The sequence below is a fragment of the Helianthus annuus genome, chromosome 11 (assembly GCF_002127325.2).
Source record: "Helianthus annuus cultivar XRQ/B chromosome 11, HanXRQr2.0-SUNRISE, whole genome shotgun sequence".
NCBI lineage: Eukaryota > Viridiplantae > Streptophyta > Magnoliopsida > Asterales > Asteraceae > Helianthus > Helianthus annuus.
Window position 1 is genome coordinate 34,844,830 of NC_035443.2, and position 66,859 is coordinate 34,911,688.

The 66,859-nt window shown below is 41.2% G+C and overlaps 2 protein-coding genes and 1 non-coding gene across 3 annotated transcripts; 2 read left to right on the plus strand and 1 right to left on the minus strand.

The window, feature by feature from the left end:
- The first annotated feature begins 24,042 nt into the window (after nt 1-24,042).
- LOC118484556 lies at nt 24,043-24,149 on the plus strand. The gene has a single exon (XR_004873665.1). It is a non-coding gene; the product is annotated as a small nucleolar RNA R71 (small nucleolar RNA).
- Nucleotides 24,150-39,870: 15,721 nt separating this feature from the next.
- On the minus strand, nt 39,871-42,077 carry LOC110888053 (protein FAR-RED IMPAIRED RESPONSE 1-like). The gene is made up of 5 exons (XM_022135597.1): nt 41,968-42,077; nt 41,361-41,619; nt 40,669-41,215; nt 40,519-40,570; nt 39,871-40,408 (listed from the first exon to the last, which is right to left on the minus strand). Exons 1-5 carry the CDS (start codon nt 42,075-42,077, stop codon nt 39,871-39,873), a joined length of 1,506 nt encoding a protein of 501 aa, XP_021991289.1.
- A 1,594-nt stretch (nt 42,078-43,671) lies between these two features.
- On the plus strand, nt 43,672-46,186 carry LOC110890003 (cytochrome P450 71D10). Its single transcript, XM_022137575.2, has 2 exons — nt 43,672-44,754; nt 45,432-46,186. Exons 1-2 carry the CDS (start codon nt 43,867-43,869, stop codon nt 46,050-46,052), a joined length of 1,509 nt encoding a protein of 502 aa, XP_021993267.1. The 5' UTR covers nt 43,672-43,866; the 3' UTR covers nt 46,053-46,186.
- The last annotated feature ends 20,673 nt before the right edge of the window (nt 46,187-66,859 follow it).

Below are 66,859 nucleotides of genomic sequence, written 5' to 3' on the forward strand. Positions count from 1 at the left end.
CCATACAGGTAGTGTCGCCAGTTCTTCAATGCAAAGACAACTGCGCCTAGCTCGAGGTCATGGGTTGTATAGTTCTTCTCGTGGATCTTGAGTTGTCGAGATGCGTAAGCTATAACCTTGTCTCGCTGCATGAGAACACAACCAAGACCAAGGTTGGAAGCATCACAGTAGACAATGAAATCGTCGTTTCCGTCGGGTAGCGTGAGAATAGGAGCGTTGCAAAGCATCCGCTTGAGGGCTTGAAAGGCAGACTCTTGTGCGGTTCCCCACACAAAAGGCTTGTCTTTATGAGTAAGAGCGGTAAGCGGCACAGCGATCTTGGAGAATCCTTCAATAAATCGTCGATAATAGCCCGCTAGTTCGAGAAAAGAACGAACTTCAGACGGGTTCTTAGGCGTAATCCAACTTTTGACGGCTTCAATCTTCGCGGGATCGACGTGTATTCCCTGACTATTCACGATGTGACCCAGAAACTGAACCTCCTCTAACCAGAATTCACACTTGGAGAACTTGGCATAGAGTTGGTTCCCCCTGAAGTAACTCGAGAACCAAACATAGATGTTGCGCGTGTACGGTCTTTGATTTGGAATAGATCAAGACATCGTCAATGAACACGATGACGAAACGGTCTAAGAAGGGTTTAGACACGCGATTCATCAGATCCATAAAGACCGCGGGTGCGTTAGTTAGACCAAAAGGCATAACAACGAATTCATAATGGCCATATCGGGTTCGAAAAGCGGTTTTGGGGATGTCTTCCTCTTGAATCCGCAATTGATGGTAGCCTGAACGCAGATCGATCTTCGAGAAACACTTAGCACCTTGCAGCTGATCAAATAAGTCGTCGATTCGGGGCAAAGGGTATCTGTTCTTGATGGTTAGCTTATTCAACTCCCGATAATCGATGCACATCCGGAACGACCCGTCCTTCATTTTGACGAAAAGGACTGGCGCGCCCCAAGGAGAGGTGCTCGGGCGAATAAAGCCTTTTTCAAGCAATCCCTGGAGTTGATTCGAGAGTTCCCGCATTTCGGATGGAGCGAGTCGATAAGGAGCTTTGGCAACGGGGTTAGCTCCAGGAATGAGGTCAATACGAAAGTCGATATCTCGACTTGGCGGTAGTTCAAGAAGATCATCAGGGAACACCTGAGGAAATTCACGAACCACTGGAACGTTTTTTACTTCAACCTTCTTTTTCTTTTCCTTCTCCGCTACTACAATGTTGGCCAAGAAGGCTCGGTATTCCTTGCGGAGATACTTGCTGGCTTGAACACATGACATGAGCTTGAGACCTTTCGATGCTGTTTCACCGTATACACATAGAAGATCACCATTTGCGAGCGAGAATCGAATCACCTTATCAAAACACACAAATTCAGCATGGTTTTCGCGAAGAAAGTCCATGCCTACTATGACGTCGAAACTTCCGAGTTGCATCGGAATAAGGTCGATTGGGAAGATGTGATTGTTGAGCTCCAGAGTACAATCACGGAGAACAGAGTTAACAGCGACAGTTCTTCCAGTATCGACTTTGACTTCGAATGACGAGGACAGATAAGAGCGCTTATGACTAAGGAGCTTCTCGAATGCAAACGACATTAAGCAGTTATTGGCTCCAGTATCAAACAAACACGATGCATAAATACCATTCACAAGGAACGTACCATTAACCACGTTGTTATCTGCCTGAGCCTGACAGGCATTGATGTTGAAGGTTCGAGCATGGGCTGCTTGCTGCTGTTGCTGAGGCTGCTGTTGTTGCTGCAGGGGCTGCTGGGGCTCTTGCTTAACCACCCTGTTCGGGCACCTGTTTGCAAAGTGGTTAGGATCACCACATGCAAAGTAGACTCGAGCATTGACTGCAGCTGCTTGAGCTGCTTGTTGGCCTTGAGGGGCGGGGAGTAGAGCTTGGTTGACAGTAGCTTGCACTGGGGCTTGACGGGGACCAAAGCGACAGTTCGCAGTGAAATGACCGTAAAGGTTGCAGTGAGCGCAAAATCGACAGGCTAGACCCACTGGATGATGATACGAGCATGTCGGGCAGAGCGGGTGAGGGCCTGTGTATGCACGCTTTGCTGGCGGTGCATTGATCACTGGAGCTGAGCGGTGCTGCTGCTGCTGCTGAGCTGGTACAGCTTGTAGAGGAGCTGCAGTTGTTGCGGCAGCACAGCTCTTGTTGCTGGAGCTGCTGTTGTTGTGCTTCTTCTTACTTCTTGATGACTTGGAGGATTGAGCAGTGGCGGTGTCGGTGGGTGCTGTTGCGGTGGCTTGGTGTAGAGACTTGGTTTGCTTATCCCAAAAGCCAGACTTCACTCGCTTATCATTGATCTCAGCGGCGAGTAGGTAAGTCTCTTCAATCGTTGCTGACTTGGCGGCGTGAACAAAGTCGGCTACACAATCGGGCGGAGCTCGAATGTCCTTCTTGATGGTCTCATCTGGAGTCTTGACTTGATCGGGACATATGATGCTAAGCTGTTTGAAACGAGCAGTGAGAGCAGCGTTGTCTCCATCCTTCTGCTTGATGGTCCAAAACTCGTCCTCCAGCTTTTGGCGTTCACGAGGAGGGCAGAATTCGTCGATCATAATTGCCTTCAACTCCTCCCAAGTTAGCTCGTAAGCTGCATCATTTCCGCGCTTGTTCCGTTCGGCCGTCCACCAGTCTAGAGCACGGGACTGGAAGATACCTGTAGCATTGAGAGTGCGGAGATTTTCAGGACATCCGCTTTGGCGCAGAGTGACTTCGACTGAGTCGAACCAATGGAACATGGCAGTAGGGCCATCTTCTCCGGTGAACTCTTTGGGTCCGCATGCTTTGAACTGCTTAAAATTGAAAGCAGCCTTGTTTGCATCTTTGGGAGCGTCTGTTCGCGATTCTTCAGACGACTTGCTGGCGTTTTCATAAACGTTACTCACAGCCTTTGCTACACTTTTGGCGATGATGGCGGTGAGACGCTTGTCTCTCTTCTCTTGACGAGTCAGGTGGTGTCGGGATCCAGACGACGACATGATCTGCAACAGACATCGTCACAGGACTCAACGCAACGAAATCGAATCTCACCTCACACGTCTAGACTACTAAAGCTTAGGAACACGTCGAAACACATATCGCATAAACACATAGGCACATAACCACAGATACACGTAATCATAGAGCACAGAAGCACGTAGAGCACATAGATCACGGAAACACACAAGCACGTAGGGCACAGAAACATATAAACACAGAACACATTCCTATTTAGTCGCAGAGGTAGTCAGAACACAGAAACCTATCATTCAAAGCTCGCGTGTCATCAAAATTAAACATTTAAACAGGCAAACACACTTAAAACACATAAAATCGACGAATCATCAGAGTCGGCAGTTGCGGGCTCAGAATCGAAACACATAAAATCGAGAGATAGATTGTCTGCGGCTACTAGACATCGACTGACCTAAAGCAAATCGACTATTCAAAGTAGACTTATCGTCACTTTCGACGTTATCGTGCTTCTGCCTCGATTCTTGGGCATTCCACACGCATTCCCTAGGTTCCTACTTGTGAGTTCAGGTCGTTGGAGTCCGTCGAAGCTTTGGTGAGATGAAAAGTGTTCCGAATAAATTGCCAAGGTTAGGGTTTGACCCCTGGCTTAGCAATTTCTTCCTTGTTTCGGCATAATTCTCCTCATTTTTGTTGAAAGTCATTGGTAAATTGATAAAAATCAATATCAGTTAGGCAATTTAGTCAGGAGTTTGCGGTTTTCACACCTAATCCTGACCAAATCGCTTAACTTTAATTGAAAACTCGAGTGCAGTGTTAGCGAATAATTGCAGAATAGAGTGCATAAACTTGGCCTGTTGGTTCCTAACTATAGTCTAGGTCTCTAAGACAGCGACCCGGACTAGGTCCTGTCTAGCCTAATTCCCTATAGTTATGGCTCTGATACCAATCTGTCACACCCCAACCGATGGCGGAATCATCAGGGCATGGCACTGAGCGAAACAGATTGTTCAGAAGTTTCCATAACAACTATTCATAAAATCCAGTTATAGATACGTCCCATACCATATCCCGAATAAACAAATACATTATTACAGATAACATCCAAACAAGCAATTCTGTTTTGACAACTCAGATTTAACATAAATAAGTATTGTTCAATGCTTCTAAGACCAAGCCTGACAAGATCTACAGACAACTATGCCCTAGTTACTTGTTCCTGACAGACAACTATTTGTTGGGGGCCTCTAAAGCTTTATTCTAGCTTCACTTCCTTAGCAAGCAAATATCTTAAACACCTGTCACATACGTTAAAATAAAGTCAATACATAAAATGTAAAGGTGAGCATACAAGTTTAATAATAGCATATAGAGTTCGAATAGTTTACGCATAACCAGCACGTACACAGAGGGAAATGATGCATGTTAATTATCGACATGGACCTATCGATACCAACGACTGCGGGTTGACTGTCCGAGACGGTTCGCAATACATGATTACCACTGTAATCTATGCAAGTAATTTGTCCTTAACAACCCCCGTGTGAACGGGTGCTGAGTCCAAACTATAGTACTACGTTGCTAAGGCAGGTAGACAGCAATCTACGTGTAAACATAACAACAAGCATTCATTTAGTCACGTAATACATGCAATCGGTTAGCGTTCAAATAGTTTGAATAGTGTGTTCGATTGTGATTTTGATAAGTAACGTATGTAACACCCAAAAGTGCTAAAGCAAAAAGGGATTCGAGTATACTCACAGTGATTGATTATGGATTGAAGGGGGCGCTGAGAGTAGGGTTAGCCTGAATAGTTCGATAGCACAATAAAGAGTAATGCGGAAATGCGAACGAGTGTAAATGGATCGAATAGCCTGGTCGATCGAACAGCAGGTTCGATCGAACGGGCTGTTCGTTCGGTTTGAAAGTCCGTTTGAACAGTCCTGTTCGATCGGCCGGTAGGCTCGATCGGCTGGACCATTCGAGTGGATTGTTTCTTCCTCTGATGTGTTTGTGTATGATGGTTTGAACTTTTGAAGTTTTCATTGTAGTATTTGAGAACACTGAAGTGTTCTTACCTTTCAGGTCGATTGATCGAACGGTCTGTTCGATCGGCCGGTCTTAACCGATCGGTTAGGAACTTCAGAAGTAGTCCTCAGCAGGATGTCAGTCGATCGAACAGCATGCTCGATCGGGTGGCACTCCATACTACGAACGAGTTGTAAAAATCGATTAAGTGTTGAAGCATAGTATCTCATGATCCGAAGAGTAATATTTACCAATCGAGTAGCATATTCGATCGAACATCACTTCATCAATAGCATACTTCATGAAGTTTGAAAAGTGTGGGACCATGTGCTAGCCGATCGGCTGGCCCGGTCGATCGGCTGGTATGTCCGATCGGCTGGGCTGTTCGTTCAAGTAGCCTAGCCGTTCGGCCAGCAATCCTGACCTGGTCGGCCTATCTTCTAATACTTGGCTGTTTGATCATTTGTTATGATTTCAAGGTATTTTGACAGCGAGTTAAACCATAGAACGTGGGTTCTTACTTGCTTCACCGGTTCAGACAGGAATCACCCAAGTCCGGCCGGTGAACTGTTCGGAACGGTGGTTTGATGTTTAACCCGAAGTCGGTGAACCTTGTAGATAAAGTCCGAATCTTGAACCACTCATCCACTAGAATGATTGGTGAGTTGACTCAAGCTCCGTTTCTACCGGTTTGAAGGCATTGCGTGTAAAAGAGTTGAAAGAAAGTCAGAAATCCTTCTTTCAATCCTTTTTACCATGAAAATGTTAAGATTCTTACAAATCTTAGTTTGTTCGTGTGGAAATCGGTCAGATATAAGCTATTCATGGTTGAATGAGGCCAAAGTATGATGTTCTTCAAGAACACCATGATGACATCATCCAAGAACACTTAGATCTTGGTGATTTCATGGTTAGAAATCAAGTTTTGAAAGATAGAAAGGTGTAGAATTGTTTAATGGTAAAAGACGTACAAGAATTAGAGTGAAAACTTACCGGAGTTGAGAGAAATCTGAGAAAAGGTGAAGAATAAGGGCTGGTTCGGTCAGAGCCTTCCAAAAGTAGAAAGAGTGACAATGACAGGGCTATTTATAGGCTCCAAATGAGGAAAGTGTCAACCGATCGGCCAGGACCTCCGATCGAATGGCCTGCTCGATCGAACAACCTGTTCGATCGGCTGGCCTATTCGATCAGGGTGCTTCCCGTACGATCAGCAACCCTTTTCGAGTGTTTCGCGATGGTTTTCGATATTTCGATTTCGATGGACGATGATACGAATACGATAGAGTTCCTAGTCAAATTACTTTCAGTCCCAACTACTATATCTAACATACATTCATCTATAATTCACGTTTCGATGTCGGTTTCAATTGAGTTTGATTGCCTTTCGAGTTTCGATTGATCACCACACAAAACATAAAGTAAACACGCACGGGTAACACATAAGGCACACACACACGTATTACCACACCAAAGTTTACGTAATTCGAGTTTCGAGTTCGATGATAGTTAGATCGGTTTGATTACTGATTAGTTAACTTTATCGCATTGTTAATTCCTACTATTCACAGTCGTAAATCGGTCGCATTGATTAAACATTCGATCATTTTATTTAGACAATACTTACTCCACATAATACAAAAATAAGAAAAGACCATTTACAGTCAAAGAAGTCTAAGTTGACTTGGACTTTGACTTTGACTTTGACATTTGAAAACACGGGGTGTTACAGTTCGAGTATACTCACAGTGCGTGTCTAACAAATAAACATGATTTTAAGTGGATTGAAGGGAGCGCCGGATCAGCCTGCCTTCGGGAACAGAAGCATAAGTCCTCCAAAGTGCTGAAACGGTAGAAATCGAAGTGTCGGTGGGAAACAGAGGCTTCGTACGAAGCTGTACCTTCGTACGAAGGTGGGTCTTCACACAAGTGATGCTTCCGTTGTCCAAAATCGAGTGTTCTTCGCGCCTGTCTTCAGAAAATCGAGTGTTCATCCCTCCAACCTTAAGCTACTGATTAAACTTAGAGTCGGGAGGTCTTTGTCTGAGACACAGATGAGAATCGGGCTGTGCTGTGTAAAACCAGTGCCTTCGTACGAAGGCAGTATATTCGTACGAAGCCATGTGTGCCTTCTTACGAAGGCAGTGCCTTCGTACGAAGCCAGGCTTCTCATAGAACAGTCCAGTTCGCAATCGTGGTTGTTCTTGGCGTTCGGAGCTGTGTATTTGCCTGAATCGGATGTATTTTCGAGTCTAATTCAAGACGGTTTTGACACTCCCTCGTTCCACTATTCAGTGAATGAAATACATGCCGTTTTAGGTCCGTTTTAGTGTGAAAATCAAGTTTAAAAGGGTTTTAAAGAGTGTTTGCCTAGATCTAACACTTGGTGAGTGTGAAATCTGTAGATCTCTAACTTGGGAAGCCGAAGCTAGGCCCAATACACTCGATTAAGTGTAGATTGATGTCTGTCGTTAGTGACATGCAAAAACCTAATTAACCTAGGTAGCTAGGGTAAGCAGGGTATCGAATCCAGAGGAGTCTGTGGTTAGTGCTAATTATTATTTGTTTGAAAATATTTGAATTACTTTGAGAACTTGCTAGAAGACTATAAACAATAACTTTGAGATTGTAAAAACAATGATAGAAAAAGATGATCACTCCGGGATTCAGATTCTGTAATTACTAATAACCTAGTTCTGATTTTATTGGATGCAATTGATTGAATAGTAAATCTGTCACATCTACCAATTACCTATGCAGTTCAAAATCTTAATATTAATTGATCAAAGAAATATTAAAACAAACATTCATAGGAATCATTCAATCAACAAAAGCATAATTGGATTTAAAACATAATTATAACTCTGACTGTCACTCAGGATTTGTCTGTCACACAAATAATATAATCATGTAAATAGTCGGCTATCACCCGACTACAAATCCAAATCTCAATACAAAACAGAAACTAGAATTAAAAGTGTCTCACAAGAATCATTCACCCGGAGTGTCCACAAGAGATTTAGCCGTGCATGTTACTCGTAATCAAAAGCTTGAGATAGTGATGAAAACATGATCCAGTCCGGTGTTGTGCGGATGATTAATGATGATGATGTGTGATTATTTCCGAGCCAAAAACCCCCATGACGGCTGCCTGTAATTGTCGAATAAAAAGCCCCAATATTTGCTGATGTTGGGCCGTGAGTTGGGAGCCCAAAATTATTTAATGTGGCTGCCCACATTCTGTGACAACCCGAGTTTCCAAGACTTTTCCTTTGCACGTTACTTGTTACAAACTCTGTTCTTGGATTTATTTAAGTATGTGTACTATTTGAATAACGTGTATTATTGAGTATATGCAAATTATGTATGTGTAAATTATGAGTTGGTTTGTGTGGTAATGATTATGTGTGAACACGTCGAGTCTTATGTGCATAATGTTCATCGTTCATCAACCGTGTTGTGTGGTTAGTTAATGAGACCTACGAACTGATTAAGAAACATGGACTTTCGCCACATCCGTAGTCGACGAAACACAGAGTTTCGTCAAGCTGGGAGTTTCGCCGAGATGGGTCTTCGGCCCAATTGAGGCCCAGTTGACTGTTCTAATATAAATGCGTGCACTAGGTTATGAAACGCTCTTTAGTAAACCCTAACCTACTCCTGGTGGTGCGACGGCAGTTCCCCTCTGCAACCTCTTTCCTATTACGAGCCTTTTTCCTACGATCCATCATTCAATCTTGTGGTTAGTGCATCACCTCTATTATTAAATCGTTTGGCTGCGTATTGTTTGATGAGCATCTCGTGTTGTCTGTGGTTCATGTCCAAGGATATATTTATTAAAAATCCATCATGCTTCGTGAATATAACCTAGTAATAATTATGTAAACAATTGTTTGATATAATTTGAATAGTCATGATGATGTTAATTAATAAAGTATGCATAGGAATCATATTTCTAGGAAATTAATGTTTAAATTAGTAGCTTTTGTTTGGTCCACTAATATTGAAGGTTTATGGCATGATAATGATTGTGAACCTTGAATTTAGGAATGACGGCTTATGTAAATTGTACTCAAATAATATGCATGATTCATTGTCAGTAAACATGTGCCATGGTGATGAAATGCTATGTGGGATTGGGAAAATGAGATGATGTGTTGAATTAGGAAAGTGGCGGCCATATTCTCAAACAATATGCATCATATAATTTTAGTGTACAAGAACCTTGAATGATGATTGATGGGATGGACAATGGGAAATTGTGATTGGATTTAATTGACTCATGTGCACCTCCTGAATATGTGTCAGATCTAGGCAAAGGTGTTAAACCTTATCAATTGCTTTAATTGAGAAACTGTTGTAACTCATGTAAGTTTGGAACCGAATGCTTGTTAAATATGGTGATTGTGGGTGGACCGGTTGGCATATTATAATGATTGATGATGATTTAACCTTGTACAGTAAACTCCTCGACGAAACTCATGCATGACGATGAAACTCATGCATGACGACGAAACATGGGGGATCATGACGAAACAAGAGTGTTTCGTCGAAAGGGATTCACGGCGAAACAAGAGTGTTTCGCCGAAAGGATAAACTGCACAGTAACTTGATTTGATTTGACTCTGTTAAGACTTAACTCGGTTAACTAACTGCTGTTAAAAGTAAAGCATGACCTGTATGAACTTGAATACGTGCTTTGTGTTAAACGTGATTGCTGATTCAATACCGTGGTGATTGTATATGCATACGTGAGCTTCATGAATACAAACTGATTGTGTACACGTGCCTACTTTAGGACTTGACTGGTTAAGTGTGAACGGGTAGTTAATCTTACCGAGCAAACCAAGGTGAGTTCATTGCATTTTCTCAAGCATGCGTCCCGGTGGTTTGGGACAACTGGTAAACAGTTGGAAGGGAAACTTGGGGTAAACAACTGGAACATAGAAACAATCATCTACCGGATTGCCTGTAAGGCAATGGGGTAATTAGTTGATAGCGCTATTAGGTTTGGCACCCTCACACCGGGCCGTAAGGACGGGCGTGAACTAATTACTGGGACAACTTGTGAATACAACGCGGATATAAGACCTCCTACAGCTTGTCAAGGTTGTTTGATACCTTGACTTTGACCAATGCCTGGTTACGGGCATTGGGGTTAGGCATTCCCATCATTGACGCTGCATACGATACAACATAGCATCGGTCGTTAAGGGGTACCCACTCCCCGGATACATATGGGCACACTCCCTAGGGTATCTAACGTGAACGACATCGTAACGCAACATTGAATCGCATTAACATATATCTGGTAACACAACACGTTAACAAAACCTTGAACTCACCAGCGTAGTCTGACACACTTGTTTGCATGCTTGTAGGTCATTAACGTTTGGAACATGGACTTGCTATCTGGGAGTGCTGGAGTGGTCATGGATCGAGACTCTTGGATTCACTTATAAACAATACATTGATTTTGATTATTATTATGAAACGATTGCTAAACGATTACATGCTTCCGCTACACAACTTTTGAGAATTGATATCATGTTGACATCTTATTTTAGTAATTATTGTCATGACTTATTTAAATATTTATCATTGGTTCAATGTGATTGGTGGCTCGAACTCTGATGCGTAACACGCCTCGCGGGGTTTCCGCAGGTGGAATTTTGGGGGTGTTACAGTTTGGTATCAGAGCCACTGGTTATAGTGAACTAGGTTTTAAAACGTTTTGTAAAACCAGACTATAACCGAACACCTTCGAAAATCGATCATGACACTCAGCTCCAGATTGCAAGGTTCGTCTTTCGTATACTCATTGTACTACGTAACTAGTGGACACTTACATATGATATTGCATGCTGGTGCACGTTAAACATGATAGTATGAACTTACGTATCCCTTGCACGTGTTATATGACTGATAGGGTGGTAATTCCCTAAACATTCGTGACTTAAGTTATGTGATGCTCTTTGTTTACTATTCGAGTTGGGGGAACCATTCGACATGAGTTAGGAGGAGCTTAGATGAGCATGCAAATCACAATATTATTGTGGGTGCACACATAATAATAATGTGGGGTGCATGCGAGTCCCAGTGAGGCTTAACAAGTGAAGGAGGGGTTCTGCTCTGTTAATTGATCAGTGTGAAACGTAACAAACTAATGGGAGTCATAACAGTGATCGTCTCCTACTCAAATGTGACTTTCTCAACTCTCTTTGAATCCTTTTGAAATCGCAATGCTATCGAGTATTACTTGAACGTCCCTTTGAATGCCTAGCGAACTAAGTAGAATGCTAGGTGCTTGCACGAACGTCCCTGAGTGGATGTTGCAGCGTCCATGATTGGTTTATACCCCTTTTCTTTCCCCCTCACTCCTCTTTGTTGTTGGAACTCAATATACTCACATCTCAGACCCTGAAGGGCGGTCACACCTGCAACACTCTGGAAACCTACTGTGTTTTACCCAGTCAACTTGTAAGAACGATGGGCATAAGGGTAAATATAGTACTCTACCGACTTCAGCATTTGAACGACTCCAATTATTGACAATGAACATCAACGATTTGACTCCAAACGAATCCTTAATTCTAGCCAGCAACTTATGGGGGCCGACTTTCATGAATCAATCGAAACGTAAACGATGACGATCGACCAGGATGTGGACTGTGTAACTTCCAACACAACGAGTAGCACCCTGGAACTTAGCGCGAAATATGAAGAGATGGACATCGTTGGTGAAGGATCGTAGAGTCCTGTTTCGAGCAACAACATTAGAAGCAACAACTATCGTGACATCAAGGTACTTGTAATAGTAGCTTACAGTATGGAAATGAAGGTGCCTACGGCCTGTAATGGCAGTTGATAATTCAAGACGACAACAACTAAGGGAGCGATGACAGTATGGTAGAAATCCGTGTGATTGTAACAATAACACCGGCAGTGGTACTCGCGAAAGGGTATTTAGGATTGACGTGGGCGACGACAGGACAATAACAACATGGTAGCTTGGATGGATAGCAAATCGCTTCGGCTCGATTCCGTTTAACCCTGATGCTTCTTGAAACCAAACCTGTTATGAAACCGGCTGATGGCAGGTCAGCGGAAACCGCATATGTTAGTTGGGATGCAAACTCGATATTGCGGAGGACAGACATTCGACACCGGTGTTACCTCTGCTATCCTTGGTAGTTACGGCGCAATAGTTAGTGTTGGTGGATTATTAGGACATATCGCCCGGACGTACCCTGTGAGAAGAAATTTAGCGTCACTATATGCTCTAAAGTACCAGAGTGGTGAAAAGATTAGCATCATGTCAGTAATGACAACCTCGGAAGCGCCTATGGAAGGAGGACCTCACTGTATTAGCAACTATATCTAATGATCAGACTAAGTAAGATAGGATCGAGGACCCACCGATTATTGTGACTCATCTCAAAGTGCAATTGGAGGAGCTTTCAGGTCTACTACCACAACTATTAGTCAGAAACTCAGTGATCTCACGATTAGAGGGAGCTCCGAATACTCATACTCTTACCGTCTTACACCAGGAGGGTTGCCAGAACTGTGTAATCTACTACGAGAATTGTTGCACAAGAGTTTGTTGGACCTAATTCTCACTTTGGGAAGCCCCAGTTATATCCGTGAAGATGAGCCTTTTTGTGTGTACGTACCAATTATTGAGCACTCATCAAGACGACAGTTGAGGACCGTTTGCCGCGGCCATGTACCGAAAACCGATCGACTAGTTACAAGAGACGAGCTTTCATACGAGGATTAAGTTACGAGCGCATTATTATCAGATGGAAATCCAAGGGAGGAAAGTTCTTAAAGAAGCTTACCAGACGCAATTCTGCCATACAACTTCGTACTCCATGACCTTTAGAGTGATCATCCCACCAGCAGCCTCATGGATCATGCGAACCGACCATGCTATTGGGTGACATTTTGAACCCTTTTCAGGAGAGAAGAACATCATGGACAACTTTGTATCTTATTTGAGAGCTCCTGAGGGAGGAGCCACACCGCGCGAAGTCTTGATAAAAGTAACTTCTGACTGCGAGATGTACCCTTTTTGGGTCATATAACCAACGAAGTGGGAATGCACGTGAATCTCGCCAAGATGCATCCTGTTAGAAACTGACCGACACCAAAGGTCCCTTCGGGGATGCAGCAACTCCTTGGCCTTGCTAGATACTATCGCAGCTTACTCACCGGATATTCGAAGGTTGCACAGCTTAAATCTCTTTAGTGCAGCAGGGTGTTGCATTTGTGAAAGACAAAACAGCCAGGCGTCTTTTCAGCTTTTGAATTCCAACCCTACAACTCACTGAGCAACATCTTTACCCGAGGGTGCGGGTGATTCAGTGGTATACCACGATGGTCCGAATCAGAGTCCCAGTTACACGCCGACGCAACACGAGAGAATAACGACTTACGTAATGAAATTACAAAGAAGAACTGCATGACACACAACTGGTGGTGGAAACCGTGGTCCTTGGAGTTACACGGAGGCATTACTTGGACGGTACCAAACGCGTTACCTAGACCGATCACAAGGGCCTTCCGTGTACTCTGGTTTCGAAAGAGCTAAATCAGTAAATGGCATCGTTGGATGGAACTTCTGGGTGGATTACGACTGTGGAACCTGAACGTGTATGGACTTTGCAGCTCGCCATCGACTCTAACCCACCTGACCCAACTCGTTCTGTACAAACTGGGGAACTAACGGGAGAGAATTTTCAAGTTGAGTCCATGCGGGGCATGGAAGAGCAACCTTGGTGAAACGAACGATATTCATTAACTCATAGAACGACTATAAATCTCATTTCACAGCAACAGTAGGGAAGTTGTGGTTAGCAAAACACACCGGCTTCGAAAATTCTATTCAACTGGATTTTAAAGAAAGATGTTTGGACATGTAAATCTTGTACTGATGATTGGGCATGAAAACCCGTCCAACAATGTATGGGTATGACTTTTGACTTTGGGAAAAGTCAAGGCGAAGTATAAGAAACTGGCAACACCTATGTGGAAGATGGGAGCAGACTGTTATGAATGCTGCCACTAGTCTATTTACAACTCGAAATGGAAACACAAACAGTAACAATCGTTGATCGCTGAATGTGACCAGCACACCTCCTTGTAGTCAAGGGAACTGATGAGCCTTCTCAGCTTGTGAAAATTTATCTGGAAGAGACGGATTATAGGCATGAGGTGCCAACTCCTATTACCTATCGGACTATACCTAATTTAAGGTGGGCATGGCGCACACCTTTGACTCATGTCTTGACATGAACATTGCTCATTACTGTAGGACAATCGAGCAAAGTGACGAACCATCTGAGCACACGAAGGCATGTTGTAAGTATGTGCATAACTGACTTTAGTAAACGTTTGGGAAGGACACTTATCTTGGGGAGAAGCTCTAATGCAGCTGCACCATGATAGTATGCATACAGCCCATGCTGAGGCATAACCTGGACAGTAACTCTAATCTCCTTGTTGGACTAATGTAGTTGACAACGTAATCGCAGGTCCAGGACTTGAGCTCAAAACTCTCGAACATTGCTTAGATTGGAAATTGTTTAATGGCAGCGCATGAGCGCTAGGGAAGCTGATTAGCTTAGGAAACACTGGGAGTTTGTTGTAGGCAAACGTGTCATAATCGAAAGCATCACCCTGGGGGGGGGGTGCGGTATGCTATAGAAAACATGGCAAGCTTACTTTACGACGCGTAAGACATTCGGATTACTGGAACAAACGGTGACTTGGCTCACAAACTCAGGCTAATTGATGAAACGGGATGACTATCGTAATAGTATGTATGCCCTGGATCTGAGGCAGTGTTGGTCCGATGGAACCCTTGCGATACCCTTACTGGAACCTGAAGTCATCGGATCAGTTGTATTTATCAGGGAATCTATCGAAAACATGGACTAAGAAGTCAAGGTTCGCTAGCATGAGTCATATGACAATTGTGAGGGCTTGCTAAACCTCAATACATGGACTAGAGTTCACAGGAACACAAAGATCTGTTAAAACTTTAATATCCTCAATTGTTCAAGGGGTGGAACCAACTTTTGTTATCACTGACGAATTTCGGGACGAAATCCCTTTCAAGTTGGGGATGATGTGACACCCGACTGACTGATTTCACGATTTTGTTTCAACAAGTTGGTTTACGTAGTGTCTGCGTAGTTATCTGGAGGATTGGTGTTGGTGTGTAAGGCTTGATTATTATGTGTGTGGTATTGCATATAGTTTAAATTGAGTTCTATCATTTTACTCCTCTGTATTGCTTATCAAATTTCGGGACGAAATTTCTTTCAAGTTGGGGATGATGTGACAACCCGAGTTTCCAAGACTTTTCCTTTGCACGTTACTTGTTACAAACTCTGTTCTTGGATTTATTTAAGTATGTGTACTATTTGAATAACGTGTATTATTGAGTATGTGCAAATTATGTATGTGTAAATTATGAGTTGGTTTGTGTGGTAATGATTATGTGTGAACACGTCGAGTCTTATGTGCATAATGTTCATCGTTCATCAACCGTGTTGTGTGGTTAGTTAATGAGACCTACGAACTGATTAAGAAACATGGACTTTCGCCACATCCGTAGTCGACGAAACACAGAGTTTCGTCAAGCTGGGAGTTTCGCCGAGATGGGTCTTCGGCCCAATTGAGGCCCAGTTGACTGTTCTAATATAAATGCGTGCACTAGGTTATGAAACGCTCTTTAGTAAACCCTAACCTACTCCTGGTGGTGCGACGGCAGTTCCCCTCTGCAACCTCTTTCCTATTACGAGCCTTTTTACTACGATCCATCATTCAATCTTGTGGTTAGTGCATCACCTCTATTATTAAATCGTTTGGATGCGTATTGTTTGATGAGCATCTCGTGTTGTCTGTGGTTCATGTCCAAGGATATATTTATTATAAATCCATCATGCTTCGTGAATATAACCTAGTAATAATTATGTAAACAATTGTTTGATATAATTTGAATAGTCATGATGATGTTAATTAATAAAGTATGTATAGGAATCATATTTCTAGGAAATTAATGTTTAAATTAGTAGCTTTTGTTTGGTCCACTAATATTGAAGGTTTATGGCATGATAATGATTGTGAACCTTGAATTTAGGAATGACGGCTTATGTAAATTGTACTCAAGTAATATGCATGATTCATTATCAGTAAACATGTGCCATGGTGATGATATGCTATGTGGGATTGGGAAAATGAGATGATGTGTTGAATTAGGAAAGTGGCGGCCATATTCTCAAACAATATGCATCATATAATTTTAGTGTACAAGAACCTTGAATGATGATTGATGGGATGGACAATGGGAAATTGTGATTGGATTTAATTGACTCATGTGCACCTCCTGGATATGTGTCAGATCTAGGCAAAGGTGTTAAACCTTATCAATTGCTTTAATTGAGAAACTGTTGTAACTCATGTAAGTTTGGAACCGAATGCTTGTTAAATATGGTGATTGTAGGTGGACCGGTTGGCATATTATAATTATTGATGTTGATTTAACCTTGTACAGTAAACTCCTCGACGAAACTCATGCATGACGATGAAACTCATGCATGACGACGAAGCATGGGGGATCATGACGAAACAAGAGTGTTTCGTCGAAAGGGATTCACGGCGAAACAAGAGTGTTTCGCCGAAAGGATAAACTGCACAGTAACTTGATTTGATTTGACTCTGTTAAGACTTAACTCGGTTAACTAACTGCTGTTAAAAGTAAAGCATGACCTGTATGAACTTGAATACGTGCTTTGTGTTAAACGTGATTGCTGATTCAATACCGTGGTGATTGTATATGCATACGTGAGCTTCATGAATACAAACTGATTGTGTACACGTGCCTACTTTAGGACTTGACTGGTTAAGTGTGAACGGGTAGTTAATCTTACCGAGCAAACCAAGGTGAGTTCATTGCATTTTCTCAAGCATGCGTCCCGGTGGTTTGGGACAACTGGTAAACAGTTGGAAGGGAAACTTGGGGTAAACAACTGGAACATAGAAACAATCATCTACCGGATTGCCTGTAAGGCAATGGGGTAATTAGTTGATAGCGCTATTAGGTTTGGCACCCTCACACCGGGCCGTAAGGACGGGCGTGAACTAATTACTGGGACAACTTGTGAATACAACGCGGATATAAGACCTCCTACAGCTTGTCAAGGTTGTTTGATACCTTGACTTTGACCAATGCCTGGTTACGGGCATTGGGGTTAGGCATTCCCATCATTGACGCTGCATACGGTACAACATAGCATCGGTCGTTAAGGGGTACCAACTCCTCGGATACATATGGGCACACTCCCTAGGGTATCTAACGTGAACGACATCGTAACGCAACATTGAATCGCATTAACATATATCTGGTAACACAACACGTTAACAAAACCTTGAACTCACCAGCGTAGTCTGACACACTTGTTTGCATGCTTGTAGGTCATTAACGTTTGGAACATGGACTTGCTATCTGGGAGTGCTGGAGTGGTCATGGATCGAGACTCTTGGATTCACTTATAAACAATACATTGATTTTGATTATTATTATGAAACGATTGCTAAACGATTACATGCTTCCGCTACACAACTTTTGAGAATTGATATCATGTTGACATCTTATTTTAGTAATTATTGTCATGACTTATTTAAATATTTATCATTGGTTCAATGTGATTGGTGGCTCGAACTCTGATGCGTAACACGCCTCGCGGGGTTTCCGCAGGTGGAATTTTGGGGGTGTTACACATTTGATGATGTTGCTGCTACTGTTACGTGATGACACCGTCCAAAATCAAGCCCACCTCTCAATATGACGGCCCACCATTGTTTGATGATTCCAATGTTTGCAGCCCACTTCCTAGAATAATTAATGATGATGTTATGTTGACTGCCTTTTTGTTCCTTCAAATCCCTTTGGCTGCGTGATGATGTTGTTGTTGTGTATTGATGATGTAATGATAATGTTGTTAATATCCTCCTCACAAGTCACATGCATATGTAAGATGATGTGATTGTTGACTTGTGGTCATGAAAAGCTGCTTGGTCATCTTCACCGTAGCCTACGGTTTAAACCGTAGGTTACGGTTCGAACATTCTGTTTCTTCCTTTATCACAACACAACCATCAACCGTGGAGCCGCATGTCACCACTCCTTTTCCTCTTCACAAGAAACTTTCAACAAATGACGTACTGCCCCCTTGACTTGATCTTTAATTTTTATTTTTGTTTCCAATAAATCCAAGTTACCATCCCTAAACATTCCACTTCGCCTTTAACCATTGTAACCTCACCGAATTACATGCTTAACCTGCAAATCAACAAACACTCGAAGTTATCACATTCAAAGTGTATAATCATGTAAAATGAACTAAAACATGTAAGATATGCCCTTCAACACTCGGATTTGACAACCTCCATCACATCCCCACACTTAACATTGATTGTCCTCAAGCAACCATCACAAACATTACTCACCTAATTAACAAATCACCATTGAATCCCTTACCGAATTAGCAATTTAAGGTCCCAAGTCATACCCGTCCCATAGACCGACACAATCGAGGTTGACAATCTGACAGATAAATGATACGCATTTAAAACAGCTTAAGACTTGCCTAACTAAAACTAACATGCTTATGATACTACACACATGACGCACGCCCCTCACAATGATCACTCCTCTCGGCTCAATCAAGACTAGCGTGTAATGTGCTAGTATGTGGTCACTCAACACCAAATATGCTATTTGCAATCATAAGCTTGTATAGCAATCATACCTTCATTGTATCAAATAACGCAGCACATATCAAAAGGACTTTCGGGTTTTGGGTTAAGGGTAAAGGTAGGAATATATTTTTGGGTTTTAATGTTTATATGGCGAATACAATTGAACATACCAAACCATGACAACTTATTCACAATAGTACTAACACTTGGGTGATTTTCGACCCATTTATTTAACATGAATATAATACTAATTTTTTTTTCTTTTCTTTCTTTTATCTTTTTTTGTTTCATTTCATTTTTTCTTTTTTTTTCTTTTTTTATAACATACTTGTCAATCATGGTTGGTAATCAAACTGGTCAAACAAGGTGTAACAAACGAAAGGTATAAGGCTCAACATGGTTAACTAAGGTGGGTGGATAAAAAATCAACAAATAACACAATGGAAGGGATCCTAATGCCTTTATCATTTATATGCATACGTTAAACCACAGTCTCGGCACGTATCAAACCACACAAGTTCTAACACAAAGCAACATATGGCCTACACTCAACAATTGAACAGTAATTGAAATTCAACTAACATTCTAGTAGGCTCAAATATCTCACCGAACAAAAGGAAATTGGGTTGCCGACACGTAGCATGTGTAATTCCTAAAGCACGTTATCCCTAGTTAGGCATCTCTTCTCAACTATTCTCTAAACTTGTCAGAAATACTCTCATGAAACTTAAAGGGACAACCATGACTAGGGATCTAAGTTAGTTCAATATCAGTAAGAAACCCTTTAGCGATTGAAAATGTTGGTTTTCATGTAGTTCAAGTAAACTTGAGAAACAAAAATTTTCAATTTTTAGCAAATTCGACTCCATCAAGCATTTAAGATCAACAATCTTACCAACCCTTTTCTCGAGTTACCGCATCCCCACACTTGGGATACATTGTCCCCAATGTATGGTGCAATTTATAATCTAAACTCGAGAAATACCACCAAACAAACCATGAACGACTAATAACTAGATGACTCACACAAGGAAACCACTCCCAACACAAAAAATTCACACCACCAAATACACGAAAACAAATAAAACACTAGATAGATAAACACATGCACCTGATCAGAAAACGAGTGAGTGTTTGTAGTGGTGTAGCTGCTGCGATCTAACCGGAACATACGCCCCTCATAGATTCTTTGAGATCTCATCGGGGATGTTGCCAAACATCCCCACACTTGATTCATGGCATCCATGAAGATAGAATTGTATAAACCTGATTAAGCTCATGGTGGTTCAAATGGCATCTCTCGTGCAAAGAACACTTGCGCTAGTGGATGGTTAGTATCCCACTGCCATCCATCACTCCATATGGCATCCAAATGATCCGGGTTATCGAAATCTATCGACTGTAAGAATTCACCCTTAATTTTCCTTGTGGGCTTCTTCTTTTCCTTCAACTGTGAGAACTCACCCATATTCACCTCGAGTGGTCTCTTATTGGATTTGGTTGCATCCTTTGGTGACTCCTTTTCTAACTTGACTGATCTCTTTTTGTTTCTCATCTTGAGCCACCACAGTGATTTGACCACTTTATCTTTCACGACCTTTTCATCCTTCGATCTGTTAATCACAACAACACTTTCTTTTGGGACGTCCTCATTAATTGGAGGATGACACTTATTAGCAATATTAGAATAAGCATAAGTGTGAGACATAAAGTTTAAGGAAAACTTACGTGACCCGAAGACCATACTCACAGTATTAGCATTGCAATCAATGGTAGCCTTCGCGGTTTTTAAGAATGGTCGGCCTAAGATAATTGGCAGTTGTCCTTCAACATTGGATGGCGTGTGTAATACCAAACGCCTACTCTTACAGCAATTCCTTTCAACATCCCCCTAGATGGTTTCCTTGACCCGTCTGCAAGCACAATCTGGTATCCACCTCCTCAAGCTCACCAAAATCGTATTCATCAAACACTCGACCCGCCAATATGCTTATGCTTGCCCCATGATCCACCAATGCCCTCTCAGTCTTGAACTCACCCAACTGGACTGGGATCATAGGCACATTCTCCTCTTCATTTTCAACACTTGCAACTAAACGGATTGCACCAATGGTCATATTTAAACGGATGGGTGAATCATTATCATCAACTATTACCCGTGCAGGAGTTCCTGCCTCTACATCTGATTCTTCAATACAAACCTCATCTTGGGACTTCGCGATTGACTCGGATATTTGAGATTGTGAGTCCACTTGATTGTCGCTTCCTAACCTCTCGGACTCTCTTTTAACCCGCTCATTGCATAGTGCATTTATGAATTCACCTAGCTTGACTACATCTTCATAAATCTTATATATATCAGGGATGTCTTGGGCATAACTTGATGAGTCATATTCATTAAAATGACCATTGCCTCCATAACCAGAGTCCTCAAAATATTCTGATTTTCCATTACAACCCCAATATGGCTTGTACCGGTGACCATCATCCATCTCATAACCACTGTACTCCCAATTTGGATCATGATGGTAATCCATATCATCAATCTTTTCTTGATATCTATCTTGATAAGAATAACCTTGGTAACCCGCATTTTCTTGTCTTTGCATGTGTTGGGACCATACCCACTCATCAAATTCAGCCTTACTCTTGAACATTGGGCATATCAATGCCCAATGTCCTTGGCACCCACACCTTGTGCATGTAACATATTCTTTATATTCCCAACTCATATTTCCTGCACAAGTAGCAAACGAAAAGCAGTACCGAACAAAAAGAAAACAAAGACAAAGTGAAAGAAAAAAAACAAACTAACTAGAAAAGGCAAATACTTTTTGGATTTTTTTTAGTTTTTATGTAAAACGAAAGCAAACAAACAAAACTAAACTAAACTAACACTAAGCGCACGACTCCTCGGCAACAGCGCCATTTTGATGTCTGTCGTTAGTGACATGCAAAAACCTAATTAACCTAGGTAGCTAGGGTAAGTAGGGTATCGAATCCAGAGGAGTCTGTGGTTAGTGCTAATTATTATTTGTTTGAAAATATTTGAATTACTTTGAGAACTTGCTAGAAAACTATAAACAATAACTTTGAGATTGTAAAAACAATGATAGAAAAAGGTGATCACTCCGGGATTCAGATTCTGTAATTACTAATAACCTAGTTCTGATTTTATTGGATGCTATTGATTGAATAGTAAATCTGTCACATCTACCAATTACCTATGCAGTTCAAAATCTTAATATTAATTGATCAAAGAAATATTAAAACAAACATTCATAGGAATCATTCAATCAACAAAAGCATAATTGGATTTAAAACATAATTATAACTCTGACTGTCACTCAGGATTTGTCTGTCACACAAATAATATAATCATGTAAATAGTCGGCTATTACCCGACTACAAATCCAAATCTCAATACAAAACAGAAACTAGAATTAAAAGTGTCTCACAAGAATCATTCACCCGGAGTGTCCACAAGAGATTTAGCCGCGCATGTTACTCGTCCGATCAAAATCTTGAGATAGTGATGAAAACATGATCCAATCCGGTGTTGTGCAGATGATTAATGATGATGATGTGTGATTATTTCCGAGCCAAAAACCCCCATGACGGCTGCCTGTAATTGTCGAATAAAATGCCCCAATATTTGCTGATGTTGGGCCGTGAGTTGGGAGCCCAAAATTATTTAATGTGGCTGCCCACATTCGATGATGTTGCTGCTACTGTTACGTGATGACACCGTCCAAAATCAAGCCCACCTCTCAATATGACGGCCCACCATTGTTTGATGATTCCAATGTTTGCAGCCCACTTCCTAGAATAATTAATGATGATGTTATGTTGACTGCCTTTTTGTTCCTTCAAATCCCTTTGGCTGCGTGATGATGTTGTTGTTGTGTATTGATGATGTAATGATAATGTTGTTAATGTCCTCCTACAAGTCACATGCATATGTAAGATGATGTGATTGTTGACTTGTGGTCATGAAAAGCTGCTTGGTCATCTTCACCGTAGCCTACGGTTTAAACCGTAGGTTACGGTTCGAACATTCTGTTTCTTCCTTTATCACAACACAACCACCAACCGTGGAGTCGCATGTCACCACTCATTTTCCTCTTCACAAGAAACTTTCAACAAATGATGTACTGCCCCCCTTGACTTGATCTTTCATTTTTATTTTTGTTTCCAATAAATCCAAGTTACCATCCCTAAACATTCCACTTCGCCTTTAACCATTGTAACCTCACCGAATTACATGCTTAACCTGCAAATCAACAAACACTCGAAGTTATCACATTCAAAGTGTATAATCATGTAAAATGAACTAAAACACGTAAGATATGCCCTTCAACACTCGGATTTCACTACCTCCATCATAGATCCGTTGCAAAACAAGAAGATTTGATGAAAAAGATGAAGATTTGTGTAGAAATAGAGAAGTTTAGACGAGAAAGCTGGGGTTTATGTGAAAAATATGAAGTTTTAGGTAAAAACTCTAAAGCTTTGTTGAAATCGAAGTGATTCTTGTGGAAAATCGTAGTGGAAAACGTTGTGTAATCATGTAAACCTGGTAAATCTAGTAAATCTTACTTGAAAACAATCGGACAACAATTCGACAGCGTTTCGTTGCAAAAGGCAGCAAGTGAATGAAATGGAGAAGGGCTTGGGTATTTATAGAGATGGTGGGTTCGAACAGAAACATCGAAGCTAGCTGCCTTCGTACGAAGGCTGGCGTCGTTCGAAGGTGCTATTTGTGTGGAAAAATCCTCGTTTCGCGTGTAGGATGCTCGTTTAATGTGTTTTGTTGCGTTAGTTAGTACGAGTACTCTAAGTATTTTAGCGAGATGGTAAGTATAGCGTTGCTTTGCGTTTCGTTGTGATAAATCGAGTTGCGAGAGTTTGCGTTTGATCGTATAACAACCACATATAACATAATTAAACAAGTAAACAAAAAATAACACAAATAATATAAATAAATCCGCGTTTCGAGTTTGCGTCGAGTTTGCGTTGCGATAGGCGAGTGCGAAGGCGAGAGTGTTACCGAACAAACAAACACACTCGGCAAATAAAGTTACATAAATCTCTGTGATTTGTGTTGTGTTAGCGAATATAAAGCGTTTAAACGTGTAGTGGTGCTGTGTGATGAAAATGTATTTAGTATAACATAACCCTTTATTTATATTGAATCTCGGAGTACAAAATGGTTACAAATCGAAGTAAATAGCAAACGGATAACAATCCGAAAAGTCGGGTTGTTACAGTGATGTGGGCATTTCCTTAGTAGCTCCTTGAACCTTTCCCATGTCTCGTACAAGGATTCCTCGTCTTCTTGAGAGTAGGTGTTAATCTCAGTTATGAGTTTGGCGGTTTTAGCGGGAGAGAAATATTTTCAGAGAAATTTTTGGGCAAGTTCATCCCAAGTGTGTACGGACCCACTTGGGAGGGTGTTTAACCAAGCTTTCGCTCGGTCTTTGAGGGAAAATGGGAACATACGGAGCCGAACGACATCGCTAGAGGCTCTGTTGATCCGGAAGGTGTCACATATTTCCAAAAAGTTGGTAATATGTAAATGGGGATCTTCATCGGCTAGGCCATGGAAAGTGGCGGAATTTTGGACCATTTGGATGAGGTGTGGTCGAAGCTCAAAGTTATTAGCATCGACATTAGGAGGGTTAATAGCGGCTCCAAGATTACCGACCGTAGGCCATAGGTAATCTATTAGAGTGCGTTGATCCGCCATAGGGGGTTTTGGGTTGAGGCTTTTTGTTAGTTTTTAGCTTTAAGTCTTTTTCTCAAAAAGCGCTCGGGTTCATCAAGTGGTACTTTTGTGTCTTTGTCGGTGGTAGAGGTCATGCACCAAACTGTATTTCCTGCGAATTATACAGAATTGTGTGATTCTCTGCGAACAAAAACAAAAAAGAAAGCCTGATCAGAAGGTTAACACGGCCCCATGCTGTGGCTGGCATGGCCTATGCTGTCCAGGAAAAATTTTCTGTTCTCAGGTTCCCAGATACTGAAAGTTCAACACGACCCCGTGCTCCTGTAACACGGCCCCATGTGTATGTTCCAGTAAAAAGAAAACAACTTCTCCCAGATACTGCAGGTTTAACATGACCCGTGTTGATCCCACACGACCCCGTGTTAATCCTGCAGAAAGTGGAATATTTAGAAAAAATGAGGAAAAATAAAAAGAAAAGATAGAAAATGATTAGGCCGTTAACTTTAAGCTTTCTTAAAATTCTTGTGTCCCCGGCAACGTCCCCAAAAACTTGATGTGCGTGCGGGTATCTATATTTTTTGGTATATTTTTAGCTCTTTTTACACGCCGATTCAAGTTTTAAATTTATAAAACACGATATTCTACTATCACTCTACACACACGCTAGGACAAGTGCACCCATCGCGGAGGTAGTATAGTGATGGCAAGATACCGAGGTCGTCCAAGGACACAAGAGCTTTTAATACCGGCTTATCGTCAACGTCTAATCGAACCAAACTTTGAAAAAAAGATTTTTAAAACTATAAAAAGATAAACTAAAAAGCAAAAATAAAATATAAAGATAAATAGATAGACAAGAGAGAATCACCGGGTTCTGACTCATCTTTCATGTATCCTTTTGATGATTTCCGCACTTTGTGCATTTCAAGAGATTATCTCAGTTATAGTAGTAGGCCCCTCTTGTGAAGGTGACGTTACCCTCAACCTAGTGGTCTGAGTCAGCAAGGATACAGTCCCACTAGGTCAGATTATTGAAAGATAATTAAGTAAGTTATTAATGTAAAAGGTGGTGGGCCCCCTTCCAGGCAACGATCACCCTCAAACCTTTCGTCTGAGTCAGCAGGGATACAGTACTCGCAGGGTTGGTTTAATGTTTTAATAGTAATTTATAGATAAGGGGTTCAAGCTTTTGGCACTTCTCCCGTGGTGGGTAATGCCCGCTCCACCTCGTGAATTGTTACTAGGCTTGAACCAGGTTCTCGCAAGATCTATACACCGAACAAGACATAAAATTTACCCAACCACCATTCTAACCCCCTTCCAGGCAATTAACGTGCTTTATATAGACCGTAAAGAAACAGATATATTAATCAACAACATATGAAGAATGATTAGATAAATTTGTCTTCAATATAAAAAACTAGTTATTAAAGTCATTAATACATACCCAAATAAAAAGTTGCCAAAGGTTGGAAATCATAAAAGAAAATACATAAAAGATTTTTTTTTCACCAAGAGGTGTAAGAGTTTAGCTAAGCACGACCTTTGTTTAAAAAAGACTCTTACTATCAATCTTGGATCCCAAGACTACTACACACATTCTAAATGATAGAAAAAGGGATTATGGTGGTGGATGATGGTGTTGTAGTGGTAGTGGAGAAGTGGTGGAGTGGTGGAAAGTGAGAGAGAAGTGGTTTACCAAGGGATGGTTTGGAATGGAACCAAGCACATCTATTTATAGCTAAAATCAGTGGCTTCACCACGGCCCATGCCCGCCTGGCACGGCCCCGTGGTCATCTCTCCCTCTCTCTCTTCCTCATTAACTGCTTGTCAGGTCTTGTACTAACATGACCCTGTGTGTCAACGGCACGGACCGTGGCCAATGTACTTGCTGTACTATCGCAGATTCTGAAAATATTTGAGTTGACCACGCCCCGTGTTGGCTGTCAGTTTTGTTCTTTGTTGTTGTCTTTTCTTCTACACAGCATCCAGTCTTGGACACGGCCCGTGTCTGATGGACACGACCCCATGTTAAGTCTTCTGATCTAGCTATTTTTGTGGTTTGGATGTGAATTGGGGCTTGGCGAGTTGCGTTAATTCCTCTTTCTTTGTATTTATGTTGGTTTTTGCTGTCTTTTTGCTCCTTTTGCAAATTTAAGCTCTTTTGACCCTGTAAATTAAAAAGGAACAGAAAAACAAGCTTTTTCCAACATTAGTACCGAAAGAGGGTTGATTTTACGCCATATTGGATATAATTTATATGTTGTATTTTAAGCACATCAATCGCTGAGGTTCCCTTGCCCCCCCCAAACTCAAGCCTCCTCTCAACCTGGACAGGTATGACGGAACTAAGGATCTAGAGGATCATCTCCATGCTTTTAGAGGCGCCAGGTAGGTATGAAGGTTGTCCATGCCCACATGGTGCCACATGTTTGTACAAACACTCACTGAGGGATCCCGACTTTAGTTCGATAGCCTTTCGGTTAGGAGCATTGATAGCTACAAAGAGCTGAGTGAGAAGTTTCTTAGGAACTTCAGTTAGCAGAGGAAAGTGATAAAAAACCCCAATGAGATCATGCACATCCGTCAGAAGGACAACGAGCGGGTAGATCAGTATATGGAGAGCTTTATCAAGGAAATAATGAATATCAAGGGTGTCCCTGAGGTAATGAAAATAAGCAGCTTAATTAACGGACTTAAACACACCTAACTGTGTGAGAAGTTGGGGGAGAAGTTTCCCGAGACCTTCGACGGCCTCATGGACAAGGTTCGAGCTTTTGTCAGGGGAAAAGACACTAGTAGCAAGGCTAAGGAACTGGACGCCACTCCTAGAAGAACCACTCCAGCCCCCGAGCCTCAAGAAAAAGGTAATGTCTATCCCATGAGGCCTTTACATGATAAAATGCAACATGACAGATCAAGGCCCACTTATTCTCCCTACAAGTCCTGAGGGAGAGGGTCGGCCCCTTAATATGACAGCTTTACCCCATTGTCCAAGACCCCAAGCGAAGTATTGGCTATGGAAAGAATTAAAAACTCCTTTCCTAACCCCCCCCCCCCCTATTAAGCCAGGGTCGAAGGTTTACCCGAATGAATATTGTGAGTTTCACAAAGGCTTCGACCACAAGACGGATGATGTATGTATCTGAAAAGAGAAATTGAATCAACAGTGAAAATAGGAAAGTTCTCTCACTTGTTAAAGAAAATAAAGGAAAGGGGCATGAAGGTGAAGGACGCCAAGGGGGAGGACCTGACAGGGGATATGTAGATATGATAAGAAGACGGAAAGAATATGATCCAACCAGGAGCATCAAAGCACGAGTACTGGGACCTTCGAGTTGCATGAGGGCTCCAGTATTGATGCCACATCTCAAAGAACACAAGGTATAAAGGCTCTCCCTTAACATTTCTACTATAATAGCAGGGCACAAGGTCGCCCGGATACGTGTGGACGGGGGGAGTGGGGTAGAAGTGATTTACGAGCACTGTTTCTTGAGATTCAACAGAGACGTACGGGATAGGCTGGATGAAGACTCCATACCTTTGTAGGCTTTAACAACAACATTTCACATCCCCTTGCGAAGATTAGACTCCCATTCACACTGGGGGTAGGAGACAGGGTACGGACCAAAGAGCTGACATTCACCGTGGTCAGAGCCCCATCTAAATATAATGCAATTCTGGGAAGACCGGGGATTGGAGATCTCCAAGCTCAGGCCTCCACCCCTCACGGGGCCTTAGTGTTTCAGACTCCCCGAGGGTTGGCCTGGGTGAAGTCTTCGTACGAAGTGGTGTCATCGATTTCAAAGGAAGAAACCGGGAAGGAGCTCTGGGAAGAGGGAATAGAAGAATGGGTCCTTAATTAGAGGTTCCCTGAGAAGATGATAAAGGTAGGGAGACACTTGAGCGACAAATGCAAGAGTGCACTCAAGGAGCTACTACTTTTCAACATAGACGTCTTTGCATTCCAACACGGAGACATGTGTGGAATCCCCCGAAGCTTGACAAAACACATGCTTAATACCCACAGCTGGGTGAAGCCTGTTAAACAGAATAAGCAGAGTATGGGTCCTAACAAAAGGAGGGCTGCTTGCGAGGAAACAAGAAAGCTCCTCAGGGCCGGAATAGTTCAGGAGGTCAGGTACCCTTCGTGGATTGCCAACCCGGTCATGGTCAGCAAGAAAGATGGAGGGTGGAGGATGTGTATAGATTATAAGGACTTAAACAAAGCTTGTTCTAAAGACTGCTACCCCCTCCCTGAGATAGACGTCCAGGTTGACTCCTTGGCCCAATACCCTCTAAAGTGTTTTTTGGACGCGTACAAGGGCTATCACCAAATACAAATGTCTTTGAAGGATGAGTAGAAGACGACATTCGTAACAAACGAAGGAACCTTTTGCTACACCAAGATGCCCATTGGACTTAAGAATGCAGGGGCTACATATCAGAGGTTTAAGAACACTTTGTTCAGGGATCAACGGGGAAGGAACCTGGAGGTATCTGTAGACGACATTGTCATAAAGAGTCTGACCGAGATGGCCATCAAAATTTCACAACTTCACAAATCATCAAAATTTGACATACCTTATGATCCCCTAGATTGGGTGATCATTAAACCACGTTCAATTGTGAATTTGGGAGTCATTTGGCCCTTCAATTTAATGATTTAGCAAGAACTAGGGTTTTGAAGCTCCTGGGAGCTTCCTGGGCTTGATCAGAACACCCAGAACACACACCTTGTGTGTTTTAATTTGTTATTTATTTTTTTATAATACAACTTTCAAATTATCCGAATTTGGTCCCTCTTGTTTAGTTAGTTATTAAGTAGGCCACAACCTACTTATTTCTAACAATACTTCCATTTCTTAACTAGGTTAAACATTCCTAGTTAAATTAGTGGGTTCGGGGAATCTATGACTAAGTTTATTTTAAGTCCCGTTAACTCGGGCTTCTATAAACTTTATTTTCTCAAAAGCTATCTTTCAGCTTTTAATTTAATAATAGGCTTATTTATTTAAAAAATCCTAATATTCACCGGTTACTTTTACCACTACCGGTAGCTTACCTGTCTTTTAGTATTAACGTGGTTTGATTACCAAACCCGTTTTCAGGGTGTTACAAGTCTATCCCCCTTAAAGAGGTTTTGAAACCTTTCTTACATAGTTCATTGAGTTTTAAACTCAATGCATTTGACCTGAGTAATCTTTTAAGCATTACTCATACTTTAACCAATTGTTAGTATTACCAGAAAAGTATGGTAATATCTTTTTGGTTACAAATCATATACGTATCTTATACGAAATAATACAACTCAAAATAATGTAATCTCGTTATTTCGACCACTTTGGTTAATTTAGCGAAATCCATTGCTGTTAGACTATCGAATTCTTCATGAATCCGTTAATTTAATCCATTTAAAGGTCCTTAGTGAAATGTTTCACTTTTAACAAACAAACTCCATTGTTTTTGAATTTATTCATTTGGTTCATTCACACGGAATCCACCGCTTAAGAACAAATCAAATTTCTATAAAGCATATTACCACATACCTTTTAGTTTTATCCTTTAATCGGGCATTTGCTCAATTTGATTTCCCGACACTTCATTTGTGTTGTCTTGTGATCCCTCAATATAGGTGATCAGTATTCTCCGTTAGTGAGGTCTCATGGGCCGTCATTTTTATCTTGTATCTATATACCTTTGTTGTTTACTTGACCGAGTCGCCAATTTGGTCACTTGATCATCTAAATCTATTGATTTTATTTATTCCACGCTATTCTTATAATAAATAGCCTATTAACCAAATTCTTAATTTGTATTTGACCTTAACCGGTCTCACTAACTCGACTTATTAGTCCAGTTACTTTATACCCATTACTAAGGCTACAATGTGATTATATTTCCATTACCTTTCTTGACCGTGATCGCGTCACGTCATGTTTAGGTTTTGTTTCAACCTTTCATTTTCGAAAATATTTCTTTTCGAATATATCGTCTTGCACCTATGAGTGTCTAGTCGCTAGTCGCTAGTCGGCCGGTGAGGTGGGGACTAGCGACTACTCGGGATTACTCGTGATTAATCGGGATTAATTGGATCGGGTTTTTTATATGTAATTTTCAGTTTTATGTATACATATACACATTTTTATGGTAAATATTTTAAGTAGCCAGGTTTTAACTTTTATGCAACTCATTTTTTAAGTATACAAGATTAATTGTTTTGAATTCACATGGTTTGGTTGGAAATTGGCCGGAATTTAGAGGTTTTGGCCTGAATATACAGGTTTTTTTTCTGGAATTTGGCCGAAATTGCTAATTTTTGGCTGGCCGACTAGGCCCGACTAGGGCCGACTAGTCCCGACTAGCGATTAATTGACTGATTAACGAAAAATTACTCAGTTACTTACTGGCCGACTAGCGATTAATCGCCGACTAGTCGCCACCTAGTCGCGATTTTTACAACACTGATATTTACAGTATCAATTCCTACCAGAATTCATATTTGTAAAAATGTTATTTCTTATTAAAACTGAAGTTTTAGTTTAACATCTTTTCTTTAACTTTTGTCAATTTTCCATATCAGAATATTGACAGTTAAGAATTTATTCTTTTTCAGTCATTATTTTACGCGGATATTATCAACTGGTTCCCTCACTTTGTCTAATTAACCCATAGGTTCTTTCACTTAGCCTCGTGGGCTATTTCTCTAGGCTTTCACCTCATTAAAGCAAGGCCTTTATAGTTCACTTCTTTTTATATATGACCTCACAGGTCGTTTTGGTCCTATAGTCCTTTTCATTATTTATAACCCAAAGGTTATGTTGATCCCGTAGATCATTTATTACTCACGTCATTCTTAAAATACATGTTTGGTGTCAAGGCACCTTGTTTATGTTTGAAAATTATTTGGTTTCAAGTTTAAGATCCCTTAACCTTGACTGTAGTTCGTGCCTACAATCGTTTTATTTCGGATCATTCTCCCGACTCTATGACTTCTCACATCATTTATGCGTCAGTTCGTCTTATGTTCACCGCTATTTGGTTTGCATATATTCGTATTTGGTTATGTCCCATTACCGGGCTCATTATTCTTTTGTGTTTAACGCTACCGTTATCCGGCCACGCTTACTTATGCCATCTGGCATTATATTGTATTCAACCCGTTTGACTTGTTAATGTGAAATCCATCACTTATAAACAATCAAACTTCATTCTTTATTCAACCCGTTCATCCTCAAAATAGTTGAACATATTTATTCAAAATTTCTGTTTACGAAATTTTATAGTCATTTAGTCATAACTCATAATCTGAGTCCTTTGACTTTAAATCCGCGTTCCCGTCTCACGGTTTACGCATGTGTTTAATTTCCTACCCATCAACCGGGTGATTTATTGAAGTCATTATTAATGCAACACTTTGGGTATGCATTTAAACTTCATTTTGACTTGTTTGGTTTTCTTAGTGAAATCTATCGCGTTATTTAACCAAACCTTTATTATTTATGTGACCATGCTTGATGGTCTTTTTAATTTCTGAATGATGATTATTATTATCATCCTTTCTTTACTACGACCAAAGTCAATGACTTCGATCGTCTTTTTTATGTATGGGCAATACCTTCGTTTCTATGACCCTGCGGTTCATTTATATTTTGGTTTTATATGCCCCTTGTTGTCAACCATGGCTCATTCGTCCAAAATGACTTATTTCACGAATTCCCTTGGGTCATTTATTTCTATGCGCGCCATACATCGTTTTTATGGTTCCCTCGAAAACCATTTATACGAGTATGCCCATAAAATTTATTGACCCCAAGGTTATTTTAACTTTTTCTTTCTTCTCGACCTTACCACATCGGACATAACTGTGCTCATTATAAGAAGCTCATGGTATCATGTGTTCACTACTTACTTGGCCAGAGTAAGTGACCAACACATGGTACACATGCCCTTATTGTAATTACCACATCACGTCCCATGTAAGTAATCTCTCGATTTATTTTATTGGTAAAACTTTCTTTAATTGCCAATTGCCAATTATTAGTTTTACCCGTTTTTATCCTTGAACATATAAATGTCCCTTTTTATACCCATTTATACAATCACATTCGTTGATGTGATCCTTACTTTTCTCAATAAGATCTATATTGAGAATACTTACTTGGATGATTATTTTCGTCCAAGTTTATATTTAACTAAGTTCAGTTATTGTCTTATTATTCACGATTGTGAATAATACGTATCTCTACTGAATTTCTCTTGGAAACGTCATCCTGAATAGGAATGCTATCCAGGTTTTCCAAGTTTTATCTTCTATATGCAATTGTCATTCACTATGTGTTTGTTGCATATTTCTAATTATACTATAAGTTTAAGATGTGTACCTTGTAGATACTTGCCCTAATAACTTTCCTTGTTGTTCGATCTCTCATTCGAGATCGTTTCTCGATTCAAGTCTTTGGCGTGTATGACTTACTTGTCATACTTCAGACTATTTCTTTGTCGTATCGATAATTCTTTAAACTCTTGTCATCTTCCAATGTGAGTTTCCTTCAGCTTAAAACATTTACAAATATCAATAACTTTGATCTTTATAAGCGCCCGTATTATAATACAAGGCTTTCTACGACACGTGTTAACACACGTAATTCGTTTAACTATATCGGTCTTTTATCCTTTCTTTGGAGTAACGTGTTTTACACGATAACCCTATGTGTTGTTTTCAACACTTTACGTGCTAGACCGTTAATGTATTGAATAACTTACCAGATTTTGCGATCAAGTCTCGAACCGAACACTTTACTCTTTAAACCTGGGCTCTGATTACCAATTTGTAAGATCCTTAGTCCCTTTTATACGATTATCATATAATTTCCGACTATAATAGCGTAGTTACAATTAAACATACACTTAAAATACGAATTTGTTAAAACATTTTAGTAAATAAAACATTCTAACGTTTTGTATGTAAATTCGCCGTTTAAAACATGACGACGAAACAATTCGCGGAAGCTTGATTCTTGATCGTGTTCGGTTCTTCGTTGAGCTTGATCATCTTTCGGTACCGTACATTAAACCTACATTTCATAAAACACAAAATGTTTTAGTTATATTGACATTTGAAACTAGTTTAGACAAGTTCGTAATGTCAAACAATGAAACAGCAACAAAATGCAGCAACTTACGCCTGTCGCGTGCCGCGACAGGATTAGAACTCGCTGTCGCGTGACGCGACACCCGTCGCGGGTCGCGACCACGATATGCTTAGGCTGTCGCGCTACGCGAGGCCATGGTTTCGACAGACTGATTGTTAATAGCTGCTGCATATTTCCAGCCAAACCAAGTTTTACGTTAACGAGCATAACTTGCTCGTTTTTTTAATCCAATTTACGTCACGTTTCTTCCTACGTGATCGTAAATTTATTCTCCATCACACGGGGTTAACATCCGACATCCGGATTAATAAAATTTTAGACTTTTAAGCCTTCGGCTTAAAATGTAGTTACTAAGTTTTGACCCGTTCGTGTATTTATCAAACAAACATGTTTGTTTGATCTCAATTCCTTATGAACTTCACAAGTTCAATATTGTCTATCTTATTAAGTTCAAATCACAGATTTCATAAGTATTTTAAACCCGTTTTCGCTCATATGCTTATTTTGACCCGTTAAGGGATTTTAAGCATATTTTTGACATGAATCACTTTCATTCGTTTCTAGCATTATATTACCACATTACTTATCAATTAATCTTCCTCCACAACTATATTTGTGGCGGATTTAATGTGTTAATATATAAATTCTGATTTTTACCCCTCTGATCATTGTTTTACGACAAAGACTCCTATAGAGTTAATTGACCAAAGATTTACATCTTTCACTTTTTATACTTATTCTAAGTATTTATTTAATCATAAAACTTGTTTCCAAGCAACCTTTAAATGTCGTTTGCTCAATTTAGCTTATAAGGGCGTTTTGGTCCATTTTAGCCTTTCATTTACGATGAAGGACTTTTGAAAGCATGTTTGACCCAAAATCCCTCTTTTTAACTCTGATTTGGTTTGAAAAGTCATTGTGTTTTCAAAACACAATGACCATCATTTAATTCCTTCGGTTTACCTATTAAAGTAGCCAAATGTCTAATTTCGACTTCATTTAACTCTCATTGAACCTTACGTTCTAAATGAGTTGTTAACCTATTACACATACCTGGCTTGGATCAATATATTGATCCATTTCAATACCTTGCCTTAATAGCTGCTAAGTAATAGCGATGTAAATATCCATTCGATATTTATCCCTATAATCAAACAACTCGACAAACCATTAGTCTATATTGTCAAAGGGTGATATTTTCACCTTTTGACCCGTTTGGTCTAAGTGACCGTGTATCTTTGTGAGATGATATTTAATATCATCTTTTCTACATGACTCGCTCCGGTTTACACCGTATGTTCATTTTACTTATAAACCATTTCTAAATGCTTTTGACCCATTATGACTTTCGCCATAAAGTGTCTTTCATAACTAATGGTTATTATCAACGCGTGATCAATTTTAACGTTTTGCCCTTATTAGTTATATTGGTTTACCCTATAAGATAGCCACTCGAAACTCATTATCTATTAGCCAGTGTATGACCAATTAATCGTAATTAGTCCTTTTTTTAACCATTGGACATGGTCTATTATCATTGTCTTTTGTTCCGAACCGCACATGTCGTGTCGAAACATCACAATTTAAATAAGACTTTATATTATTCATAACCTATAAAACCAATAGGTATTAAATAAAAAGGTGTAAGCTTTACTTACCTAGCATCCAAATTATGCTTTTCATTCATTCCTGATTCGTTTGACCCGCTTTCTTCCCAAGCTTTCACCTAGCTCGTCAAGCGTCAAACTATCATTGAAATTTGTAAGATGGTTAGATTAGTCATAATCATTTACGACTATTCCATCCTACGTTCTTTATGTCGAAATTATCATTCGATCGTATAAAAGGTCATTTTGATTTTAAAAAGTCAAACTGCCTATTGGCAAAAGTAATTACACGATGTAGCTTAACTACTCATTTTATTACTTTTCCACTATACAGTAAGCATCCTTATTATGCTACCGTTTTAACTACTTATGAATTCAAGTTATTGTAATCGAATTTCATTCTATTAACACATGATGATATCAAACATCATTTTGATTATAATATATCATCATTTTCATTTTATCATACTAATCCATTTCCTAGCAAGTATAATCATGTACTCAAACACACAATTTGTTCAAGTATTTCCTGATTACTATCAGATATGATGATTCTAATCATAATTATATCATCAAATTCCTCATATGATTAACACCCACTTATCCTACTGTGGTAATTCAACAAATCATTCAGTTCATAGCATCATATGTATAATTTTCACTTAGGGTTATGTTCCTAAGCAAGTATACATCACTAATTCAATCATAGCTTCAATAGTTCATTCATAATTCGCGATTACGATGATTATTCAAATTTCACAACTTCACAAATCATCAAAATTTGACATACCTTATGATCCCCTAGATTGGGTGATCATTAATTCACGTTCATTTGTGAATTTGGGAGTCATTTGGCCCTTCAATTTGATGATTTAGCAAGAACTAGGGTTTTGAAGCTCTTGGGAGTTTCCTGGGCTCGATCAGAACACCCAGAACACACACCTTGTGTGTTTTAATTTGTTATTTCTTTTCTTTATAATACAACTTTCAAGTTATCCGAATTTGGTCCCTCTTGTTTAGTTAGTTATTAAGTAGGCCACAACCTACTTATTTCTAACAATATTTCCACTTCTTAACTAGGTTAAACATTCCTAGTTAAATTAGTGGGTTTGGGGAATCTACGACTAAGTTTATTTTAAGTCCCGTTAACTCGGGCTTCTATAAACTTTATTTTCTCAAAAGCTTTCTTTCAGCTTTTAATTTAATAATAGGCTTATTTATTTAAAAAATCCTAATATTCACCGGTTACTTTTACCACTACCGGTAGCTTGCCCGTCTTTTAGTATTAACGTGGTTTGATTACCAAACCCATTTTCGGGGTGTTACGCTGTTGGATTGTTACACTGTTGCATTAAAATGCTGCTCCTTTGTAGGTTTAGTGTGAACTACTGGATTTCACAGAACTGTTGGTTGAGAACCAGCACTTCTAGAAATCCAGAACTTCTGTCTTTGACTTGTTGACTTGGTCTTCTTATCTTCTGCCTTTGACTTTGATTGTTGACCAGCACTTTGACAATTAGGACTTGTTCTTCTAAACTTTGATTCTCCGAGGGCAGTAATTTGATGCAGTAGTAGTTGGGGCAGATGTTTTGAGAAGCCTTCAAGGGGAGAGAAACAGCTGGACTTGTGATTGTACTTTAACTTATTTCATTAGACAGGGGGATGATGGTTCTCTTGAGTTTTGGTTATCATTATCAACATATCATTTATAACCCAACATACATATATGTAGCATGCAAATGCACACATATGTAGATGTATATATGTAGTTTACAATGTACACATATGTACCTGTTGATCTAAATATTTTTTTTCAAGTGTTCTTTTATTTAGGTAAAGATTATTAAGATATAAATAGAAGTAAGAAAGAAGATTTAAAAATTTGATTGGTTGACAGTGGTTCTCTCGGTTCTCAAATCTCATTTTGGTTCTCATTTAATTCTAATCATATATATATATATGGGAAGGATATAACCAAAACTCATGTGAGTTCAAGAAACCTTGAAAACCTTATCTCCACCGTCCATCTCATCTAATCAATGGTGGATATTAAACTGGTACACAAAAGGTGTTTTTTCAAAGAATTTAACTGACAAAACTGTAACAGACAAAAATTATAACAACTTTACACTTTTTCTCTCATCTCTCATCTGAGACAAAAAAATGCGACAACTACAATTGTTACATAAAAATCTTGTTGTAAATTATAAGTTTTAAAATCCCATATACTTCATATAACCTATCTGAAAATTGCTACAAAAAAAAAAAAATAAATAAAAATAAAAAGAGTAACATGTGAAGTTACAAAAAATGTGAACAATTGAAAAATGTAACACATTCTATCTTCTCTCTCCATTGTTACAAAAAGTGTGTCAGTGTCAGTAAATGTTGCAGCGAACCGTTTTCAGAGTTTTTATTACTCAAATGAGATTTCTCCCTATAATTCACCTACATATATATATATATATATATATATATATATATATATAGAGGCCGGTTAATGTACAATACCTCTTATCCTACATTATGTACGTGATGCCCATAGCCATACGATCTTCAATCCATCTAACGTGGGCGAAACTAATTTATATCGTTAAATTAATCAAATTAATATATATAAAACCAACCGTGAAGGATAAAATTGATAATTTCTCTATCAAAATCCGGGTAATTTCGTGCGATGCCTTCTTCTTCTCCAACCAACTCTTCTGCAATTCAATATCAACATACGAAATTGGTTTACAACATGCGATGTTGGTATTTTTGTACAGCATGCGATTTTTGTATTAAAAGTAACATGCGAACATTGTTTTTTTGCAACACATGCGATTCCCATTTTCATTTGTCAACATGCATTTCCCATTTCCTTGGAAATGAAAATGCACATGCGAATTATAATTATTGTACATGCACATGAAAATGGAAACGAGAAATGAACATGCACATGCGAATTATACTTATTTGTCAACATGCACGTACGAATTATAATTCACTTGCACATGCACATGAAAATGGAAATGAGAAATGAACATGCACATGCACATGTGAATTATAAATTATTTGCCAACATGCACATGCGAAATATAAAATATTTGTCAACTTGCACATGTGAATTATAATTATTTGTCAACATGCGAATGAAAATGGAAATGAGAAATTACCAAACATGCACATGCAAATTTATTATTATCATGTAAATCAAAAAGTAACATACACATGTGAATTTATTGTTATCATGTAAACATGCACTTGCGAAATTTTTATTATACACATGCGAATTTTCAATTCCAGATCATAAGGGAATTAAAGGCTCTGAGTAACATCGCTCTGATACGAATCATAATTACCGGGATAGTGGTGTAACGAACTAATCGGGATCTGGAATTGTCAAATTTGCCCTCTGCTGATTGGATGGAAAGTCTGATATACCCTTATGTAAGAAAAATGAATCAGGGACACGTGTACGGCTGTTGGCATCGCGTACGTAATGTAGGATTAGGGCTTTTGTATTCTACACTTCCTATACATATATATATATATATATATATATATATATATATATATATATATATATATAGGGTCAGGATTTAGAGAAAACACTCAAAAATGTGAGAATGGAGAGAACGCTTATGGATCGTCAGATCAAAACAATATACGGACTAGATGACGCGGTGGCATTTTCGTAAATAAAATCACTTTTATTAATCTGACGCGCTTCATTAAGGGTAAAGGGTCTTTTGACTTAACATAAAACACCAAACCCACGCTATTAAAATCCCGCCTCAACACACATAGCACACTTCATCAAAATATAACGCCATAGATATAAAACGCCAAACTTTGGTTTTAATCGATAAAGCTGAACAAATAGTACTAAAACAACGGAACTTTATTACTAGCATTTACTGTAATAAAAATCGTGCCTAAAATACGCGCCAGAAACTTCCTATATAAACAAACTCTCATAACTACTAAAATCCACACCAAAACCACAAAAACCTATATTTTCCTCTATACCATTCATCTTATAAACGCCAAAAAAACCCAAAATATCAAAGATTCAAATCCATGTTTCTTTGATATACACTATTTTCTCAAAAAACTTTCGCTCTATGTAATGAGCAAGATCCTCAATATAAACGCCAAAACATACAAAAACCACAAAACTTCAAAAAAGCCATTTCATGGAGATTCTGTTTTTGTTCTCTATAAAGTTTAGCTAAACAGGATGGATAACATTGTTACACATCTTTCTTGACTGAGGATTAACAATGTTATCCATTTTGTTCAGCAAAACATTATTGAGTTTAGCACGACCAAAATTAGAAGTTTATGGAAGTTTTATTTAGTGGCGTTATTTTTTTTGGCGTTTGATTTCCTTGCCCGATCATATATTGTTTGTTATTTAACTTCGAAGTAGCATGTTATGAACAAAGAGGTAGAAAAAAGAAAAAGATGCAAAAAAAAAAGATTTAAAACGCCAAACTGAGAAATGTCTGTGTTCTATAGGATTGAAATAAAAAAAACACCAAACTACTCTACACTGGCTCTCAAATAGCATCTGTATGTGTTTTGTAAAAATGACAAATACAAAACGCCAAACTACTCTTCACTGGCTCTCAAAGACCTTGTCGATCTTCTTTTAATTACGGCCTGTTTGCATGTTGAAGCGTAATGTCCATAGGCTTTGCAGTTCTGACACTGTGTTTCTTTGGCCCCGGGTTTCGACTTTGATTTCTTTTTGTCGATTGCTATCTCCTGTTTAGATTTCAGGTGCTTCCGAGAACCAGAACCTTTGGATTTATAACCTACAGGGACTCTTATCGGATTCTTGTCGTTTTTATATTGACCAGTTATCTCGGCAAATCTATCCCTAGAACTAGCGGGATGAGCAACAATCTGCATATCTTGAACCTTCTTCATATAAGATTGAACATTATCCTTGTATAAGGATAGCTCCTCTTTATTACCAGATAAACGATTCAAAGTGTATTCGGTTGAATAAATAATATCTCCCATCATACTTTGCACATCAGGATCAAGCTCGGTCATATATTCACGACTAATTGAGAATTCAGGAGAGCAGTTTGGGGAGGCCTCTTTGCGCCATCTATTCAGAATGTATTGTTTTGGAAATTCCCTAATGTCCATAAGTCTCAAAACATAGAATATATGTCTACATAGCAAACCAAACTGTTCAAAACGCCTGCATGAGCAACTGCATGTGCAATCAGACTTACGGAACATTACCTGAAAAACGCCAAAAACAATATCTCTATAACGCCATGCATAGAATGTTTATCTAAAAAAGAAAAAAACACATTGCAAATGATAAAACGCCATTAACAGAAAACGCCATAAAAACCAAAACGCCATTATTTACCTCAAGTAAGGATGTACAAGGCTGTTGGAAGTCATTTACGTAAAACTTAACAAACCCATCAGGCTGATCTTCGTAACGTTGATTTATGCAATCCGCAACTCCAATAAGCTCAGCTTGAACATCACAAAAAATACTTTCTGTGTATATATCAACAGCGTGCCCTTCCAACAATTTGTAACTACTCTTCAACTGGGGTCTTTTGTATCGAGATACATGATCATTACGATGTGTGTGATACTGTGCTTCTATTGCAGTCTCATAATGTGTCATGAACTGAACAAGAGTAACTTTCGAATTGCACACTTGACCAAAAAAATGATTCTCACTCTCCGACCTGGATGTCGTTCGCATAAGACCAGACATATGCTCCATTCTATAGTATGCATGGATCCAAGATTCCCTAAGTGCAAAAATATCAGATAGCCAGTCATTATCTTCTAAATTGAATTCTGCGATAACCGTTTCCCATTCTGATTCAAACTCTTCAGGTGTGAGAATATCCGTCCACACAACACCACAAATACGTTCTTTAAAATTGGTGGAATTGCATAACCTAACACCAACCTATAAATAACACGAAAACGCCATGCATAAATAAAAAAAACAAAATACAAAACTTAATTAAAAAAACAGTAACAAGGTACAAAACGCCATGTATTTTAGAACACAGTGTATCCTAAAACGCCAAAGATAAAAAAAGCATAACAACCTTCAGAGAAAGTTTATGCATCACATGCCACATGCATAACCGATGCCTCGTGTCAACAAAGACAACAGAAATAGCCTTCTTCATCGCTGGATCTTGTTCAGTGACAACAACTTTTGGTTGAGAACCAACAGCTTTTAGAAAAACTCTTAACAACCAAATATACGTATCAGCAGTTTTCGACGCCAACAATGCTACACCAAATGAAACATTGCAGTGATGATTGTCTATACCAGTGAACGGTACAAACACCATAGAGTATCTGCATATGAAAACGCCATGAGAAATGAAATAATAATAAAATGCCATTGAATGTAAACTAGTAAAACGCCATTGCATGTAAGCTAATAAAACGCCATTGCATGTAAAATATAAAAATACCATTGCATGTAAATTAATAAAACGCCAAAAACAAAGAAGTTGAATTATAAAATATTACTTGTTGGAACGATACGTGGCGTCAAACAAAATCACATCACCAAACACGTGGTAATTACGTTTGGCTTGATCGTCACACCAAAAAAGACCCTTCAAACGATTCTCTTCGTCTGTGATGTAATCATACGAGAAATTAGGCTGAGAATGTTATTTTTCATTCAAGTTAATTTGCCTCTTATAGTTCTTAAATTCAACTTTACTTGCACCCACGTCTTCAAAACTGCCAAAACAAGTCTTCATAACATTAAACGCCTTGACAGGACCCAAATTCAGCTTAGACATGCTGTGTATAACATGCTTCTGGAGCTGAGTGAGGTATCATTCAGTTGGAAGAAAATGCTTATCAGCACGTTCAACAAGTTCATGATTGTGCTCCTCGACAAACTTATACACCTTCCAAAATCCATCCTCAAAAAGTACACATAACAGTGCACCACAATCAGTCCTCTTTGAAAAGTTAGATTGCACTACTAGCTCCTTTTGATTGGGGTCCAACGTATCAACCTTCTTGTCCTTATATACCCCAGCTCTCGTACACAAGAAATACTTAATATGTAAGACACCTTTAGAGTTTGTCTTTGTAGTCCCTTTCCTGACTGAAAACCCACACTCCTTGGCATACTTAACATACATTGAATAACAATCATCAAGGCTTGAGAATACCATGTCCTTCTTGGGCTTTAATTCTTCACTGACGTCAGGAATGATAAATGGTAATCCAGTTTTGGGGCAATGCCTTTGACTCGAGGAAGAGACTTCGTCTGAGAAAACACAGGGAGGAACAGGAAAATCAGAAAAATAGAGTGATGTCTCGTAATAACATTATACATTAAAACGCCATTAATTGAATAATAAACAAGACATAATAAACACATAATTTAAAAACGACATGATAAAAAAGCCATGAGATGAATAATTAAAAACACTTAACAACATAAATAACTAACAAAATATAACATCATAATGAAAACGCCAAAATTAACAAAACCAATGTTTACACAAATTAACAAAATAGTAATAACTGATATTCACAAATACTAATAAATAAAATTCAAAACTAATCAAATAGAAGAAAAACGCCAATGATCGTAAAAACATAAGAAATACACTAGAACGTAAACGACAATTAAAATTAATATCGAAAACTCCAATTGCAGTTCTTAAAAATAGATTAAATATCAATTAAAACGCGATTAAATTGCATAATTGAATAACGCTATTGAAAATCATACAACACATTATAAAAATAATAATACAAAAAAACGCCATAGAACAATGATAAAAGAACAAAACGCCATATCTATTGCATGATTTGCTGGAACGAAAAATAGAAAACGCCAACGGATTTTACTTTGTCCAACAGAATCCACGTTAAACGCCATAGATCTGAGGAAGCTTGCAAAGGAGGTAAAAGCTAACAATAAATCTTTGGAGTTTTGATTTGATAGAGATTTATAACGCGAATAAGGAGGGAACGTATAAAAGGACAATCGTACCCCCGCATAACAATTAGGCCCCCCTGCCACGTGTTGGGCCGGGATCCGTTCTCACCGTTCTCACACTTTTCACCATTCTCTCCTGAACCCGTTTCTTATATATATATATATATTGCAAATTTTAGCCAGTTAACTAATAATAGAATATCATCTAATTATTGTACAACAACTATAACGGATTTTCCTTGTGAATGGTGTTTGTTAGTAAGTTTTGGTTATTATATTGTGAGACTGTTGCATCTTATTTGTCTCATTTTCTTGTCCTATGCCCTTGTAATTACTTAAAAGTGCCACTTGACATACATGAAATTCACAACTAAAAGTTGGCTGCAATATGCATATATTATCCGTCGTAATTATTTTTCTTGGTTTTTAGTGTTGTTAATGGCAGATGTAAACGCATCTTCTGCCGGCATTTTGTGTTTTTGCTGAGGCATACACACCATGTAATTCACCAACTATTGAAACAAATTTGTTCATTTCGATAATATTAAGATAGTCATAACATATAATGTAGACGGTTATTCTTATTTTGATGGTTAAACACTTAACCTGATCGCAGACTCATATCCTCTATGGAGTTCAATTTCCCTTTGTTTCAAACCTTTTTCACATTCCTCTTCGTGTTACTAGTAATCAAAATCTTGAACCGATCCAGAACAAATCATTCAACTCCCAACCTACCTCCTGGGCCAAGAAAGCTGCCTCTCATTGGAAACCTTCTTGATGTTGCAGGTCCACTTCCACATCATACTTTGGGGAACTTGGCAAAGAAATATGGACCGCTGATGCACCTACAACTCGGAGAGAATTCCACCATCATCGCCTCGTCAGCAGAAACTGCAAAAGAGGTTATGAAAACTCATGATTTAAACTTTGCTTATCGTCCTTTCCTTCTTGCTGCACATATCATAGCTTATAAATCCACAAATATTATGTTTTCACCATATGGAGAATATTGGAGACAACTCAGAAGGATCTGCAATACCGAGCTTTTAAGTTCAAAACATGTACAATCACTTAGACCAATAAGAGAACAAGAGGTCTCGAATCTCATCCACACGATCTCTAAACAATCAGGATCTGTAATTGATCTTAGTGAACTTATTTATGCATTAACATATGGGATTACTACAAGATCAGTGTTTGGAAAGAAGGTGAAGGATCAAGAAGCACTCATATCACTTATTGGTGAAGCTATAGAGTCTGCTGGCGGATTTACTCTTACTGACCTTTATCCTTCTTCCAAAGTTATCTCCTTTGTTAGTGGTTTTAGGCCCAAACTAGAAAAGATTCATCAGAAAATTGATAAGATGTTCAATGACATCATTCAAGAGCACGAAACTTGTGAAGATGGAAAAGGAGATGTGAATCATTTGCTTTTAGATGCTCTTTTGAATGTCCAGGAGTATGGCAATCTTGAAGTTCCGTTGACCATCGATAATATCAAAGCAATTATCTTGGTTAGTATATTTTTGTTTTTATTTGAGGTTACAGTATCGGTCTATTTGAGTTATCTTTTATGTTAAACAGGCCAATTAAGAGTTTTGTCAAGAACTGCAAGGGTCAAATAAAGTCGCCCAAAAGAGATTTTTTTATTGCAACCTTCTCTTTGTAAACATAGTTAACGTATTAATAATTGATTAAAATTTTAAAAATGGAGTTCGTAATCTTGATATTGACCATGGACAATATCATAGAAATAGTAAATATGCATCTTTAAAGGTGGCTATTTTGATCCATTTACTTATAGATGGGTTGATTGATCTGGTTTATCTTTTATCTCGAAGGGGTCAAATTTAAAAACTAACCTATAACACTTAGTCGAACTATAAAGAAAGAGAGGCTAAGGTTACAAAGTAAGGTCAGCTGGTTAAGGAAATCATGTATATTCTGTAATCATAGTTACCTTACTAATTAATTAAATATCAAAAGTTTTCAAAAAATGAAGAAATGTTTGTGGGTCACTTTACGCGCTCATCTTACCTCGTACTAAAAGTCACCAGTTTCAAACCAGACTAGTTTTGACCCTTTACCCAACTGACCCGCCCATCTTGCCACCTCTAATCTTTATGATTCCTTTCATATCTTGGATTCCTAAGTTTCTACATTTTTTAAACCATGCTTATCATTTTCTCAGGATGTATTAGGTGCTGGTAGTGACACGTCATCAACGGTCATAGAATGGGCAATGTCAGAGCTGCTAAGGAACCCAAGCATAATGCACAAGGCCCAAACCGAGGTCAGACAGGTTTTCAGCACAAAATCAACCATCGATGAAACCGACATCCACTCGTTGCACTTCTTAAAGATGGTTATCAAAGAAACCCTAAGATTACACCCTCCTGCACCATTGATGCTGCCAATGGAAAACCAAGAGAAATGTGAAATCAATGGGTATGAGATTCCAGTGAAGACTAAAGTGGTTGTGAATGTGTGGGCAATTGGTAGAGATCCAAAGTATTGGAAAGAACCGGAGAGCTTTAATCCAGAAAGATTTATTGACAGTTTACTAGATTATAGAGGGCTTGATTTTGAGTATATACCGTTTGGTGCTGGAAGGAGAATATGCCCAGGCATATCTTTTGGATTAGCCAATTTGGAGTTGCCACTGGCGTCTTTACTTTATCATTTTGACTGGAAATTAGCAAATGAGAGCATGAAAAATCAAGATCTTGATATGACCGAATCTTTTGGTGCAACTGTTAAAAGGAAAAGTGTCCTCAAACTTGTACCATCTGTTGTTCATCCTCCTGCTTAGGGTGAAGTTCTATGATTAGAATAAGATAATTAGTTATAGTATAATTTGTAATAAGAGATAATGTGTGGATATGCATATGTTGTTTAAAATTGTGATTTATAAAACTAAGTAACCCGCGTTTTGTTGTTTGAAGATACTAATCTTCGAAAACACTTTTATTTTTGCTTCTGCATAAACTGAATTTGTAAATGTTTTCAATACTATTAGGAACCCGGGGCACTCCGTGATATTATCACGGGAACAAAGTTTGACGCGTGATGGCCGGCCGCCGGTACATGCGGTAACGCGTTATACATTAACGAAATCCATTTTCCGTTATTTCCTTCACGCGTTATGATTTTGGTTTGTGAGGGTATTTGTTGGTTGGGGGGAAATTGTTGGGTGTGGTGGTGAGTGATGACCACCCCTACTAAAAATGCTTGTGAGTGATGGAAAAATGGTCAATGGCATGGCGAAACTTGATTGGTGCTTGTGAGTGATAAATTCTATCACTAGTGAACCACCCCTAGTCCCCTTATACTTTGTTTTGTCATCGTGGTAGTTTAATTCATTTTCTACATTGCTTTATGAAATTCTTTTATGATAAATTAACTGATTTCTAGAATCTTAACAATAAAAGTGGATGATTTTCTAAATAGTACTTTTAGTTATGTTCTAATTAACATAGAATGTGTTTTTCTGAATTATATTATCTGGTCATTTGTTAATGTTATTACTGCTTATCCGCTCACTAGCAATTGCTCATGCATGTTCTTTGTTTTCTTTCATGCGAGAAGAGTGTACCTTTTAGAGATATTCAGACGTGTAAAATGGCGTTATTTCCCCAAGAGGACAAGGGGTCATGGATTCGAGTCCCATGGTGGACAATGGTGTAGAATTAGAAGTAGATTATATTGCTATCAAAGAAAAAGGTATTTGATGCATTGCAGATATTGTATGGTCTTTATAGTATTATTAGTTATATTATTTAGTGAAGTTATTGGATGGGAATACTAGGATATAATAAAGTCCTTTTCATACATGCTATACAATAAAGTTTTTTAATTTGCTATTAGACTACACAATTCAGTTAGAATGAGAAAGGCGTATTAGAAATTGCACTACCCCTTACCTTGTGTTTAAGGAGTTGGAAATAGATGTTATAAGTTGATAAAAATGTCATTGATTGTATGCTCTTGGCAAGGGTTCGCCAACTAAACAACATCATTGTAGAACAAACCAGGGGCGGATCTATGCTTTGTCGAGAGGTAGCCCGGAATACCCTCAACTTCTTGGCGACGTGCACTTTTCTTTCTTGTTTTCTCCGTTTTATATATGGGATACCCCTCGACATATATTAGGATACCCATGAAAGAAATAGAAATGAAAAATCAATAGTAGAATTCTTAAGAAAGGGATGGACACCATGTTTGTTCCATGTGCTAGGTGCTGGTTATGAGTTTTACTAATGAAGAAGATGATGAAAAGTATTTAAATAATAAATTGTTGGGTCTTGTGCCCTTCAAATTAAAAGTATCATGTACCCAATAGTTTAAAGTCAGGTCCACTAAGTATTAAGTTTAATATTAAACTAGTCTAATACCCGTCCGGTGGACGGGTGTATTACTATTATGACGGCACGTCTTTTTATTTACATTATAAGGAAAAACATTATTTCTTTAAATAAAGATCCAAAAGACTTGAAAACGCAATGTTAGAATACTTGCCCATACTCCGATCATCCACCATAGTGATTTTGCTGATAAACATGTCATCAGAACTGGTTACCGGACTGCGGAGTCCTACACATAACCATAGCAAGAACAATACCCATTTGCTATTTGTTCCTTGAAATCAACATCTTTTACTTTCCAGTAAGATATATTTTCTCTACACTAATAAAAATATAAACGAATGGAATACGCAAGAATTGTTATATCTATACACTTTTTAAAAAATAAAAATAAAAAAACACCACATTCATAGCACTTTACACTTATAAGAGTACTTTAAAACTAATTTTGTATCTACTGATAAAAAAAAACCCCTTGTACAAGCCAATTTAGTCCCCAATTCACCTTAAAAAAACCCTTGTCCTAAGAGTCTAGGACACAAAGTCAAATTTACCAATATTGGTCCCTGTTTAGGGCCAAATAAAGAAGTCTTCAACGTGAGACCCAACACTGGTCAATTCTAGTGTTTGAGACTCAATTAATATTATAAAAAGCGCTACAAAAAAGTAGTCATAAAATCAGAATCATAGTATTATAAAAAAGACATATATGAAGAAAATAAAGATATACCACGAGCAAAAACTGAATGCAAGTAGAAACATTTTGAATCTGCAAGCCTATAAATTCAAACAAAACTATGTTCACAGCATCCAAAACTTCAACCACATGGCATCCTATGTCTCTTGAAGTCGATTCAACTTTAACTTCTTCCGCTATTTAGTGTATGCACACGTATAGCTGAATCATCAAAATAATTAACTTAACCGGACATATTAGAATAAATGTGACAACTCGTAATTCGAACCTGCTTCTGTGTAAGTTACGTGCTTATGTGAACTATTACGATTATTAAACGTTATGATTTTGTGTTTTATGTAATGTAATGTATGTATGTATATATTGGCTCAAACGCACAACCTGAACCAACCGCACAACCATCACTCGATCGCACAAGCCCTTTGGGCCGTGTCACTTGTATTTGGACTTAAGGGCGGCCCAAGTGAGGGTTCGGCCCACCCATCATATACACATAACACATGGAGTGTTGTAACCTTTCACACTTTTACCATAACTTTCTCACACACAAAGAAACCCTAGCTCTCCTCCTCCCTCTCGAAAAACTGACGGCAATTATTTCCCCTCCATCGAGGCTTGTTCGGATCCATTCTCAATTCTTGTTCTCCTCTCAATCAGGTTAGTGTTCTAGTGTTGGTTTGTTACTTGATTGTATGATGTGCGATGTATATATGTATGTTTTGCACAATAATCTTGGAATGATATCGGATGGATGTTGATATGAATTTTATGATAATGTGACCGGTTCATATGTGTGGTTGGAGCATGTTTATGTTAATCGGATGTTGCTATGATTCGGGTTACATGTTATTCATTTAGAACCGTGTAGATGTTAATCGAATTTGCATGTCATTGTTCTAGAAACGAATGTTTGCTAACCGGTTGCATGTGTGAAATTGGACCGAATTATAAGGGTTGTTTAGATATTGTTATGCTTTGGTTATGATTAGGGTTCTTGAGAAAATGATTGAAATATGCTTGTTTGATCGGGTAAAGGCATAGGGGGAAATTGTTAATTGATTGTTGTAAATAAGGAAACTGATAAGTGATTGTAACCGATTGCCTATGATTCGGGAAATATTAAATCAGTTACACAAGTTGACCGATCGCACAAGAGCCAAACGCATAAGCTAGTCGACCGCACAAGCTCCCTAATCGCACAAGCCTTGTCAGTCGCACAAGGTGTTTTCACTCGGGTTACTGGACCGCACATGGGTTGAGGTCCGTTTAACTGTTGGGCCTTAAAAGCCCAAATCACTAGCACATCACTCAGTCCAATCGCACAACCCATCCAGTCGCACAAGGCTACTGGATCGCACAAATGTTATGTTGATTAACTGTTGGGCCGGGTGAGTAGACTTGGGCTGGGTAATAAAGCGGATCGCACAAGTGTAGTTAGTCTGATTGGGCCGGACCAGCCCAATTACAATCGCACAACCCGTTCAGAACGTACAAGGCTGTTCGGGTCGCACAACACTAGTACGTTATGTTAATTGGGCCGAGAATCGGTTATTGGACTGTTATGTTGTTGGGCCGGGATATGAGGATCGCACAACATGTTGTGGATCGCACAACATGTTGTGGATCGCACAACATGTTGGGCCGGTTGCCTTTGGGATTATTCAAATCGCACAAATTGAATGCACTACTTGACTGCTAAGTGTTGCCCTGATCTACGTGCTTGTAACGTGTTAACCTGTGTGAAACATACGTGCATTACTTGAACCAAACCTGACTTGTATGGTAGCCCTGTTAGGACGTGATTGACCATTCTTAATTCAAGTAACTTTGGTATAACCTGCCGAGCAATCCCAGGTGAGTTCATTGCATTTTCTCAAGCATGCGTCCCGGTGGTTTGGGACAACTGGTAAACATTTGGAAGGGAAACTTTGGGTAAACAACTTAATCGGTTTTGGTTATTGAACATGGGATCTATCATCGGATTGCCTGGAGGGCAATGGGGGTAATTAGTTGATAGCGCTATTAGGTAGGAAACCTCACACCGGGCCGTAAGGACGGGGGTGAACTAATTATCTGGGTTTCACTATGGTTGTTAAGAGGCACACTCCTTTGTTACGTAAGGGCGTTTTCCCTAGGGTAACTAGCGTGAACAACATAGTGGGTTGCTAAGAGGCACACTCCTCGGTTACGTAAGGGCGTACTCCCTAGGGTAACTAGCATGAGCAACATCGCAACACAACATTGAATCGCATTAACATATATCTGGTAACACAACACGTTAACAAGACCTTGAACTCACCAGCGTAGTCTGACACACTTGTTTGCATGCTTGTAGGTCGTTAACCTTGGAACATGGACTTGCTATCTGGGAGTGCTGGAGTGGTCATGGATCGAAGCTTTCGGATTATCTTACATTTGATACATTGGTTTTAAGTGCTATTATGAAACATTTGCTAAACGATTTATTGCATGCTTCCGCTACACAACATTTTGGGAATTGATATCATGTTGACATTTTATTTCAGTAATTAATGACATGTTTTATTTAAGTATGTACCGTTGGTTCAATGTGATTGGTGGCTCGAACTCTGATGCGTAACACGCCTCGCGGGGTTTCCGCAGGTGGAATTTTGGGGGTGTTACAATAAAGTTCAATGCTTTATTGATTTAAAATAGGACAAGAAAAAGCCACCATGGTGCGGGTCGGGTTAAAATATCTAGCATGGTTTCCTTCTCTCTAGGGGTTAGTGGGATCCCTCTAGTAAGGTTGAAAGCCAGTAAATGAACATTAGTCCTTTGCATGTGCCAACTATATGCCCGTATCCCTCCAGCAACTTCAAATTGTATCCACAACAATTGTCGAAATTTGATAATATTCAATATAACATTGAATGACGCTTTTAAACTGACCAGTGATAGCCACACGCCTGCAGTATGCCAATCAAACTTTGGAGCGTTAAGGATTGTCTCTTCATACTCGTATTCAAGCTTCTTATAGATAGCTCTGTCACTTTTTCCAGATCTTAATTCTTTGCGGATAAGCTACAATAGAAGCAAACATAATGAGTCCGTGTTTAAATTAACTAATTAATACCCTAAATATAAAAAAGTATGAGCTTCAATGAACAACTAGCAAGAGTCACCATCCTGAGGAGAACAACGATATCAGCCTGCGATTCTTCAATGGACTGACTACCTCACTCTAAGCAGCAAACATTATGAGTGATGTTTCTTGCTCATTCATCCACAATCTGCCATGAGGTACCAAAATTCAATATGGTGATGATAAAGGTTGATGCTGTTACCAACATTCGATATGGTGATGATAGAGAAGCCGTTGTTTTCGCATCATCTACGCCACGGAAGAATATTTTGTATTGGAAACGTGTTTCACATAAGATCAACCCAAACTTATAATTGATGTTCAACAAAATTGTTCTAATTTGTATGAAATTGTAAGGAAAATAAAACCGACAGAGGGAATCGCCGATGTGAAAGCTTTCTGATCTTGATTCGAAGATATACCTGAATCTTTTTGAGATCAGAAGCAACAATGAAGCAGGGTCTTCTTGTCAACAAAAGACACTAAAACAACCCAAATTCATCTCGTAAGAGAGCAAATCATTAAAATTAAACAACTTACAACCTAAACCCCGCATCAAAGGCAAATAGGAAAGAGACATCGCAACTGAATGATTCACCCCGGTGAGATGTTTTGAACCAAAACCATACCTGCACCGGTAATCCTAGCACATGCACCACAATAGAAAGATGCAACACGTTGATTTGCAGCCCCATGTCTTCTTCCTCAAGCCATTTTCAGTAGACATTGCTCTTAATCTCGATTCAACTATTCAAGTTAAAAGAAACAACTACCTAAGAAGGATCAGGTCAAGTGAGTTGAGAGTTGTTCATTGATCGATGTCGTAAGGTCGGTCAAAAATATAGTGAAAAATGTCCTATTCACCTTTAACTAGTAAGGGCAAGTAGGGTGTCGAATCCACGGGGAATCAGTGGAAAGAATGAAAGCTCATTGTTTCAATTATCATCTAATTCTAACTAATTGCCTTTTGCAGTTTGAGAATGATTGTGAAAGCAAATGTGAAATTGTAGTTGTAAACAATAATGAGAAAAGGGACCAATCTCCGGGTTTTCAGGTTATGCAGAAAATCAGGTTACTTAGTTACAACTAGTTGAAAATCACATAGACATGATTTGTAAAACTTGTTTTGATAAATAATTAACGGACAATATATTTGATTGCAATGATCCACGATTGAAACCGAAAGATTGATGCAAATGAATAGTAATCCAGTTAATTACCAATTTTAGATTTCATAAACATTAACAGGTTCAATGATTAAAGGTTTAAAACAATGACATCCTAGAATTTAATCCCGGTTGTTGATGAACAAACCAAATAATTGATGAACACGAATGAATACGATAATCAAATAATGTTTAATCAAAACAAAAACAATAGGAACGACTAACCGAAAGTTTAATCGAATCCTAATCCAAAAAGTGGTAACAAAAAGCAAACCCAATGTTCAAACATGAACCCTAGTCCCGGAGACGGTCACAGGACGACTAGCCGCTCATGACGCTCGTACGATCTTCCGAAGCTTGGTTGAAAGTCGAGTTCATGATGATTTGGATCTTGAGTGCGGAATATGTGTGATGATCGATGATGTTGGATGATTTTTTAGAGCTCCAAAATGGTGTAATACGGCTGCCCCTCCACTCGATGATGAGAAAAAAAACCATTGCATTAGGGTTAAACCCCTTTTAAAATCCCAAAAATAATTAACCCGTGTTTTTTCGAAATTCACACCGTAAGTTACGGCCACAGTTCGTAAACCACGATATACCATGTTTCTGTTTCTTTTTGTTGTTTGCTTTGACTGCCTCCAAAGTAAAAGAATGATAATGACTTGCTTTTATTATTAAAATAATAATTCTCACATATCTTCACTCAGCCGCCAAATATGATAACCTTGATTTTGCTGCCTCAAAGATCGATCCTCATGAAGTATTGATGAAACAATGGTTAACCGGGCAGGGTTAACACACTGGTCTCGTCAAGAAGGGTTAATCCCTTCCTCTCGAGGATCGCTGGCTGGATCACCGGTGGTTGATCTCCTGCACAAGGAAACAAGCCGTGACTCGTAACAAGGAGGATGGGGTGGGGGGTGCTCCTTGTTACCACTCTCCGGCGTGAGAATCAGTAGTTTGCTTGGGAAGCAAAGTAAGATAGTAGTAGTAGTGAGAGAGTTGTGAAGAGATACCTCAAACCTGGTTTGGGGTTGGTATTTATAGCCGAGGAGTGAAGGAGGATGATGATTGATGGACTGACGACGTGCTGCACCTTTGCAGGTGTGTCAGGCTTGTCGGTTGTGGAGGTTACGCCACGTCAGTCCATTGCTTACGTAGCTCTGACAGGTAACTGCCATTGGCGCCACTTGCACTGTGGTGTCAGTCCCACTTGTTGAGTGCATAGGATGCGGTGCAAGCCGCATTGCTACGTGCGGTAACATCTGAAGTTACCGCGTCTCCTACTTGTGATCAAGGAATACGCGAGATGCGGTGCTAGCCGCATCGTCGTCCGCGGAGACTATTTGCCTGCATCCCTTGTCGTGACGAAAATGCCCATATGGTGCGGTGTCAGCCGCACCGTTACGTTCATCTTCTTCTATGCCTAAGGTAAGGCTTTCTTGTATTGATAGAAGTGTTCACTGGATGCGGTGCGATGCCGCATCACTGTGAATACTTCCGTTTTCGTACACCAGATGTGATGCTATGTCGCATCACTCTACCGTTCTCATGTTCCATGCAAGTCCTCCTTCGTTACTAGGTAGATTGGATTCAACCCTTGTGCCGACGCGTTCTCGCATGGGCACAAGTAGGTTGTTAGCTAATGGGGGTTTTGATAAGGGTAATGGTCACTCACGGTCGATGCTGACGCGAGATCTGGGACCATACCCCTTCAAGTCCCCCCAGTCTAGTGTTGCTGCCGCATACAAGTTGTATGCGGGAGGAGTACTGGACTATGGTGTTTGGAAGGTAGTTTGCAGTCTGGAGAAGATCCTAGACCATGTGTGGTCTTTTCTGTATGTAAATCAAGCTGGAGGTCTGGAAGGGTCATCTGACGCCTCTTCCGTATCGGTGAAGGAATCTCGTCTGATGCGAAATTCTCAGCCGATTTATGTCACCAGGTGGCTTGCCACCTGTTGTTGTGCCGAAGGTCTCTTGGAGACTTTGTTAGTAATGCTGCACAAACTTCGAACCAACCTCTGAGATGGTGGTTTGAAAGTATGCAGAGGTTTCCCACCTCTGAAAGGTGGTCTTTTCTTCAAACCAATTGTTGAATTGGTGCATGAAGAAGAAAAGAAATTTTTTGATCAATCTCTGAGATCTGGATCAAAAGTAGTTGATGCTTGTAAGTGCTTTGCTCGAGCTCTATGTTCAGCATCTAGTCGTGAGATGACGATCCCTTTTTTGTTGGGTTTTCGTGTTTCTCATCATAGCTCTCTAGTAACCGCATGTCCTTTGCGGTTACCTCGTTGCGTCATTGTTGGCCATGTTTGGTCGAACAATGTAGATTTGTACTATGGGTAAATAAACATGGTCATAGGCAAGGGTATGCCCACCATTGTTTATTCTATGCGGCCCATAGGCGGGCAAACAAAGTCATAAGCAGACTTGTTACCGCTGTTCGGACGCTTGCTGTTCGACAAGGGCTCGTTTAAATCGCGTATCTGCGTTCGTTTTGGAGCCACTTACCTTCCCGCTCCAATACCGAGTTCGCCTTGAAGTAGCTTCGCTCGGTGATGTGGAGTTACGTTGGCTCTTCCGTAGCAACCAGTCTGCGGAAGCTATGGTTATGTCCGCAGCTACTCATGAGTGTCTGCGGTGTTGCATTCCCATATTCGCTCGAAGCGGGTGTGTTGCTTGGATGTAGCTCTTGAAGGTTCAGGAGACAGGGTTGCTGATGTGCGTTCGCGTACATTCCCTTCCTTCCTTTTGTTAAAGAAGGTGTTCGTGTACCCTCTGCGGTTGTGAACCGGACAGGAGGGATTTGAAGCTTGAAGAGAATGAAGGTAATGCGGTTTACCTGTGTCTGAGATGCGGTTCAGTCCAACGGACAACGCTGGTTCTGAGCATCTGACACACCTGAACAGGCTCGTGTGTGTCATTTCCGCATATTCCACGTGTGCTCGTGGGTAGTGCGGATAGGTATTATACCCCCTTATAGTGTAGAGATATATATTTTTACCTATTTTTAGGGGTATGTTAAAAAACGACATGCGGTATGGGTTATGGTGCGGTATACCAGAGAAACCGCATGCCGCTTATAATTGGATAATGTAGTCGCTTTTTGTTGCATATGTGGCTGATCTCACGTGTGAGTTGGTGGAAGTTGGTGAGATCTTCCTGGCATGTGCTGAAATGAAAGGACGTTTGCACTGCCCGAGGCATTAAATGCACTGTAGCAAAGAGTGTAAACGTCTCTTTTGTCAGGCGCGTGTCCGGCCACGCGCGCGTGATAACCGTCAGCGAAAACGTCGCTTGACACGTGGTGTCATACGATTCGCTCTTTTTGAACGTGATGATTTGTTTTCTCCCTCCGCATTAATTGCGATGGGTATATAAGGGGAAACCGTTCGTGGTTTCCCCTCACTTGTTCGAAATTTCAAAAATTTGCCGGTGAGAGAAAACTGTTTCTTTGTCTTCTCCGACGATATTTCTTGAAGTTCCGGTGAGGTTTTTGGTTGTTCCACTTACTGTCTTCTGTTTCTTCGATATTTTCTGATGGCTGAACCATCAAATCCACATAATGTGGAGGGTGAAAACCCTGAACAGCCGGTAGTAGCGGCTGATGAAGACGAAGATGATGACGTTGACGTTCCCGGTGGTGGGTTACCGGTGTTGAAGTGGTTAAAGGGTGGTTTTAAACTCCTGATGGCCACTGTGCAGATGGCCGACGATTGGGATGCCACCTACCCACAAGAGGGGGATACCGGTGCCGATGCTCCGGCCGGTTATATAACCTTGTGGGCTGATTTTTTCAACGACGGCAACCTTAGGTTGCCGGTGACGGTGTTTGTTGCGGAGGTATTGGAGTATTATCATCTCCATATCTCCCAACTTAGTCCCTTTGGAATGTTCCGAATTAGGAACTTTGAATATACATTCCGTGCCCATGGCTTGCCCATTACAGTGGAAAACTTCCAGCGTTTCTACCAGTTGACGGTGAACACCGGTTTTTTCTCGTTTACTCAACGGCATGGGAGCTTGAAGTTGATGACGCCTCCTAAGGGTGTGACAGGCTGGAAGAAGAGGTTCTTCTATGTGAAAGCCTGTGCGGTCTAAGCCAGCATGTCTTTCAGGAATGTCAACGTTGGAGTTTCTGATGAAGATATTCCTGTTGCCACCGCAAAGACCGTGGACTGGTTCTCTAGGCTGCGGCCTATTGAACTCAAGAAGTTAGATAACAATCAACTGTGGGTATTGCGGATGATGCTCACGAGACCAGATAGGAAGGCAAGGCCCGTTTTGCGGGAAAAGTGTGGTGGTAAGCTCTTTACACTTTGTTATTTTCCTTATTTCCTAAGCCTTGTAGTAACCTGTATGCATGTATCAGCGGATGCGGTTGGCTTGTGGAGAATGTTTGAGCCCGATTTCGAGGGCCGGGTTGAACTTATTGCGGTTGAGCTGAAGAAAGGCTTCAACCTTGAAATTCTTAGCAACTTCCGCGTACCGTCGCGTGCCGTGCTGGATGCCCCGGTGCTGGGAGACGCAAGAGGTAGGTCGTACGTTGCATTTGTTTTTCCAGTTTATCGTTTTGACTGGTTTTGTTGATTGTGTCAATCCAGGTATCCTTGCGGATTTGGGGAAGTTTGAGAAGCGCATTCCCAAAAAGAATGCGGAGAAGAAACCGGTGAAGAAAACCGCGCGGGGTCGTGGCAAGGGGAGTTCTGAAGGCTCAGTTGCCCCTTCTTCAGTTTCTAAAGCCGCAGGTACCTATCGATCTTGTTATCGCGGATATACCGATTACGTGGTAGTATCTGACACCCTTGAGGGTTTGGGTGTTATAGGTAGTGGTGCGGCTGCGGGTGGAACTGCTGTGGTTCCCCCCGTTGTTGGTGAGAAAAGAGGACCAGAGCAGAAGGCTGCTGGTGGTGGTGAACCGAAACGTCGGAGACTGCAGACCAAGAGAGTTGCTCCGGCGCAAAAGAAACCTGCAGTTGCTGTTGGTAAGTATATCCCTTTTCATTGTTTTGTATGTACAATATGTGGGAATAACCATTAATGCTCTTTGTGTTGCAGAATCCCGAGATGCAGGGTATTCTTTCTTTGACTTCCCTTCGTCTCCTCTGCAAACCGCTGCTGCGGGTGCGGGGGTATCGAAGGAGACTGTCGGGCCCAAGGAGCCTACGGCCCCTTTTGTTGGGCCGGTTCGCGATCCCCCCTTGGAGAAGACGGTGGAAACGACTGCTGACCAGATATTCGACACTGTGGATTCCTCAGACAATCTGATCTCTCCTAATGAGGGTGATGGATTGGACTTGAGGTTTTCAGATACTGGTAAGCAGAAGTCTGATGCTGAGGTGCGGCAGCAGGATGCTGAGCCGCGGAAGTCTCCTGCTGGTGAGAAGGGTACCGGCTCGTCTGCTGGTGGTGCGGGTTATGATGGGCCTCCAATTCAGCCTGGGGAGTCTGAATTGGAGTATTACTACTGCACTTACACGCATGGTCGCAGTACTGTGTATCACCGACCCCCCTGGACTGTTATGCAGGGGGATGATATTTCTAATGACCCTTCTGCATGCAAGGAGATTTTGGGTGGTCTGGGCACCCCTTTTGAAGTGGAACGTGCCCGTGCTGCACCCCGGGAGCTGCGTATAAACCAGCTCTCAACAATGTTAATAGGATCTTCCATTGTGGCGAATGCCATTTTGGAAGATTACAAGGTGTTGGGCCGCCGCGAGGAAGAAACTGCTCGCATGCGGGCTGAAGCGGAGAAGTTGGTCGAGGTTGCTCGTGCGGGTGCGGAGCAGCTAGAGAAGGATAGAGCTGCTTTTGAGAAGCAGAAGCAAACCTCGGAGTGGGCTGCCGCTGCTCAGCTGAAACAGGTTCGTACTCTTGCCAAACTTCTTTCTAATGAACGCAAGAGTTGGAATGAAAAGTATTCCAATGAGCGCAAGAAGTGGAATGAATCTTGGGCGAAGCAGAATGACACCCTGTTTCGTGCTCGGCAGGAGTTGACGAACGCCAAGGCAGCGAACGTTACCTTGGGTAAAGAAAAAGCTGCAGCAGAGGCCATTGCTGTGAAAGCGCAGCAGGCGAAGGCCGAGGTCCTAAAGGCGCTTGAAGAGGCCAAGGAAGCCGGGGCGCGTGCTGCAAAGGCCCTTGAAGAGGCCGAAGAGAAGGAGAGCCGCTCTTCTAAGGCTCTTGAAGAGGCGAATGCGGAGCGCATTCGTTTGGATAAAGTTGTTGCCAGCCTTCAGGTATGTTTCGTTACCTCTGCTGTATATTTCCTTTATTGTTTTGAAAATGTTTATCGAGTGAACTGTTTGCTGTTTTGTGACAGGCTGAGGTTCAAGCCCGGGAGGTCGCGGTTACAGACCTTACTACCCGCGCGTCGGTTGCGGAGGAGCGGGCTGATGCCGCTGTTGAGGCCAAGGATGCCTTGGTGTCCTCTTTTGACCAGCTGAAGGCTGATCGTGAGTGGTTGCAGACTCACGGTATCGCGCGTGTAAGTATCCGTTGCCTTTACATTTGCTTGGATTAGCATCCAAGACTTATGATCCTTTTATTGCAGATTGTTGAGGCTATCATGAATGCCCCTGAGACCGCAGCTGGTTTGGACCTGGTTAAGGAACGTGTGCGCGATGCTGGTTTTAAAGCTGGTTATAACCGCTGCATTGGGCATATTAATGTATTATCCGCGGGCGGTTATACTGATAAGCGATCCGGGTTCCATGGTGTGGACACCGAGTCGCTTCTTAAGGCGGCCGAAGTCTCCTTTTATGATACGTCCCTTGCCTGTGTAGAGGAATTGGACAATTGTTTGGAGGCTGCGGACTATGTTGATTGCTTGCGGATGCTTTATCCGGATGCGGAAGAGGAAGAACCCGCTGGTGGTGCCGGTGGAGATGCGGGAACCAGCGGTACAAAATAGGGTCTAGGTTGGCTTGTGTGCCTCCTTTTTGTGTTCCTCTTGTATAGAATAGGAACTTTATGTAAATTCATTAAGCATCACGTGGGTGCTTGAATTTTTTGAATATAAAGTTTTTTGTTCAGTTTGTACAAGTGTTTTTAATTCTTGCATGTCTGAACGTATGTATGCGTAACTCTACCCATTTGTGAATGTGGTCAAGTAGACTCCATACTTTTTGTCGTATGAGGACGCGTCAATTCTGTTATTTACCGCGTTAGGGTTTTAGAATTGTGTAAGCTTTGTAAAAGCTTGTATATTCGGAACTCTGCCCATTTGTGAATGGGGTCAAGTGTACTCCATACCTTTGTCGTATGAGTACGCGTCAATTCCATTGTTTGCCTTTTTGGGCTCAGGAATTGTGTTAAGTGTTAACAAAAAACTTGTTTATCCGGCCGAATAAATATGCAAGTCGTTTTGCCTTTTGCTGGCCTATTACAATATTTGTGTGTGGTTACCACTTTGTATGGGTATCGCGAATGAAGATTTTGCCAATCTGTTTTTGAGATACCACAAAGTGGAACACGCATTTGTAATAGTAAAAACAATCAATAATGTATAAAATTGCTTATTTATTTATTTGCAAATGGCTTGCGGCCCGATAGGTTACATAGGGAAATGTAAGAACGTGGCTTACATGTAACAGCGTCGAAGCTGTTGTGCATTCCATGTTCGTGCGATAGGTTCGCCTTCTAGCGTTTGTAATTTGTACGCGCCTTTTCCTTAGACCTCTTTGATGAGGTAGGGTCCTTCCCACTTGGGGGCAAGTTTGCCTGGGCGCTCGGCATTAGATGCCTCATTGTCGCGTAGGACGTAGTCTCCTGGGTTGAAAGTACAAACGCGGACGCGCGTGTTGTAGTACTTTTCAAGTTTGGATTTATATTTGGCCTCATTGATGGCAGCGTTTTCGCGCCTTTCTTCCAAGAGGTCCAAATCGATCCTGCGTTCCATGTTGTTGTCTAGTTTTTCAATAGCCAACATTCTAGGAGAGGGGAGACCTACTTCTGCGGGGATCACCGCTTCTGAACCGTAGACTAGGCTGAAGGGTGTTTCCCCATTGTTTGTTTTTGGGCTTGTATGGTGAGCCCATAAGATACTTGGGAGTTCATCGACCCAGCCACGCCTGGCCGTTCCCAACCGCGCCTTGATCCCTTCGACTAGGCTTTTATTGATACTCTCAACTTGGCCGTTCCCTTGCGGGTGTGCGACTGATGAGAATATGTGCTCAATATGTAGTTCTTTTAGCCATTTCTGAAATTCGTCGGCAGCGAAGTTGGTGCCGTTATCGGTGACAATGCACATTGGTAAACCAAAACGGCAGATGATGTGTTCCCAAATGAACTTTCTTGTTATCATAGCGGTGGTTAAGGCGAGTGGTTTCGCTTCTACCCATTTTGTGAAGTAATCAACCGCTACTATGATAAATTTGACCGCACCTGGAGCGTCAGGGAAAGGTCCCACAACGTCAATTGCCCATTTCTGAAAGGGCCATGCGGTTGTGACGGGGACTAAGTTGTTCTTTGGCCGCAAGGTTTTTGGAGCATGACGTTGACAGTCAATGCATTTGCGTAACTCTTTGACGGCGTCCAGGTGCATGTCGGGCCAGTAATACCCAGCATTCATGATTTTGGCCACTACCATGCGTGGTCCAGCATGTATGCCACATATGCCCTCGTGTATCTCTCGGATGAGGTATGTGGCATCCTGCGGGTTGACACACCGCAGGAGTGGCCCAAGGTATGACTTTCGGTATAAGATACCGTCTCCCATTTGATAATGGCACGCTTTGTATTGTAGCTTGCGTGCCTCTGATTTGCTTTCGGGAGTCACACCTGATTGTAGATATGCGATAATAGGTGTCATCCATGATGTTGAACCGTATTGAATGACGTTGACTTGGCGCAGGGGTACCGAAGGATTTTGCAGAATTTCGATGCGTATCTCCTTTGCCAAGTGTTGGAAGCTGGTAGATGCAAGTTTTGATAGTGCATCTGCGGACTTGTTTTCGCTTCGATTAATATGGCGAATATTGAACGAAGCGAATTTGGATATTAGTTGCAGGGCTTGTTCGAGATAGAGGATCATGATATCCCCTTTTGCGGCATAGTCGCCGTGTATTTGGCCCGCAACTAACAAGGAATCGACGTGTGCTTCCAGATGCTGCACGCCGATTTTGACTGCTAAACGTAGCCCCGCTAACAGGGCTTCATATTCTGCCTCGTTGTTTGTGCTTTTGAATTCGAGGCGGATTGCATATGTAAGCTCTTGGCCGTCAGGGCTGACGAGTCGCAGACCTGCACCCGCACCTTCCTCGTTGGAGGCACCATCTGTGAATAGTGCCCATGTCTCTGAGGAGGATGGCGTTGGTGCAGGAGTTTGTGCTTCTTCGCATTCTTGGATGCGATTCACCGGTACTTCGGCGGCGAAATCAGCTAAGATCTGGCCTTTAATCGCGGGGCGCGGTTTATAGTGTATCGTGTGCGCGCCCAGCTCGATTGCCCATTTTGCTAATCTCCCAGAGATGTCGGGTTTAGATAGGATCGGGCCGATCCTGTAATTGGTTAGCACTGTGATGACGTGGTTTACGAAGTAGCGTCACAACCGTCTTGAAGCGTGCACTAATGCTAGCACCAATTTCTCCATTATTGAGTATCTCGTCTCTGGGTCGTTGAGCATCTTGCTGATGTAATAGATGGGTGTTTGAACCCCCTTTCGCTCCACTATTAATACCGCACCCACCGCGTTATCCGCGGCGGATAGGTATAATATGAGTGGCTCATCCTTGCGTGGTGCGGTTAGAGTTGGGAGTTGTATCAAACACTCCTTCATTTCCCGGAAGGCTTGTTCAGCCTCTGCGGTCCACTGGAATTGTTCTTTCTTTGAACAGCTCCGCAGGGTCTTGATGAACGGATAAGACCTAGCCGTTGCATATCCTTCATCGACGAAGGCGATGGCATGCGCTCGATCGCCTGGACTTTCTCCGGGTTTACCTTGAATCCATCTTTAGTCACGATGAACCCAAGGAATTTGCCTTCTTCCATTCCAAACGAGCATTTCCCTGGATTGAGCTTTATGTTAACGCTGCGCAGAGTTTGGAATGTTCTTTCGATGTCCGTGAGCATGGTATCCTCTTCCATGCTCATGACGACTAGGTCGTCCATGTAGATTTCGACACTTTTGCTTATTTGCCCGCGGAAAGTGTCGTTCATCAACTTTTGGTAGGTTGAGCCCGCGTTGCGCAACCCAAACGGCATCTTTGTATAACAATAATTTCCGGTGGGAGTCCGGAATGCCGTTTTGTCTTCATCCTCGATCGCCATTTGTACTTGATGGTACCCTTTGTAGCAATCGAGGAAACACTTCCACCTGAATGGTGCGAGATTATCGACTTTTTCGTCGATTTCTGGAAGCGCGTAACAATCCTTGGGGCAGGCTTTGTTAAGGTCTTTGTAATCGACGCACATGCGCCAGCCCCCGGACGGTTTTTCTACCATGACTGGGTTGGATAACCAAGTCTGGTATTTGACTTCCCGCAGGATGCCTGCGGAGAGCAGTTCTTCGATCTGCTCCTGCGTCGCCTGATTTTTAGCTGACCCAAGGTGGCGTTGGCCTTGGATCACTGGCTTAATACCTGGCAAGGTATTCAAGTGATGTTGCGCAATATCACGTGGGACCCCGGTCATGTCCGCGGGTGTCCACGCGAAGATGTCTTGGTTCCTGAAGAGAAGCTGCTTTAGGTGCGCTTTGGTGGTCGGGGATAAGGTGTGACCCAATGTGACCTTTTGTTCTGGGTATCTCGCGTTGAGAACCCATTTTTCTGGTTGGTCGTTGGGAGTGGGCCTTGCGACCTTGGTCGGACGTACTTCGTCCGACATCATGACGTCCCTGCGGGCATAGATTATCGCGACCCCCGATTCGGTTGGGAAACCAACCGCAGAGTGGGGGACGGATGTAATCATATTGAAATCTCCTTGGGATTCTCTCCCGAGGAGTACGTCATATCTGGAGGTGTGAGGTAAAACCATGAAGTTTACCTCTTCTGTTCTTGTGCGATTTCCGCTGGAAAGTCGCACAGGAAAAGTAATCTGGCCCAGGGGAAAGACAGTTTCCCCTGCGAACCCGGTTAACGGGTAATCTACTGCTTGCAACCGATCTTTGTCCTCCTGGTCGAACTGGTTGAAGCATTGTTCGTAGATTATATCAGATGTACTGCCCGGGTCTATGAATAGACGCTCGGTGCAGTAATGTGCCAGTTGGCCTGAAATAACGACGGCGCGCCTATCGCGCGGTCCGCCTCGGACTTTTGGAAAGGCGACTTGCTCGTCTTTCCAGTCACATTCCGGCCTTCTCGCCGCTTTGCGCGGCCTGCCCTTGCCTCCGTGGATCATGTGGGTGGAAGCCACGTGCATGGTTCTCTTCCCGGAGGAGGTACCTTCGCCATGAGGGGTAATGCGCTTGGTGGGTTTTTGCCCACCTGGCAAAAGGTGTTGCAGTTTCCCCTCCTTTAAGGCCCGCTCAATCTCCAGCCGGAGACTGATGCAGTTGTTGGTGGTGTGGCCCGAGTCCTTGTGGTACTCACAGTAGAGTGTGAGGTCCTGATTTTTCTTGGACTTCATCGGTTGGGCCGGTCGCAAGAACTGTGGGTCCGCAAGGAGGACCTCACTTGGCGACATGGTGATCTCGGTCCAGTTGCGGTCCCGAGAATCTTTTTTTGACGCCCGACTGTCTCAGGCGGGGTTGTAGTTCCTTGGGTCGAACGCGTTGTTTCGCGGGAAATACGGTTTGGAAATATCTCGATTTCCAACGTCCCGGTTGCGTTTATTGTTACGCTTGGACCCTTGGTGGGACGTTTCAGCTTGGGGCTTTGCCTTTGCCACATGCGGTTCGAGTGACCGCTGTGTCTGGGCGTATGTCTTGACCGCGGTCATGACATCCTCCCATTTTTTGGGCAAGCCCTCCTTGCCAGAGATGGTCATGATCATCTCTCTGTCTTTGACGGCCCGGATGAAGTGGTTTCGTGCCATCTGGTCTGCCACGTCACCTATCTCCAGGCACTCTTTATTGTAACGGACGACGAATGCCTCGAGGGATTCGTCGTCCCTTCGCCAGATGTTCATGACGTCCAACGAATCACGTTCGTGGCGTCGCTGCTGGCTAAAATGGGCGAGGAACTTGGTACGCAAGTCCTCGAATGAATCCAGTGATCCCACTGGCAAAGAATCGAACCATGCCCTGGCCAGGCCCGTAAGGGTCTGGGGGAAAAAATTACACCAAGTGGGTTCATCCCACTGGCCGTTGATGCCCGCGCCCATGAAGATGTTCATGTGGTCGTCTGGGTCGGTCGAACCACTGTATTTCCCAACGTTGAATGGGAAGTTTGTTGTGGTGACATGGGCGTTGGCGATCCGCATGCCGAACTTGGAATTTTCGGCCGCTGCCTTTGGCCTGTATGGTTCATTTGCAGGGCGCTTAGCCGCCCTGAGGTATGTGTTGCGGGGGTGACTGGGAGGAACGTAGTTGCGTCCTCCCGGTCTGCTGCTGGTGTCATGCGAATCACCGCGGTAGCTATGGTCAGGGTCGGTATGACCGTACCCTTCGGTGTATGGTTGCGGGCCCAATCGGCTTTGAATGCCTGGGCCGCGCCGGGAGGTTGATCGCCTCCTCTCCTCGCCATGGGGGCCAAGGCGGGTGTGCACCGGTCCTCTAGTGTGGGACCCGTATGAGGAATCGTCCTCGTTGAGGGTGTGGACCGAACAGTAAGACGATCCGCGGTCTTCACGTCGGCTTCTTGAAGCCGGGCGTGAATGTATCCTGCCGTCGTATTGTAGAAAACGCTCAGCAGGGGTGTGCGGTGCTGGGGTAGGCCCAGCTCGTATATTCGCTTCAGTACAAGCGCGGTTGTATGCTGCTGTCAGCAGGGCTGCCTGCTGCTCGTACCAGGTATGAACGGTCATGCCTGGTGGGATCACAGATGCGAACTGTGATAAGTCATGTCCAAACATAAAGGAGGGACTCCTTTGTGTGGACGTACCGATGTGTCCGGGTTGGGAGGTCGAGGCATTGACCCCTACCGGAGGTGGGATTGGGGGATTTGGATTATCCGCAATGTTGTTTTGGTGATCAGTCATGATCTTGAGAGAGGAAAAAGGATAGATTAGAAAATGCTAAGAGTAGCGGTGGGCGCCAATGATGAAACAATGGTTAACCGGGCAGGGTTAACACACTGGTCTCGTCAAGAAGGGTTAATCCCTTCCTCTCGAGGATCGCTGGCTGGATCACCGGTGGTTGATCTCCTGCACAAGGAAACAAGCCGTGACTCGTAACAAGGAGGATGGGGTGGGGGGTGCTCCTTGTTACCACTCTCCGGCGTGAGAATCAGTAGTTTGCTTGGGAAGCAAAGTAAGATAGTAGTAGTAGTGAGAGAGTTGTGAAGAGATACCTCAAACCTGGTTTGGGGTTGGTATTTATAGCCGAGGAGTGAAGGAGGATGATGATGGATGGACTGACGACGTGCTGCACCTTTGCAGGTGTGTCAGGCTTGTCGGTTGTGGAGGTTACGCCACGTCAGTCCATTGCTTACGTAGCTCTGACAGGTAACTGCCATTGGTGCCACTTGCACTGTGGTGTCAGTCCCACTTGTTGAGTGCATAGGATGCGGTGCAAGCCGCATCGCTACGTGCGGTAACATCTGAAGTTACCGCGTCTCCTACTTGTGATCAAGGAATACTCGAGATGCGGTGCTAGCCGCATCGTCGTCCGCGGAGACTATTTGCCTGCATCCCTTGTCGTGACGAAAATGCCCATATGGTGCGGTGTCAGCCGCACCGTTACGTTCATCTTCTTCTATGCCTAAGGTAAGGCTTTCTTGTATTGATAGAAGTGTTCACTGGATGCGGTGCGATGCCGCATCGCTGTGAATACTTCCGTTTTCGTACACCAGATGTGATGCTATGTCGCATCACTCTACCGTTCTCATGTTCCATGCAAGTCCTCCTTCGTTACTAGGTAGATTGGATTCAACCCTTGTGCCGACGCGTTCTCGCATGGGCACAAGTAGGTTGTTAGCTAGTGGGGGTTTTGATAAGGGTAATGGTCACTCGCGGTCGATGCTGACGCGAGATCTGGGACCATACCCCTTCAAGTATATTCGTAAATCACCTTGATTGGAATTGGCTGTTTCTTTTTATTCCTTTGCATGTGCTCATCAAAAGTCTAATTAATGACCTCCCAAAGTCACGTGTATATGAGGATGATAATTTAATGCTCTTAATTCCTTTTTCTTTTGTGCCTTGTCTCCTCATATATTATTGTAATTAATATAGACTTCAAAATCTTGT

Excerpts from the sequence above, each read along its gene's own strand:
- LOC110888053 (XM_022135597.1), bottom strand. The coding sequence starts at position 42,077 with ATGTCTAAGCTGAATTTGGGTCCTGTCAAGGCGTTTAATGTTATGAAG. Across the intron at positions 41,216-41,360 it reads TGCATAAACTTTCTCTGAAG|GTTGGTGTTAGGTTATGCAA; the intron begins GTTGTTATGCTT and ends TGTTATTTATAG. Across the intron at positions 40,409-40,518 it reads TTGTTTTTGGCGTTTTTCAG|GGAATTTCCAAAACAATACA; the intron begins GTAATGTTCCGT and ends TATGGACATTAG.
- LOC110890003 (XM_022137575.2), top strand. The coding sequence starts at position 43,867 with ATGGAGTTCAATTTCCCTTTGTTTCAAACCTTTTTCACATTCCTCTTC. Across the intron at positions 44,755-45,431 it reads ATATCAAAGCAATTATCTTG|GATGTATTAGGTGCTGGTAG; the intron begins GTTAGTATATTT and ends TCATTTTCTCAG.